Genomic DNA, 68,243 nt, shown 5'->3' with positions numbered 1-68,243 from the left:
TTGAAGTGGCTGGAGTGACCCTAGCTGGCTAGCTATGTGCCAGAAATGGCCTCCTCTCATGATCAGATGTACCCTGCTCTGAGGACAGGCAGAAGCAGGATGCCATTCGGAGGGATAAGGGGATTCCAAGTGAGGTTGGGGTTGTGACTGGGAATATCCTTACTGTGCATGCGTCCCCAAGGTTCTTGGCCCAACTCGTCCCTAGACTGGTTTGTTTTTGCTTTTCGAGACAGGCTTTCTTTGTAGCTTTGGAGCCTGTCCTGGAACTCGCTACGTCGCTACGTAGACCAGGCTGGCCTTGAACTCACAGAGATCTGCCTGTCCTCTGCTCCCCCCCACCCCCCACAGTGTTGGGATTAAAGGCGTGTGCCACCATTGCCCAACTAATCCTTAGACTTTCAATGTGACTGGCCTTCAGTTTCTTTTCTTTTTCTTTTTTCTTTTTTCTTTTTTTCTGCAGCTTTAGAACCTGTCCTGGAGCTAGCTTTTGTAGACCAGGCTGGTCTCGAACTCACAGAGATCTGCCTGCCTCCCGAGTGCTGGGATTAAAGGCGTGTGCCACCACCGCCCGGCTTGGCCTTCAGTTTCTTATATCAAAAGGGTGTAATAACCGGTGGTGGTGGCGGCACACGCCTTTAATACAGGCAGAGGCAGGTGGATCTCTGTGAGGTCAAGGTCAGCCTGATCTACACAGAGAAACCCTGTCTTGAAAATCATATAGCTAGGTGGTGGTGGTGCACGCCTTTAATCCCAGCACTCGGTAGGCAGAGACAGGTGGATCTCTGTTCATATACATACATATATATCAGAGACTTGTGCATGCTATGCAGGGGCTTTACCACTGAGCCATACCCTTTGTCCTTTACTGGAGGTAGTCTCTAGGCAGGAAGAGTGTTAAACAGGGTTTATAGGGTTGGTGGTGGTAGCACACGCCTTTAATCCTAGCACTGGGGGTGGGGGAGCAGAGGTAGGTGGATCTCTGAGTTCAAGGCCAGCCTGGTCTACAGAGTGAGTTCAAGGCCAGCCTGGTCTACAGAGTGAGTTCCAGGACAGCCAGGGCTACACAGAGAAACCCTATCTCAAAAAAAAAAAAAAAATTAAAGGTTGGTGTTACCGGATTAGGTTTGTGTGTGGTTTTTAGGAAGAGTTCAAAGGAGAGGGTCATTGTTCAGGATGCAGAGGCATCCATGATTGGATTTTCTTTTTTCTTTTTGTTGTTTTTCTGAGACAAAGTCTCAGTGGCTAGGCACAATGCTACAACTGACTTCTCCCGAGACAGTAACAAAGAGCTCAGACATCTGGGAGCCAAGTGTGTATCCCTGACTGTCCTATAGACCAGGCTAGCCTTGAAATCAGAGGGCCACCTGCCTCTTCTTCCCAAGTGCTGGGACTACAGGCGCATGCCACTGTACCTATCAGTGATTGTAAGCCTGATCCAGGAGAGAGGGAGGGAGGGAGGGAGGGACTGGGGCTGAAGCTGAGGCTGACAGCAGCAGTCACACTCATGGCTTGGGCAATATTCATTCTTGTCTGGCTCCCATCGTAGCCTTGTCTCTAACAAACGTTCTGTGAAACTGCATCTGTTCTCTAGACAGGCCTAGGGGTGTCAGCTCCCAGGTGTCAGGCCGCCCATCACTGTCTCAGGAGCAGTAATTGCCGACGTTGTAGCATTACGATGGTATGGAGTTGCTAAGATCAAGACCCCAGTTTTTGGATGATGAAACTTGTCCTTGCCTAGAGTATGGAGATTCGCCTCAGGCAGTGTCTTGATCACCATGCACACCGCTTTGTCGGACAGGCCGACTTTAGGTTCTGAAACTGGCTGCACCCTTTCATATCTTTGTGCTTCAGTCTGCTCATTCACACACAGCCTCGTCACTGGTGATGGCTGGCATGGTTCCAAGGCCCAGGACAGGGCTTGGAGATTCCTCCTGGCCTTGCCCCTCGCTTCTCCCCAGGTCACCTAGGAGTTCCACAGTGCACTCACTGCCTCATCATGTTCACCGATGCCAGCTTCCCGGAGTGTCACATGACGAAAGAGCACCTGAATACTTTATGGTCCATAAGCTGCAGGAAGCCTTCTTCATTCTGCTTCACCTGTGCCTGCTCATGCCCTTCCAGCAAGACCCTGATCCACCAATGCAGCCACAGTCCTACCGCCAAGCCCTCCCCACGGTGCTCACCCAAGACCCAGTAGACCCTGTCCGCTTCTCAGGCAGCACCACCAGGTCCATGAAACCCACACCACCCCTAGCTCCTTTAACTGGACTGTGTGTGGCCGGCATATTGCCCAGAAAGCAGGGCGCCATCAACACGACAGCGGGCATGCTTAGGGGAGCTCTGAGTAGACCTCTGTGAGCCCTCTCTGCAGTGATGGGGCTCTACAGCTGGGGGATCTACCCATGCTAGGGTCGCAGATCTCCTAGAAGGATTTAATTATCCTGCCAGGAAGGCACAATTCGAGTGTTACATCTGCAGTGTTTGGAGAACATAGGGCCTTTCCAGAAGCAGAGGCATCGGATAAATAGATGCATTGAGAAAGCAAGGAGGAAAAATTGCTCCTATCTTCCCCATTCCCAGTTAAATAGCTTCAGATTCTATAATCACCTTTAATTTTCCCCAGATGGATGCCAGGGGCTGCAGGAGGAAATTACCCTGGCTTGGTGCCTGGGTGGGGGCAGGGAAGGGAAGTGCTGCTAGCCTGCAATGCTGGGTGAGTTCCAGACCTGCATGGGGCCTTTGGGGATGGGCAAGGAGGAGCGAGCTGGACCCTGAGGTGGGGGGGTAGGGAAAATGGGGGGGGATGGGCCTTTGGGGATGGGCAAGGAGGAGCGAGTTGGACCCTGAGGTGGGGGGGCGGAGGGCCTACAGTTTTAGGCCCTGTCTCTTCCATCCCTATGCCAGCTTTCCCCAACTCAGAGGGGTAAGGGCGTTGCAAGGTACTACCCACTGCAGATAATTTACGCCCCATTTTTACTACTTTTGTGTATCATTCTAGTGATGGGCTATTTTTATATGCACAAAAGAGGTGCCATGAGTAAACCAACAGAAAGGGTGTCTAAAAACCAAACATCCATGTTAAACTAAGGAGAGCGCCCTGGCTTTTGAGTGGGAACTGCTGGGGAACATATGGAAGTGGGAGGAGGGAGCACAGGGCAGAGCTGGCCCAGGCCTGCAGAACTAGTTTGGAATCAAACAGAGATGCCTTCTGCTTTGTGCTTCATTTGGCCAACACTGAGATTTCCTGTGGAGGCCCTGGTTACAGCTTTCCTGAAAGGCCCAGCGAAGAGTTTAACTGTCATTAGGGGCAGAGTAGTGGATGTCATCCTTGCCCTGGGAATGAGTCCCACTAAGTCTGTATTATCCCTGAAGAATGTTTTAAAAGCCCAAAGGTGAGCTGGGCATGGTGGTGCACGCCTGTGAGTTTGAGGCCAGCCCGGTCTACAAAGTTCCAGGACAGAGAAACCCTGTCTGGAAAAACAAAAAGGCCACAAGTGAAGTGGATGTGGTAGAAATGACTCCTGTCAATTTTTAATGAGCCAAACAAAACACACTTTCCAGATCCCCTTGCAGCTAGCCGTGGCACTGTGACCAAGGTCTGACTAAATTTCTGGGTAGAGTTCCCAAGTTTGGGAAAGAGACTTACCTTTCCTCTCCCTTTCTCTGTGGAATTGGACATGGTTACCCAGCAATCATCACCATAAAGTCAGAAGCAACAGGGAATGGCAGAGCAACAAGATAGGAGGAGCCTGGGCTGCTGTCATGGAGCGTTGTTACTATGTAACAGGAACAGGAACTTCTGTTTTAATTAAGTTGCCATTATTTTAGGTCCCTGTCCCATACAGGAGAGGTCACAGCAGGAGGCAGGTGTCAGTTCCAGCTCCTTGTCCAATTGCTGGCTTCACCTCAGACCAGTTACTGTGTTAGTATTCAGGCATCTGCACAGGCCTGCCCTGGGGTTCTGACAGGATACGTCCTCAGCTGTAGCCACTAAGACCACTCCTCTGTAACACTGATAACATTCCCTTTTAAAGGGTCCCTGCCCACCTCCTGTCTTTTTCTCTGTCCCTGCTTCTCTGCCTGTCTCTCCCCCTTTGCTCTTCTGCTGCTCCTGTCCCCAGAGGCCAGTCTCCCAGCCCCCTTCCCTCTTTTTAGGTTCTCTTTCCCCTAAAACCTCTCCATGTAAATTCTGTCACATGGCATCTTTCTCTCTCGTGCCGTTTTTTAAAATTATAACACCCTTGAGTCTGGACAGCAGTTCTCACATGGAAAATGTCACCTCGCGCTGGTGTGTGGGATGTGTGACAGGGTTAGCCTGGAGCTCTTGTTCTGGAGTGATGAATGGGAAATGGGTGTGCGGTCATTTAGCTAACACTTTTTCCTCCAAGACACCAAGTGTACAGAAGTGAAGCCTTCCCTTTGGCACCTGGTGAAAGCCTTGTTTCTGCCTCAGGTATTCTCCCAACCCCCACACTTGCTTCCTTGACTCCAAACAGATAAAATCTCATGTGTTCTCCCAAGATGGTGGCCCAGTCAGGTACAACCCTCAAAGCCCTCAGATGTCAAGGTAACCAAGGCTTGTAATGACATCAATGGTGGTCTCCGAGTTTGTGTCTACAGCTCAAACCCCATGCATGAGGTACAACCACTTGAATGACAAAAGACGTAAAATGGATTGGTATGACTTCTGCAGTCTCTGGTCAGCTCAACTGCCACTATACTGGTGAGCTGTGCACTCTACTGTGTTCAGGCAAATTCTCATGCAGCATTATCCCCGACTCCTGGTTGACCCCCTTCCCACCACAACCCACTTCCAGTCTCTGCTAAAGACACACTGTATTGCCTTATGGAGTCCACTGACACCCTATGTATAGCAACTGAAAACTTTACTTGTGAGGATCAAGCAGCCACATCCCTCTCAGCTGTACAATCACTGTTTGATGTGGGACTTCCCTCTGTATACTGCAAATATGTTTTATTACCACTGGTTAATAAAGAAGCTTCTTTGGCCTATTGCAGGGCAGAATATAGCTAGGCTGGAAAAGATGTATATAGAGAATAGGCAGAGTCAGGGGGAACACCATGTAGCTGCCCAAGAAGCAAGAGGTAACAAACCACGACCCTCATGGTAAGATATAAAATTTTAAAAATTGGGTTAATTTGAGATATAAGAGCTAGTAGGGCTAGAGCGATGGCTGAGCAGTTAAGAGCACTGCCTGCTCTTCCAGAGGTCCTGAGTTCAATTCCCAGCAACCACATGGTGGCTCACAACCATCTGTAATGAGATCTGGTGCCCTCTTCTGGCCTGCGGCATACATGCAGACAGAATACTGTATACATAATAAATCTTTTTTTTAAAGATTTATTTATTAATCATGTATACAATAAATCTTTTTTAAAGATTTATTTATTAATCATGTATACAATAATAAATCTTCTTTAAAGATTTATTTATTAATCATGTATACAATAATAAATCTTCTTTAAAGATTTATTTATTAATCATGTATACAATAATAAATCTTCTTTAAAGATTTATTTATTAATCATGTATACAATAATAAATCTTTTTTAAAGATTTATTTATTAATCATGTATACAATAATAAATCTTCTTTAAAGATTTATTTATTAATCATGTATACAATATTCTGTCTGCATGTATGCCGCAGGCCAGAAGAGGGCACCAGATCTCATTGCAGATGGTTGTGAGCCACCATGTGGTTGCTGGGAATTGAACTCAGGACCTCTGGAAGAGCAGGCAGTGTTCTTAACCTCTGAGCCATCTCTCCAGCCCTAATAAATAAATCTTTAAAAAAAATGTAAGAGCTAGCTAGAAATACACCTGAGACATCATCAGTCAAACAGTATTGTAATTAATCTAGTTTCTGTGTGATTACTCGGGTCTGGGCGGCTGGGAACAACTCTTCCCTAACCACGCCCACACCAGGCTGAGTTCTGCCCCAGGACCTTTGCACTTGCTCCCTGTGCGGTGTTCTTACGGCAGCCCTCTGCAAAGGCTTCACTGCTACTCAGCTCTCAACCCTTGCCACCTCCTAAGAGAAGTTCCAGCCTGCTCAGGGACTTGCCCTGGCTTGTCTCTTACCCTAGTTTCTCTGCAGACTTCTTATAGTTGAATTCAAGCTCCTAGGGGTAAGAAATACCGTGTCTCCAGCCTTCACTGCCTCACCCCAGTAAGACAGTGTAGGGTGTGGTTCAGCATGCACTCTTGACTGGGTCACGGCTGACTTAGGGCTTTGGCTGGAGGCCAGCCTTCCAAAGAGCTCAGTGATAATAAGGCTTTCTGCAAACTGTCAGGCTTCAGTTCTGAGCTTGAGGCGAGGACAGAATAGGAGAAACTTGCCTGCTTGGGTGTGATAGCAGAGGGCTAAAGACATTAAGGTAGCCACAGCAGCCATGGGGTCTGGAGTAGGGCACCCTACCTCTCCTACAACATTTGAACACCAGCACCTTTCTGGACTCTGAACACAAGAGCCACTGTGTGGCCCTTTTGAGGTGAAAGCACCAACCAATTGATCACTGTCTACCCAAACTGCACAGGGCTTGACCTGTCTCCGGAGTAGCTGGTATCACAGGCAGGCCTGTTTCTCGAGGCCCGCAATCCTCCTTTCCCCAAGTCTGAGCTTTGAGCACTGTCACCTGCATCCTGTAGGTCTAGTCCTTTAGAATGCCCATCTCAGTTCTCAGGTCCTGACCAGCTGCTGACCATAATGGCAGCCACAGTGCTTTCCACTGCAGCCTCATGACAGGAGGGCTAGGCATGAAGGTATGGGTCACGCCTGGGAGCATGCTGCCCCATTATCAGTTATCTATGTGCTGTGGTCACAGGTATGTCCCCCAGTGTGACAGTACTGAGTGGTGGAGCCTTTAGAGTAGTGGTTCTCAACCTGTGAGTCACGACTTTGTGTGTTCGAAGGACCCTTTCACAGGTCACCTAAGACCATCAGAAAACACAGACAGGGGCTGGAGAGATGGCTCAGAGGTTAAGAGCACTGGCTGCTCTTCCAGAGGTCCTGAGTTCAATTCCCAACAATCACATGGCCGCTCACAACCATATATAATGAGATCTGGTGCCCTCTCCTGGCCTGCAGACAAACATGCAGGCAGAACACTATACATACATAAATAAACACACACATATATTATTTTTTAAAAAAAGAAAACAGATATTTACCCTGTGATTCATGACTAACAGAACAATGGTTATGAAGCAACAATAGAAATGTTGGGTGATGGCCAACCTCAACCTGACGACATTGAGAGCCTAGATCCTAACCTCATGAGATGATTGGTTCTGCTCCACTACAGGCCCACAGAGCCAGGTAACCATGGGCTGACACTGAGCCAATCAGCCCTTGAGAAGATTCCTCAAACACGGCTAACAAGGGAGCAACAAAGCCCATCAGACCTTGATCTTGAACTTCCCAGCCTCCAGAGCTGAAATAAATTTACATTATACAGCCTCAAGGAAACCCTGTCTCGAAAAACAAAAAAAAAAAAAAAAAAAAAAAAAGTATACAGCCTCAAGCATATTGCTATGCCAACATAAATGGACCAAGATAATCCCTTCCATGAGCATGGATTTGTTGCCAGTTTTTGGATGCTCAGCTATTATCAGTTATGAAAAGAATGGGTTTTAAAAGACATTTTGGGGCCAGGCAATGGTGACACACACTTTAACCCCAGCACTTGGGAGGCAGAGACAGGTGGATCTCTGTGAGTTCAAGGCCAGCCTGGTCTACAGAGCTAGTTTCAGAACAGGGTCTAAAGTTAGAGAAACACTGGTCTGAAAAACCAAAAAGGACATTTTGGGGGCTAGAGAGATAGCTCAATGGTTAAGAGGAACCACTTCCAGAGGAACAGGGTTCAATTCCCAGAAACCACATGGCAGCTCGCAACTGTCTGTGACTCCAGTTCCAGGGAATGTGACACCCTCATACAGACATACATGCAAACAAAACACTAAATGCACATAAAAATTGGAAAAATAAATTACAGAAGACATTTCGGCATGTGAGCTTTCAACAGGGTACCAAAAATGATACAACTCAGCAGACAAAGTGCTTGCCAAGCCTGAGCATCTGTCTGACCCCTGGAGTACAGTGGGAGAGTACAGGGAGACTCCTGCAAACTGTCCAAACACACACTTTTCAAAGACTTTAAATCATGTGCATCGGGTGACTGTGCATGGACAACCGAGGCCAGAAGAGGGCGCCAGATCCCCTGAACTGGAGTTGGGCTGTCAGAAGCCACACTCTCATGGCAGACTTTCAGTGAAGGAGCCAGTTCCTGTTAGACTTTATCTCTGTAGCCTAATACACTTACAATGCAAAGCTCCTTTGCTGAGGCTGGAGCATCCAGGTGACAAGGGGAACAGGTCTCCTCCATGGGAGGTGACCTCTACATGGCTCTGCCAAACTACTGGCCATGAGATTGGGTTTGGCAATCCAGATCTACATTTTTTTTGTTTTGTTTTTTTTTTCCGAGACAGGGTTTGTCTGTGTAACAGCCCTTGTTGTCCTGGAACTCACTCTGTAGACCAGGCTGTCCTCAAACTCACAGAGCTCCGCCTGCCTCTGCCTCTCAAGTGCTGGGATTAGAGGGCTGTGCCATCACAGTCCAACGAGATCTCCATTTCCAACAAAAGCCAGAATATTACTCACCTCTCACAGAGCTGGTATGGAGAATTTCGGGTGCTCTTGCGAACCAGACCTGAGCTGTGAGGCACTGCTTCTGACTTAGTGCTAAGAATATAAGCTCTGGGGGCTGGAGAGATGGCTCAGTGGTTAAGAGCATTGCCTGCTCTTCCAAAGGTCCTGAGTTCAATTCCCGGCAACCAATGAGGTCTGGTGCCCTCTTCTGGCCTGCAGACATACATGCAGACAAACTATTGTATACATAATAAATAAATAAGTATAAAGAAAGAAAGCAACACTGGAAATTCTTATAAAAAAAAAGAAAAAAAATATAAGCTCTGCTCCTTACTGGCTGTGGACTTCCCACACGGGCTCAACCTCGTGGTAGCAGTTCTAAGACGTTCCTGAAAGGGCTGGAGATGTGGCTCATTTGGGAGAGTGATTGTCTAACATGAGCTAAGTAAGTCCTAGCTGCAGTCCCAGCAATGCATAAAGCTGGACTTGGGGGAGGCTCACACCGGTGATCTTAGCACTCAGAGGTGAGAAACTCCAGGTGGCAACACAGTGCATTCAAGGTCAGCATGAACCATGAGACCAAACATAAAACAAATGTCTACAGAAATCTGCCCTGTGGGGACTGGAGTGTAGCTCTGTAGAACACTTGCCCATTATGCACAGGGGCCCTGGGTTCAGTTCTTGGTACTGAAGCCTGCCTGGCCCTCTGCACCTTTCAGCTTCCTGCTGTCACCAGGCCTCCCCTTGTCCGCTCCACTCCCTCTCAAGCACCCCAAGCAGGCCCCTACCTCAGACCTCCCCCCAGCACTCCCTCGGACAACCCTGGAGCTTTCAAACAGACTGCTGCTGCAGCCCATGACGGTCTTGAACTTCTCCTGCCTCAGCCCCCAGAATGCTGGGATTACCGAAATGTGTCACAAAGCCTAGCTCCACACTTTGCAATGGCTTGTCTAACGACACAACCCTCAGGGGCTGGGGCATAGCTGCTGCAAGTCACATGCCACTAAAGAAACTCGGAGAATCAGCTGGGTGAGCCCGGCACCCGGTGCTTTTCTCCACATGAAGCAATGAGACAGGCCTGGTCCACCGTGAGCACAGACTTCCTGGTGCCATTCTGGTAATTTGGGTCCTATTCTTAGAGGCTCCTAGCTACCAAGCTCCTATGAGCTAACACATGTAATGCAACTCCGAGCAGGGCTTGGCAACAGTAAACACTTGGTAAATGGTAGCTATTATTATAATCGGCATTTGATTTTTAAAGCAGCTTTGGTGCCAGGCTTCTACCAATTAGTATGGCCTATCTCAAAGCCTCATTTCTTAGTCTTTCTGGTGTGTGTACTGTTTTTTCGAGACAGGGACATCACTCTTCCTAAGCCCAGGCTAGCCTTGAACTCTCAGCCATGTGTCACACCCTCCATAGTGCTGGGATTCCGAGCCTGAACACTATGTGCAGCACCAGGACACCCAATTTCCAGAAGGCTGTGACGCCTGGGCACTCTGCTGTCCTCAACCCCAGTGTCTGCCTTAACCCCGCAGCCACTCCAGCCTTCCTTACCATCCCAGGGGGTGCAGCCACTCCAGCCTTCCTTACCATCCCAGGGGGCTCCTGCCTGTCCAGCCAGGAAACAGTTCCACAACTGCCATCTTCCACCTGTTCCCTTCCTAGGCAGAACTAAGAGATTTAAAGTTACAGCCCCTTTGTGGTGTCTTAAGTAGGTGGCCCATAGGTTCATGTATTTGATGCTTCATCACCAGGGGGTCACCCCAGTCCCCACTTGAAAGGACCAGGAGGTGTGGCCTTCTTGGAGGAAATGTGTCACTTCAAAATCCCACGCCAAGTCCAGTCTGTCTCTGTGCCTTCTGCTCGAGGAACAGAATGCAGCTTTCAACTACTTCTCCAGCACCATGATTGCCACAATAATGGATTAAACTTTTGAAACCGCAAGCAAGCCCCGCTAAATGCCTTCTTTTGTAAGAGTTGCCCTGGTCATGGTGTCTCTTCACAGCAACAGTGACCAAGGTTCCATTCTACAACAGTTTACCCTTCTTTTGTTTTTTCTTCATGGCATTTACCCCTCCTAATATATGTGCCATCTTTTTTACTGTATCTTCAAAGTCAACTCACAGGGCCCATGTCCGCTCCATGGCTAGCTCACAACAGCCTGTATTCCAGGGAATCTGACGCCCTCTTCTGTTCTCCTTGAGCACTACACACACATAAATTTTACTTAATGGTGCATTCACAACATTTAGCACGTGGGAGGTACCCAAAACTGTTAGAGATCCAGCTCTTGAAGAGGTCAGTCATACAAATCAAGGGCAATGCCAGGGGTGCTGGGATCACATCACAGTTCTGCTTTGGTATGAGTTCCTGGAATCTTTGACTCCAAATAGATAAAGCCCATGGCCAGGTACCACACACTGAGGCAGCACGGGAGCCCACGATCACTCTAAAGGTAGTCCTCTTTGTAGGAGGGATCAATGATGTAGCAGGCTGCTCGTAGCCTTCCTGGCCGCTGCAAACCACATCCTCCGAGGGGCTTGGCTAGCTATCCTTTCCCAGGCTCCTTTGCAGCTGGCTGCAGCTATGCAAATGACTTTCCAGCAGGGGCACCATGGGGGAAGTGGCTTATGCCACTGGTAGGCACCTCTTGCAAACTCCCTGTCCTCTACCAATAAGCCAGGCAGGACACCCAGCATGGATCATAAGGGTGGCCTGAACCCCAGGACTCCTAGCTAAGGATAATGGTTTTGTGCCTGAGATTCTGGGGCTAAGGCAATAGAAACACAAATTGAAATCCAGCAGAACCTTGTCTCAAAGAAAAATGAAGCCAGGCAGTGGTGGCGCACACCTTTAATCCCAGCACTCGGGAGGCAGAGGCAAGCGGATCTCTGTGAGTTTGAGACTGGGATTAAAGGCGTGCACCACCACCTCCCTGGATGGACCTTTCCTAACATGCTCAAAGGCCAAGGTTTAATCCCCAGCATCACATAAAATCAGTCCCGGGGGTGCATGTTGGTAATCACGGCACTCAGGAGGGAAGCAGAGGGACGCTGGTGCAGACCGCATTCACCACACTCAGTCACACATAGAATCTGGCTTTTATTCATTCTGCCCTTCACATGTCTACTGCTAAGACAACACACATGGGTGGGACCCCCAGCCCTGACTGCAGCTTCCTCAGCCCCTGCTCCTACCCACCCCTCCACCAGCTCCCTGGTGGCCCTACCTAAACCTCACCCCGGGCATGTAGCATGAAGTGACCATGCAGTTCCCCGAGGTTGTCAAAGGAGTCCTCACACTCCGTACAGTGGTAGGTACCCCCCTCCTCCTCATCTTCATCTCCATCCCGCCCTGCTGGCCGGCTCTCCCCAGTGCGAGATGGCTCCTCCTCTTCTTCACCAAGAGCCCTGCCTTCAGGGGCTGGGGCTTCTTGGATTGCTGTTGCAGGACAGCAGAGTCGGCAAGGTGGGGTACCGGGTGGGGCCTCTGCTAGCGGTGATCGGCCACAGAGCTGGCAGGGCTGTGCAGGTGGGCCAGCAGGCTGAGCTGCCCGGGGCGCCCGGCGAGATGGGCCTCCCCTGCTCCCACCCATGCGCTGTTTCACCTTATAGCCAGGGTCATATTCAGGGTCATCAGTGGTCTCCTCTTCTTCCTCTTCCTCCTCCTCCTCCTCAGAGTCGGGCTCTGAAAGAGTGTATTCAGAGTCAGAAGAATGCTCCGGGCCTGTTGGGGCAGGTAGGAGAGACATAGCATCAGGGCTGTGTCCAGCTGCCCCCTTGATCTCCCTTCAAGCTCACTGTATGGCAGGACAGCTTTGCACAACAAAGATGCGATGAATCTATGTGTCTAGCCAATGAGTGCCTGCAAGTGCTACATTTGTCATCTGTAATGCCAGAACTCAAGGAGGCTGAGGCAGAAGAATCACACAAGCTCCAGGCCAGCTGGCTTACAGAGAATGAGACACTGTCTCAAATGAAAAACAGACTCATGGGCATCAGCCGTGGGGTAGACAGCAGACAGTATGTGTGTGCTCACCCAGCTCTTAGAGCAACACCTGCACCAATCCAGAAAACGAAGCATTAGAACAGGTATACGAATCACTCACCTGCGACCACACAGTCTACCAGAGAGCTAAATATGACAATGTTCTACAGTGGACCATTCCAGGAAAGCAAGCATCAGAATAGGTAGCAAAATAGTACATTAAAATGCAGTACATGAAAATAAGACAATGTTTTTTCCCCATCTGTATAAGTGTATGTGTGTAGTGCACGTAGAGATGTGTGCTGTGGAATATTAGTTTAAGATGTGTTACATTCGTTTATGCTGTGGAATATTTAATGATGCAAAGAGGTGCTGCATTCTTTTCTGTTGCATTTGTTTAACTCTGTGAAGCTGTGATTCTTTGCCTGTCTAAAACACCTGATTGGTCTAATAAAGAGCTAAATGGCCAATAGCTAGGCAGGAGAGGGATAGGCAGAGCTGCCAGGCAGAGAATAAATATAAGGAGAAAAAGAGAAGAGGGAGAAGTTGAGAAGAGGAGGAGAGAGGATACCAGGGGCCAGCCATCCAGCTACACAGCAAGTCACTGAGGAAGGAAACAAAGACAGAATAAAGGTAAAAAGCCAGGAGGCAAAATTGTAGTTAAAAAAAATGGGTTAAATTAAGTTAGAAAAGCCAGCTAGAAACAAGCCAAGCAAGCCGGGCGGTGTTGGCACACACCTTTAATCCCAGCACCGGGTAGGCAGAGGCAGGCAGATCTCTGTGAGTTGGAGGCCAGCCTGGTCTACAGAGCTAGTTCCAGGACAGGCTCCAAAGCTACAGAGAAACCCTATCTCAAAAAACAAACAAACAAACAAACAAACAAACAACAACAACAAAAACCAAAGAAAGAAACAAGTCAAGCTAAGGCAGGACATTCATAAGTAAGAATAAGTCTCCATGTATTTATCTGGGAGATGGGTGGTGAGCCCCAAAAAAGTCAAAACAAATAAACAAAAAAAACCCCACTGTGCCTGTGGAGAGGCCAGAAGTCAACAGTGGTGTTTTCCTTAATACCTGCCACCTTATTTTTTTAGATGGGGTTTCTTACTGACCTACTTGACTAACCTAACCAGACAATACCAAGACCCTCCTGCCTGTGCCTTCTAGCAGTGGCATCCCAGGTGCGGAGACAACGGTGGGTTTTTACGTGGGCGCTGGAGTCCTGGACTCCTGATTCCACAGCAAGTATTTTTACATACTGATTTATCCCCTGTCCATTTTGTTGAGTGACCAGGTTCTCAAACAGTCTAGGGTTGACCTTGAACTCCCAAAAGCTTGGATTAGACTGGCACCACTATACCTGACTTTCCTGTTGTTTTTAGAAGACAGAACACATATACACGCATATGTACCTATGTATGTATGTATGGATGGATGGATGTATGGATGTATGAATGGATGGATGGATGGATGTACGTATTATGTGTTTCAAGCTGGCCTTCATCTTACCCCAGCTTCTAAGTGCTGGGATTACAAATATCCATTTCGATACACAAGTCAATTAAAATGCTCAGTTTTAAGTATAGGCACATTATTGCAATTTCAGGGCATAAAGTACATATAGACAAGTTTGAGTTTAAAAACATGATCAGATGCTGGCAAGATGGCTCAGTGTTAAAGGTGCTTGCTGCTAAGCCTGATGACCTGAGTTTGATTCCCAGGACCCACACAGCAGAGGAAGAAAAACAGCTCTCAATAGTTGTCCTGTGACCTACATTTCTGGTACCATGAGGGTATACCCACCTTCATTAAATCAATATACAAAATAACAAAAGCTTTTAAATAAAAAACACGAAGTGATGAATAAATACACGAGCAGCTAGTCTGTGGCCACACGATGCTGGGGTCTCCATGGTCAAGATGCCTGCTGCAGCCACACTGCAAAGGGCCTGCTGGAAGTACCCCACTGGACTGTGGCAAAACCTCCCTCTGCATCCACTCAGTCCCTGTGCGTCCTCCAGCAGCTCACAGAGATGGTGTTTCTACCCTCACCACTCACATCACCAAGGCAAAAAGCTCGGAGCTCATCACCTATCCTCTGCAGGCACCGTGGTGGGCCTTCGCATCCCTTTCTGCAGATCACACTCCAAGCCTGTCTTCCAGCACACTGATTACCCTATTACCCTATTTCACAGCAGCCCCCCAGTACTGTTCATGCCCTACCCCGCCTTAATTCTTCCCTTATAGTCCAATCAACTGCACAGTAATTACCTGTACTGATGTTTCTTCTTGTCCCTAAGAGACGTGGTGATTGTGTGGTGGCTCTGTAACTCTGAGTGCTGAGCATCTGTGGGATGCTTCTTGTCTATGTTGTCCCCTCTGCTATGGATGCTCTGTCCTTTTCCCTTTAGGACCCAGGGCAAAGCTCCCTCCTTGGTGAGCCACCCCAGATCACCTCATCCTAGTTAGCCAGTCATCTTTTCTACTGGCCTCCCACCATCCCCTCTGAGAGTCCCAGGGCTGTGGCATCTGTGCCCAGGTGCCTCCCCAAACCTAAGCAGGCCCTCAGTATCCATCCACTGCACCCCTCCCAGTCTCAGGACTATTTCATTGTCCCTGCCCCATTCTGCTGCCCTCTCACTTTCTACATATATCCCCTGAGTCCTAAGTGTCCCTCTGCACACTGTCCCACACTATGTCCACTTGGCCCCTCCTATTCAGGCTTCAGGACCCAGCGCAGGCAAACCTCTGACAGCCACTTCCCTGATGGTCCTGGCTCTTGCTGCCCCCATCACTGTCCAGAGGCTGTGGCTTTCGAGACCTGATCTTGGGTTCCCACCTCAGTCTAGTAGAGGACAAGGGGTCATGACTGATGGAGAGCCCAAGCCCTGAGCTCCCACCTCCAGGAGGCTTTTCCGTCGGCTCCTTCCTGTGAAGACTCTTCCATGCTCTACCAACAACTCCAGCTCAGTGTTACCTCCTCTATGAAGCCTCCTTGGAACTTGAGGTGGTCAGTGGCTCTCTCTGGGCTTGCCCAACCCAGCAATAACATCACCTAGGCCTGAAGACTCAAGGCAGGCCCTTGGTGAACCCAGCTCCAATTTTCTGTTAAGTCAGAGTGGGTGTGATTCTATTCACTAACAGGCTCCAGCCTTGTGCCAGGGTCCCACGTTCTCTCCCCTCTGATCTCACTCTCCAGAGTCCTCAGTGCTCACTATGACCTCATGAAGTTGCTTGTGATGAGCCATCCGGTCGTCGTCCTTGGCTACCAAATCTTGCATGCTTTACCATGACTTCTAGGAGCTCAAGCCCCTTTGCACCCGCCATGCATTCTCCATCAAAGAGATCCTCCAAGCCCGGCATGGCTCCGGCACCGGCACCCACTGGGCCCTCCATGCCCACCACAGCTCCCATACCTCCAGCTTCCTTGAAGACCACCAAAGCGGCGGTGCCCAGCAGTCCCTCAGTGCATCCTAAGTCCCCTAACTTGGTCATGAGCCCCAGTAGCTCCAAGTCTACCAGATCAACGGGTACTAAGACAGCTCCTTCAACCCGTCCCAGCAGCAGATCCCAAGGCCACAGCAAGACAAGAACACCCAGTCGGCTGAGCACTGACACCAAGGCCAGGAGGGCCAGCAAGGGCAGGAAAAGCGGCAAGACTGGCATCGTGGAACAACATCAGCAAAAACGCACACATAGCCGGGGGCGAACTCCAGGCAGGAGGGGAAGCCACAGCTCCAAGACGTCCCCCAGCAGAACAAGTACTCCTATCAGCAAGAGAACCCATTCCGCCAAACCAGGTGTGGCCAAGAAGGCGATGACACCTATGACACCTACTTCCGACCGCAAACAAAGCCGAGACAAGAGTTATACCCAATCTAGAACCAGTACACAGGAAAGAAGTGCCAGCCAGCCTAGAAACATGCACCAGGAAAAGAGCCCCAAGCAGCCAGGGGCCTCAGACCTGGGGAGCAGCTCTAGAGTATCTGCAATCCCCAGTAGGGCCAAGAGCCACAGCTTAAGTAGGATGGTCTTAATGAGCTCTAGCAAGTCTCCTGTGCCATCCAGGAGAGCCAAGAGCTATAGCCAGGTGATGTCCCCCAGCAGGGAACAGACTCACACCGTGACTGATCTGACTGACTTGTCAGGCATGGTCAAGAGTTACAAGCAGGACAGCAGCCTCAGCAGGACCAAAAGCTTTAGCCGCTCTAGGACCCCGAGCAGGACCCGAAGTCACAGCCGCTCCAGGACCCCCAGAAGGTCAAGAAGTCACAGTCACAAGAGGACCCAGAACCGGGTGAGAAGTTACAGCTGGAAGAGAAATCGTAGTAGGGCAAGAAGTCGAACGCGGAGGGGCACACCCACCCAGATGAGACACAGCAAGTCCAGAACGCACAGCCAGGGGAAACGTCACAGCCCACGGAAAGCTCTAGGAAGGGAAAGAAGTCGAGTGAGGTCTAGGACTTCCAGTGAGGAAGAAAGTCGCAGCCAATCCAGAGGGACCCGAGAGAGACATCATAGCCGATCCAGAACTGCCAGGAAGAAGGGGCACAGGCTGTCTAGGATGCCTAGCAGTGAAAGCAGGTACAACCAGTCTAGAACCCCCAGCACAGACACAGCCCGCAGCAGGCCTAGAGCCTCCATCAAGAAGAGAGCACAGAGCCGATCCACCATTTCCAGCAAGGAAAGGCACCGTAGCCAATTGAGAGCCACCAGCAAGGAGACCTCCCGAAGCCACTCTAGAACCCACAGCAGGGACCAAGAACATGGCCACCATGGAACCCACAGCAGGGACCGAGAACACGGCCACACTAGAACCCACAGCAGGAACCGAGAACACGGCCACACTAGAACCCACAGCAGGAACCGAGAACACGGCCACCCTGGAACCCACAGCAGGAACCGAGAACACGGCCACACTAGAACCCACAGCAGGAACCGAGAACATGGCCACCCTGGAACCCACAGCAGGGACCGAGAACACAGCCAGTCTAGAACCTCCACCAAGGACCAAGAATACAACCAAGCTACAGCCCCTGAGAGCCTCCCAGGGAAGCCATCTCCTGCCAGGACCAGTAGTTCTAGCCAGAAGAGAGCCCACAACAAGGAAAGGGGTCACTCCTCCTCGCAGCCTCCCAAGGGAAGCCAAGCCCAGGAATCCAGCGTCACCAACACCACAACTTCTAAGGCTATCTCACCTGGGGAAAGGTCTTCATCGTCTTCCTCCAAGCTGGCGTAGCCTCCAGTCTCAGCGGGCTCACGGGTCTCTGTCATGGCCAGGGGAGGGGGACAAGAGACGGGAGCAGAGCAGCAACTGGGCAGGGTCCCTCCCCGGCCAGCTCTCCCAGTCACACCTCCAGCCACAAGCTCTTCTATCGCAGAGTGTTGGCAGGTAGCGAGGGATGCTGGACATGGGGAAAGGAAAAGCCTGTGGTGACTCAATAAATTTTTACGTAACACTTGTCCCCATTCCGAGTCCGCTGTGTGCTCAGTGCTGGGGTGAGGCCTTTGTTCTGTCTCGACTGCACACAGAACCCTGACTCCGCAGACTCTGCCTCCTGGAGGTCTCAACAAGACTTTGTGGTTCTTATTCAGTAGAGTAGGGAGAGACGATGGCCCTAGTTATTTAAAGGGAGGTACTGGCACTGGCACGAATCATAACTAAGTATAAAAGGAAGGGAACTGTGCCAGGCATTAACCCTTCAGCTGTCCATGGTAGGGAGGTCTAGGGCTGAGGGAGGACACCTCGTTAGTTATCAGGGACACGGGAAACTTGTTATAGCTGAAACACTAACTACCCTGGAAATAGTTTCTTTTAGTTTTGTTTTTCAAGACAGGGTTTCTCCATTGCTTTGGAGCCTGTCTTGGAATTAGCTCTTGTAGACCAGACTGGCCTCTAACTCACAGAGATCCGCCTGCCTCTGCCTCTTGGAAGTGCTGGGATCAAAGGTGAGTGCCACCACTGCCTGGCATTTGCGAGACAGGAATTCAAATATCCTAGGCTGACCTTGAATTTTCTTTTTTTTAAAAAAAATATTTATTTATTATGTATACAATATTCTGTCTGTGTGTATTTCTGCAGGCCAGAAGAGGGCACCAGATCTCATTACAGATAGTTGTGAGCCACCATGTGGTTGCTGGGAGTTGAACTCAGGACCTTTGGAAGAGCAGGCAATGCTCTTAACCTCTGAGCCAGCTCTCCAGCCCTAACCTTGAATTTCTGATACTCCTGAATCTACCCTGGAAATGCTGGATATCAAACCTGGGGTGCACACTACCAACTGAGCCACATTGCCACCTTTCAGTTTTTCCTGGCTTGAAATGGGGCTTCCTGTATCCTGGATTGGCCTCAAGGTCAAAGTAAGTAGCCACAGATGACCTTGAATTCCAGATCTTCCTGCCAAGTGCCAGGATTATACACGCACCACCATGCCTAGAGTGTCAGGCATCAATTTACACTAATTTGTGAAAATCAGACTAGGTTTGAACCCAAATTGGTCCTTTTCTGACTATAGATTCAAACAGGACCAAACTTCTCTTGCCTGTGTCCTTCTCTGGAAAGTCTCCCACCGGGCCTTGACTAGTATACTCAGTACCGCACAAAAACAGCTCCCTTGAAGCAGAAGAGGAAGGAAGGAACAGAAAGGACCAGCAGGTAATCCAAAGCCCAAGATCACAGGTCACCTCACCAGACTGGTGGTTGAACAAAGAATCATAGCCATACTTTGAGCAGCAGTAAACTCAGCCCACACCTGCAATCCAGCCCTTAGGCTGACAGGAACCAAAGTTAGTTTAAGGTCATCGTTGACTACAAAGAGTTTGAGGCCAGTCTGGGCTATATGAGACCCTGCCTCACAAACAGATTCATAGAACTTGCAGGTACCTTGCCAAGCCAGCTACTCCAGACTTCTGGAGGGTGCATACAGGCCCTTTATAGTGTGTGTGTGTGGGGGGGGGGGACTCGTACCTCTGCAGTTTCTGTCTGGAATTTTCTCCTTCCTCCTTGTGGGCCTTGGAGAACTAATTTTCACCTTGCAAAGCCCACCTATAAACATATTCTGCACTTCTCCTCAGCCCTAATAGCCCATCTTCCTCCTACAACAACTGTGAGAGGGCCCCATGGGGCCAGTGTAGGACTAACAAGCACGGTATCCTCACACTTGCCATAGACGATTGCTAGACAGACCAGGTTGGCCTTGAACCCGCAACCCTCCAACCTCAGCCTCCCGGGTAAAGGATTGTAGATATTCACCCCTCCATCTGGCTCAGCCTCACTGGAAACTTGACAAAGCCTGTACGTTAGGCACTGAAGACACAATGGTAGGCAGCGCACACTATCTTTTTCAAAGCCCTGATGTCAAGTACACAGGCAGCTGAAGCAGGAAGTGTGAGTGACGTCAATGGTGGGGGAACTTAAAGGTCTCCTGGAACCTGAAGGAGGCTTTTCAAGGACAGAATCGGTAACCGGCAAGGAACAGCTCTCATTATTACTCTCATTATTACCGATCACAGGGAGACCCCCTCTAACTCTGGAGTTCTACATTCTGCCTGGGAAAACTGAAAACAACTGGTTTCTATTTTAGATAAATATTTATTATACATGCTCATGAAGTACTCATTCTCCCCCTTTCTGTTTTGAGATCGGGTCTCACGATGCAGCCAGAACTGACCTAAAATTCCCGGTCCTCCTGCCCCAGCCTTAGGGTGCTGGAATTATAGGCATTTGACACCACACCAGGGTTTAACTGTTATTTTACTTGGTTACCACAGCAGGGATGGTCAGGACTTTCCTTGGGGTGACTTGGGGACAACCATCCCTTTACAAACTCACATTACACAAAGCTCCTTCCAGAATGTTCCGGGTGTCAGGTGGAACCATCCCTCAGTACAGAAATCCTGTACGCAGCCAGACTTACTTCCAAGATGGTAGAGGTAAAAAAAGAAAAAGAAAAACATCCTCAGCACTACAGGTGAAAATCATCTGGGCGTGGTGGTGCATCCCTGCAAACTCCGCACTTGGGAGATTAGAAATCCTAGGTCATCCTCCACAATATTGTGGGTTCAAGGCCAGCCAGGGCTACGTGGAACCGTCTCCCCCGCCTCCCACAAAGGCAAATACTGTGGCCCGGACCCCAGACAACACTGAGCGGAGATGGTATGAGTGAACACAATAGCTACCTTTCCGCACAACGCTAAGATAGGACAAGGGCTCGGATAAACCCCGATACCAGACAATGCCTGGTGACAACTTCCCACGATGCCTTGGGCCTTTAACGACCACCTTCTAAGACGCCAAGCACCGTCAGGCTTCTCGCGGAAAGCGTGTGCGACACACACACACACACACACACACACACACACACACAAAAAGGGACGCCCTCCGGGAGCCCAGGCCCAGCCCCAGAATGCCCCAGGCTCGTAAACCGCCTGGCCCACCAGCTCCCACAAAGCCGCGAGGCGAAGCTGGGGGACGTTCCGAGCCGCGTGCTGGCAGAAGCAGCAAAGGACTCTCGGGCCGGTCACCCTGCCAAGGCGCCGCGGGCTCCCGTCATGCAGCGGGGCTGTATTGCCCGCTTCCCGGCATGCCCCGCGCACCCCGAGCACGGACACTCACCGACGCCGGCAGCCCCGGCTCGGGCTCGGCGGTGGCGGCTGCAAGGCCGGGCACTGCGCCTGCGTTCAGGGAGCCTAGGCGAGCGAGCGAGCGAGCGAGGGGCGAGCGGGGCTCAGGGCGCGTGCGCGGCCAGACGGACCATTCTTGGCCGTCGGTGGGAAGAGGGGCTCAGAGATTCGCGCAAGCTGCCGAGCTCGCGCCGGCGCGGGTGTCGGGCTCCGCGGCTCACGGCCCCGCAGGACTTGGTACAGTCCGCGGCACGGAGCGTCGAACGGAGCGGGCGAGCGCGGAGGTGCGGACGCGCCTTATAAATAGAGGATGCCTTGGGGTGGCGGGGTGGGGGCATAAGGACTCGGCCTGGATCCCGGGGTTGGAGGCTCACTCATCTGCATAATCCTAGCGCGGGACAAAGGAAGGCCTCCCACACTGGAGGATGTGATTTGCATATTCCCGGAGAGGCTGTCCTTCCGAGCGCAGTGATTAGCATATGGATGGTTGGGGGGGGGGGGGACCTGAACTGAGCGCATGCGTGTAGGGACTGCGCGAAGTAAACTGGTCTCCTTGTCCTGAAAACTACCAAAGGTCTAGGATCCGGTTCTCTCCCCTGCCACCCAGGATAAATCTTTATTGCCCACCTGTGAATTAGGCCCGCACGTGGTTTCTGCGTTTCGAGAAATCTGCCCACCGCCCCCCCCCATCTAAGGAAGACGAACCACCTTTGTTTAGACGAAAACTTAGTACTGCAGACCTGGAAGAGGTGGAGAGTAGGAGGCTGTGGGTGCCAGAAATGCCTGCCCCAGTCCGGGGTTCTGCAAGGACTTCCAGGGCTGACTTTTAAGCCAAGTCTGAACTGGAGCCAACTAGAATGGGAGTCTCTAGGCGGAGGAAACAGCTAATGCAAATGCCCAGAGGCAAAGGAGTGTCAGCATTCTTAGAGGAAGTGAAGGCAGCTTCTTTTGTGTGGAACACAACTGGGGAGGAGAAAAATCTAAAGGTGTTTGCTTCTTTTTTTTTTTTTTTCTTTTTTTTTTTTGAGGCCGGCTAGCCTCTAACTCCCTCCACGAGAATGACCTTGAACACCGCCTCTGGAGTGCTGAAATGACGGGCCCACGGCAGCAAGCCCAACTCCTGTAGGTGACTTTAAAGAGCTATAAGTTCGTGCCGACTGTACGTAGCCAGCACCACAACTCCGCCCGTGCTGGGGAGAACTGATTTTAATCACTAGCCACCTAAAACGCTCCGGTGGAGTCCACCACACCGTAGAAAAGGAAAGGTTTTGCTTTGTTTTGTTTCTGAGACCGCGTCTCCCAGTGGTTTTCATACAAGAGAACCTCAGCTTCCCAAACGCTGGGATGACAGGGCTGCGTCACCAGACCTGGCCTCTCAGTCAAAGCTCTGACCCTGACATCTTTTCTGGCCCCACCCCCTTTTTATCAGGTCCCGATCCCAGCACTTCAAACACAGTCAGCTCTTTACTGTCTCATGCTTTGATCTTACCATTCGCTTTTTCTGAGAATGCTCTCCCCCCTGCTGCTTTCTGTTTACTCTGCCTTGGCACTGATGTCAACCTGAGGGGCCTTCCTTGATGACATAGCACCTGCAGACTGAGTGAATTAGGGAGACTGACACAGCGCCTGTTTCAGTAAACGAGGCGCTTTTGATGGTGGGCTGAAGTGTGGTGCAGAGTGCCTCGGGCTTTGTGGTCCTTTCTATCTCTTTCACTTTGTATGAAATTTCCCATAATAACAAAATAAAGCAGTAAACCACATCTCCTCTCTCTATCCGTGTGTGTGTGTGTGTGTGTGTGTGTGTGTGTGTGTGTGTCTGTGTTTTAGACAGGGTCTTACTATGTTGTCCTGATCTGGAGCTTGCTACATAGACTTGGCTGCTGCTTGTCTCCCAGATGCTAGGATTAAAGGGTGTGACCTTAAACCGGGCGGTGGTGGCGCACGCCTTTAATCCCAGCACTCGGGAGGCAGAGGCAGGCGGATCTCTGAGTTCGAGGCCAGCCTGGTCTATAAGAGCTAGTTCCAGGACAGGCTCTAGAAACTACAGGGAAACCCTGTCTCGAAAAACCAAAAAAAAAAAAAAAAAGGGTGTGACCTTTTTGGTTTGTTTGAGGCAGGGTTTCTCTCCATAGACCAGACTGACCTAAGCCTAAAAGACCTGCCTACCTCTGCCTCCCAAGTGCTGGGATTAAAGGTGTGAGCACCACCCAGGCTGGCTACAAATTCAGTCTCCTAAGGCAGCCTCTGAAGGGCTAACGACACCCAGCTGACATTTTAATAGCCTTCTTTACAATTTAAAAGCAAGCATTAAGCTTTTTTGTTGGGTGGGGGGAGGCGACATGCAGTCTTGCTAAGTAGCTAGGAGTGACCTGGAGCTTGCCCTGGAGACCAAGATGCTAAGAAACTTGCTTAGACCCTTGTGCCTCTGCTCCCTGAAGATTGAAGATGTGTACTACCGTGCCTAGCTCTGAAATTGTCTTCTGTTTTTGTTTTTAAAACAGAATTCCTTCATATAGCCCTGGCTGTCCTGGAACTCACTCTATAGATCAGGCTGGCCTTGAACTCACAGAGATTCTCCTGCCTCTGCCTCTCTAGTGCATGTTCCATCACCATCAAAATTTCTGGCAAAATTGTTTACTAACTAGCTGATAGCCTGTTTCCTTCATCAAAATTTCATGAGGGTCAGCATAGGGTCCCCCTTTCACCCTGAGTCCTTAGAGCCTAGAACAGGATCAAATTTTAGATGCCTGCTAAATTGGAACAACTTGTTGTGTGTCCGTGTGTCTCATGTCTGTGGAGGGCTATTTATTCATAGCAGACTGTGCCGAACCTTAACAACATCATAAGCAGTTACTGTTTGATTGTTTGAGTAAAGATCTCACTGTATATCTCTGGTCTCAAAAACTCACAGCGATCCAACTGCCTCATCTTCCCAGTTGCTGGGATTACAGGCATGCCTAGACTGATGATGTTGCCCAGGCTGACCCTAAACTCTTCACTTCAAACAGTTGGTAGAGACAGGATGAATGGAGTTGGAAGTGTCTCTAGAGAATAGTGTGGGAGTTGGGGGGGACGACTCAGAGGTGGGGCTAGTAAGTCATGAGAAAGGGAAGAGGATAGGCCAACCAGAGACAGGACTGTTTTAATGACTGGATGAAGACAATGCCTATATAGATTCACAAATTTCTGGCTCTGGTGGTTTATGCCCATAATCCCAGTTTTTTAGAAGCTAAGTCAGAGGGTTACCATGAGTTCAAGACCAGACTGGGTTAAACTACAAGATGCTGTCTCAAAAAGCAGAGACAAAACAAAGCCTGCCACTCCTCCCACACCCCACCCTGCCCATTTCCCACCCCACCCCCCAAAAAGAAACAACCAAATTGGGGCAGAGTGGAGGGAGATGACCCTGTGAAGTCTGCCCCTTTACCTTCCTCTACATCAGAATCCCCATCGCTCCCCTGCCCACCCCTGCATCTCCCTCTCCCAGCGGTACAGCAGTGGACAGAGGGACAGACACACAGCCACCCCAAAACTTGTTCTCTCCTCAGTTTAATGGTGGTTAGTGGGATTGCCAAACCCCCCTCCCTATCCCTTCCCCGCCCCGTACAAAAATGTGTTTTGTTTTTTAAACAAGAAAAAGGGGCAAAAGCCAGGAATGGGGGAGAGGGGTGCAATCTGATATTTTTCATACAGATTTTTGATTTTTTTAATATATTATATATAAAACCATAGAGACCACACATCCCTTCCAAGCTTCCTCCCCTCCCCGGGGGGCCTGGAGGAGAGATGGGGAAGGCCCCCCAGGAGTGGGTGGACAGACAAATATGGGATGGGAAAGACGTGGGGGTGGAGATGGAGGGAAGGGAAGCCGCCCAGGAACCCGGAAAGGGGGACTGGATAAGGGTTGGGGTTGTTTCCCTCACTGCCCCCATCAGAGTTTTCACACAAAGACACAGAATTCCCCTTTCCACGCCCTCCCCCGCCCCTCCCCCCACCGTGCAAACATGGCTTTGCAAAGAGGTGCCCAGAGCTCTGTGGAACTCTTACAATGGCTGGCATGGGGTCTGGGACCCCAAAGAAATCTGTGTTCCCCTTCCCTGCCCACCCCACCCTTCCCAGAATCTGACCCCCTCCCCACAAGACCTGGTTCTGCTGTCTAGGGGTTCTGGCCTTCCCCCAACCCAAATCCCTATTACCCCTCCCCGGACTTGGGGTCTAGAGAGGACCTTTGGTCCCTCTGTCCTCTAGGGGACCCTACGCCTCTGGACCCTACCTAGCCTTTGGCCCTGGGAGAAGTTTAGGCATCCAACACCCCCAAAATCCCTGCCCAAGCGCCTGAGGTGTTAGCTGTGGGGGGAGGAGCCCACCATCCCGGACTCTGGTCAATGTCTTTGCTGGTTCCTTTCAGCTGGCAGTGGGGGAGTGGGGTCAGATGAAAAATTCTTCTTTTCGCTTGTGTCCATCGCTGCCATTGAGGAAGGCTTCTCTAGCTTCTCCCTGCTCGTCCAAGCCACTGGCCTCGTGGGTCAGGTAGGAGCCTGAGGGCGGGAAGATGCCCCCAGGGCAAAGGTGTTGTGTATGTGGACCCAGGAAGTGGATATAGGGAAAGGAGACACAACATATGAATGAAGGGGGAGAAAGGGAAGCAGGGTCAAGTTCCGTGAAGCACAAGACAGAGGAAGAGAAAGGTAAAAGCAGAATTAGGAAGATTCCAAAAGTTCACAGAAAAAAAAAAAAACCCACCCTCATCTCCCAATTGTCCCGCCTCCACTTTTGAGTCTGGGGTCTTCAGTTTTCCAGATAAGCTTCAAGTGACCTTGAACTTTGGATCCTCCTGCCACCACCTCCCAAATACTGGGGTTAAAAGCCTGCACACCACACTCCGTTTTGTGCAGTGCTGGAGGATGGAGTTCACGGTTTTGCGCATGCTAGACATCCTACCGACTGAGCCCTATTCCCAGGATCCTCATCTCCTCCCCCACCCGTTTCTTTTCTGATAGTATTCCCTTACGTCAGTAAATCCAGCTACTTGAAAAATAAATTACTCAAAATCCCTCCTCTTAATTCTGCTAAACTTCAACCCTTTCAGAGCCCAGGACTCAAAGTCCCAACCCTACACAAAATTGGTCTAAAATATGGCGCGATTTCGAATCCGATCTAGTGCCTAGGCTCCGCCCCCTTGCAACCCCCTTCGCTGACTTCAGGCGCCACCCGACTTACCCTTCTGTCGGACGGAGCACCAGACCATGCCCACTAGCACACATATGATCAGAAACACTAGTAGCGCCAGGATGCCGCCCACAATGGCGTAGGGAACCGATGTCTGAGCCTCTACCACTGCACCGGGGTCTGTCAGAGGGGCAAGGTGGTCAGAGACGGTCCTAATCCAGCCTACTGCTGCTAGTCCATTAAGCTATTCTGCACACAGCTTCGCTCCTTAAAAACCCCTGCCATCTTTTAGCCCCTTTTCTTCAGCTCCAATGCTTCCCGGAATCCTTGGCTTTTAATCCGGTGGGTCTTCCGTTCCTAGTATCTGCCTACCTCCTCACCTTTTCATCCTTAAACTAGAAGTAACACATCCCATTCTAACTCTGGGTTTTTACGATACATTTTAATTTTATGCTTCTGTGCTTGCGTGGATTTACATGCACCAGTGCATGAAGGGATTGAAGGAGGCCAGAAGAAAGAGGACACTGGATCTGGAACGTGAGTTTCGGAGAGTTGTGAACTGCCATGTGGGTGCTGAGAATCAGGCTTGGTCCTCTGCAGAAGCACATTTAACTGCAGAGCCGTCTCTTCAGCCCCTGTCGCTGTGTTTATCCAGACAGGGTCTCACTATGTAGCTCCAACTAGCTGGGATTTATGGTTTCACTATGAAAACCAGTCTGCTTTGCTTTTTTTTTTTTTTTTTTTTTTTGAGTGTCCCCTGTTTTATATACTGGTCTAAAAGTCGATGAAGATGGGGACTGGAGAGCACTGGTTCAATGGTTGAGAGCACTGGCTGCTCTTCCAGAGGACCGGGGTTCAATTCCCAGCACCCACAAGACAGTTCACAAACATCTGTACCAACACCCTCACACCAATACACATAAAGTTAAATTAAATTTTAAAAATTGGTGGGCTGAAGAGATGGCTCAGAGGTTAAGAGCACTGGCTGCTCTTCCAGAGGTCCCGAGTTCAATTCCCAGCAACCACATGGTGGCTCACAACCATCTGTACTGAGATCTGGCACCCTCCTCTGGCGTGCGGGCATACATTGAGGCAGAATGTTGTATACATAATAAATAAATAAATCTTTAAAAAAATTTAAAAATTGGTGAAGATGACCTTGAACTTCTTATCCAGCAGGGATTACTGGAATGGCATCAGATTTAGGTAATACTGTGAATTGTATCCAAGCTTTAGTATGCATGCAAAGCAAGCACTCTATGGGCTACACCTCCAACCAGTACCGCACCCACCGCCTTTTTTGGTAGACTGGTTATTTAGCTCAGGCTGGCCTCAAATGAGTGATCACCTTGCCTCAACCTCCAAAGCGCTGGGATAACAGCATCCCGCCATGGTCAGCTAGCACGCTCGTTTTCTTTTGACTCAAATGTTCCCCATTCCTGGGGTGGGGGAAAATAGTCTAAACTCAAGACACCGGTCAGTTGGCAACTTAACCACGCAATCGACCTCTCAGCACAGGCTTCGCCCTTCCGTCGGGTAGCCCGCCCCGCCCCCAAGCTTGACACGCTCCGCCCTCACCATAGACCACAAGCACGTAGAGCGCCCTCGCGTGGCCGTGCTTATTTGCCGCCTCGCAAGTGTAGGTGCCGTTATCTGCAGATACCAGGCCCGGCAGGGTGAGGGTCTCACCCACTGCCTCTGCTCTCTCCGGCAAAGACTCATTCCCGCGGTTCCAGCGGATCTGGCTTGGCCTGGCCGTGGGTAAAAACAGAGTTAGGAACCCAAGAATCTGACTTCTCAGAAATCTGGATATGCAGCTCCAATTCAGTATTAAGCGGCTGTCACTACTTGTGTGTGTGTGTGTGTGTGTGTGTGTGTGTGTGTGTTTGTGTTTGTCCCAATGGTAGATCCTTTGCCAGCTATGTATAAGATGTCAGGTTCGATCCCCAGCAATGAAAAGGGGCAAGGAAGCTCCGACAACTCTGCCTGCGAGATGCTTCAAAGGGTAGACACTTGTCAACAAGCCTGATTATGAATTAGATTCCTGGGACCCACACAGTGGAAGGGCAGAAGGAATTCTCACGAGTTGCCCTCTGACCTCCCTACGTGTGTAGTGGTACGCCTCCCACCCCTCGCAAAAATATTAAAAAACTATGCTTGCAGTGCACTTCAGGTGTGTGGTGCCCTCAGAAGCCAGAAGGGGGCGTCGGACTCCCAAGGACTGGAGTTACCAAGGACTACAAGTCACTATATGGAAGCTGAGAATTGAACCAGGGTCTTCTGGATGAACACCTAAGCCATTCCTCCGGCCCCATAGTTGTTGTTGTCAAGACAGGGTTTCTCTATGTAGCTCTGACTTGTCCTGGAACTCGCTGTGTAGACCAGGTCTCAAACTCACAGAGATCCGCCTGCCTCTGCCTCTCTAGTGCTGGGATTAAAGGCGCGCGCCACCACCGCCTGGCCATAACTCTTTTTTTCCTTTGTTAATAAAGGGGGCCATCTCACGGCCCTTTTCTTGTGGAAAACCATCAGACTTGAGACCAGCTTCTACTTGTAGCCACAGCTGTAAGAATTAACCCCTTTCAAGCCCTTTTCATCAGGAGTCCGGCTTCTGTACCTTTTCCCATAGGGTCCAGGAGTGCAAGCCCCAAGTCCCCTTAACCCTTAGGAGCCAGAAGTTAGATCTCACCTGGGGTTCCCTGTAACAGCACAGGTCAGCACCAGTGTGTCTCCCTCCCTCACTACAGCTTGAGAGGCATGAATCCGTGCCGTGGGAGAGTCTGCAGTGCAGGAGGGAAAATAAGAGATCATTCCGAGGGTTGGGGAACTCTAAGGGCGGGCGACCAGCGTGCAGACCCCGGAGCCACTTACACTGCACATCCAGCACGTACTGCGTCTGCTTGCTGTGTCCCGAGGGCAGCGCCTGGTTCTGCGCTTCACAAATGACTATATCACCGTCATCCTTGCGGTCCACACGGAACCGCACGGTGCTCGCCACGCTCCACACCTTGCCATTCTCCTGGCCGCTGCTCACTCCTGTCGGATCCAGCCCAGAAACGTTAGGTTAGGGGTCCTACCCTGCCTCCTGATCCCAATGTAGGCTGCTGGTCAAGCCACCTTCCTAACTATAAGCCTTGCATTATTCACCTAGCCACACCCCCTGTCTTTCTCTCACGCCTTGAATCCGGTCTTATGTTTTGTTTGCATTGTTTGCTTTGAGACATAGTCTCAAGTGGTGCCGGCTAGTCTTGAACTCGCTTTGTAGTCGATGACCTTGAACTCCTGACCCTCTTTTCTCCACCAGCACGCCTAGCTCAACAGTGGAACCAGGAATGGGAAATATCAGTCAGGACCCGTGCGCTCTTGCGCTCTTCTCCAGGCCCCTCCCGTCACTAAACCCAAGTGCCGAGGCCTTCCCTCACCCCCCCCCCCCCATCGGCTCTGCCACCCGGCCTAGCCCTGGGTACCTTTCAGTTCTTTGCGATCACGATACCAGCGCAGGACCGCTGCAGGGCGCGACCGCGGAACCAGGCAGCTGAGTTCCACCTCGCCGCCCTCCACCGCTTGCTCTCGGACCTCCACCACTGGATTCTCCGGTGCCACTGCGCAGAGAAGGGGCACAGATGGGGGGGGGGGGAGGGGTCAAGGGAAGCACCGAGGTAGGCACAAGTCATTCTGGCTGCTGGATCCTAGGGACCAATGGGAGCCAGGGTCCCACAGGTGGCAGGATTCATACGCAGAGACCAGAGGCCTGGTGGAGCCAGAAGTCCAAGAGATTAAAAGCATCCAGGGCGCATAGGTCTCAGGACAAGTGAGAAGCAGGGAATGAATGAGAGTGGGACTTTGAGCGGGGGAAAGGCCAGTACCTAGGACAGTGAGCGTGGCGATCTGGTGGTGGGTGTCCTCCGTGTAGAGCTGGCAGAAGTAGCCCCCCTCATCCTCCAAGCGGGCGTCGGAGAGCCGGATGCGCACTCGACGCGGGGAAAATTCCTCCAGCTGGAATCGCTCATCCTTTAGAGCTACAGCGAAGAGGGATTCAACTTGGGGGCTTCTCTGGTCTCCAGACAGGCACCCTCCAGGACAGATGCCGCCCCTTTCCTTTCTCCAGACAAAGCTCTGCGTCTGACCCTATTCAACTGTTTGCTCCTCTGGGAACCCATTCCAGCGCCCCGCCCCCCGCCCCTCCCCAGGAACATGGGAGTCCAGACTTCCAGCCCTGTCCCCCTGTCAGATGTTTAGATGAGTCATTTTTGAGGTCACAGAAGTCAAGAGTTCCTGCACTCACCTCGGGTGCCATTGAAAAAGAGGGTCTGCCGGGCTGGGTTCTGGATGACAACAATGGACCCATCGTACTGATGCAGACGGCAGGTGATCTCAGCCACCCCACCCTCAGCCACCGTCACATTCTCTGTCTGCACTTCCTGTCCAGCCCCTGAACCAAGAGAAACAGATGGGAGAGTCTCTGAGATGGCATTCAGTTGTGTGTGTGTGTGTGTGTGTGTGTTCGCACATGGGGCTCTGTGTTACATAAGTGGGGGAACATAGACATGTTCAAATGCATGGGTTGAGGTCCTAGGTCGACACGTGGACTCTTCCCCTAAGGTTCTCCACCTTATTCATTGAAGCAGGATCTCTCAATCGAACCCAGAGATCACAGATTCGGGTTGGTATTGCTGAGCAATACCTGGTTTTGGTGCAAGCTTCCCTGACCAGAGTCGACTTATGTGGGTGCTGGGGATCCGAACTCTGGTCCTCGCACTTGCTTGAACATCTCCCTAATTTGTGATTTGTTTGTTGTTGAGAATAGTCTCACCCTGTAGCCCAGATTAGCTTCAAACTGACAGCAATTCTCTTGCCTCAGCTTTGTGAGTGCTAAGATTATAGGTGTGAGCCACCAAGCCTGGCCTTTAGTCCTCTCTTTCTCCAATCTGAAGAGGCAAAATGGTTTCTAGAGAGCCAAGGCAAGACTCTGTGGCAGTGCAAGGGCACTAGCAGCTAGGGGAAGGGCAGAGAGAACTGCCCAGGAAGACGGACAGTAATTGGGGGCTCTGACAGAAGAAATCCCCTTTGGATCTTGGAGCTGGAGTTCACAGGGTATGGGAGGCGGCCATCTTTCACAAGGCACCCACTGATGCTCGGATGGGTTGTTTCCCCACATCTGGAGCATATATAGATAGAGCAAGCTGGCCTTGAGTCTACAGGATCCTCCTGCCTGTGCCTCTCCAGTGCTGGGATTCTAGGCTTACATCATCACATACAAATTCCTTTTCTGTTTCCTCCCCGTTTCTTCTCTCCCTGTGTCCCAAGCCAGCCTGATTTACATACCTAGATCCTCTGCAAGCTGATTCAGCTAGCCGGCTCATTCAGGAGGCTCACCTCCCTGAATCTGGGCTGATTTATGATCCTAGTGACCAACAGAATCTGCTAGTTATGGCCCTGAAAATTCCAGAACTTGGGAGGCAGCGGCAGGAAGGGTCTGGAGTACAGGGCCAGCCTAGGCAATATAAGATCAAAGCCAGGATATATCAAAGGCAAGACCCTGTCTGAAAAACAAAAGTTAACAACTCTCTCTCTCTCTCTCTCTCTCTCTCTCTCTCTCTCTCTCTCTCTCCTCCCTCCCCCACCTCACACAAACACACACACACACACACACGCATGCACGCACGCACGCACACACGCACGTATGCACACTGGGGTGAGGATGTCATAGGCAGAGTGCCCGCCTAGCAGGCATGAAGCTCTGGGCTAGGTCCCCAACACAGCACAGACTGGGTGTGATGGTGAATGCCTAGAAGCCCAGAGCCCAACACTTGAGGTAAAGGCAGGAAGGTCAGAATTCAAGGTCATCCTCAGTTACCTAGGGAGTAGTAGGAAACCAAACTGGGGAGGGAGAGGTGGTTTTGCTTAAAATAATCTAGCAAGAGTTCCAAAGCCCACAAAGCCTTAAAGATGCCTAACAGCTTCCTGTGTGCCATCTGCTACCCAGAAACTGTTAGTAAAGATGCCCAGAATAGCCTCTTTGGGGCACCTGCCACCTACCCTCTGAGGGAGGCCATCTTGAATCTTACACTCTGAAAGAACCCCAGGTGGCTCCAGTGTAAACCCAGAAGTCTCCCCACCTGACCCAATCTAAATCTCCCGTCCAGAATCTGAGTAAACAGCATTTCCCCCACCGCTTTGGTGTTCCTCACAGTGTTAGTCAAGCCGGTCTTGAACGCCTCCTAATCCTCCTGCCTCAGCTTCTACAATGGTATGGTTACAGGTGTACAGCATGGCCCCCCTGGCTCTGGCAGTCATTCTTCTAGGCCACTAAATTCGAAGTGGTCAGTTCCACTGTAACGTCTTTGGCTCTGTCACACACTTATGATACTTCCCCCCAGCATCCCTGTGGCTGGGTGGAGCCACGTGACTAATTTGGGGCCAGTGAATATGGCGCTGGATAGAATCCTTCTCACCTGGTCTTTCTCCCCTACAATTGTACACGTCTATGGGGTCAGATCAATCTAAGAAACTCATGGAAGGGCAGAACCTCACATAAGAGCCCCACAGCTGCTTGTTCTCTATGGCCCTGCCTGAGACTTATTTATTTATATATTTTGGTTTTTTGAGACAGGGCTTCTCTGTGTTGCTTTGGAGCCTGTCCTGGAACTAGCTCTTGTAGACCAGGCTGACCTCGAACTCACAGAGATCCACCTGCTTCTGCCTCCTGAGTGCTGGGATTAAAGGCATGCGCCACCACAGCCAGCCAACTTATTTTTATTTTTATGAGACGGTGTCTTTCTATATAGCTCTGCCTTACCTAGAACTAGCTCCATAGACCAGGCTGGCTTAGAAGTCACAGAGATTCACCTGCCTCTGCCTCCCAAGCACTGGGATTAAAGGCGTGCATCACTATATCTGACTTGGTGGTGTATACCTTTAATCCCAACACTCTGGATGCAGAGGTTGGAGGATCACTGAGTTTGAGACCAGGCTAGTCTACACAGCAAGTTCCAGGAGAGCAAGGGTTATACAGTGAAACCTTGTCTGAAAACAAACAAACAAACAAACAAACAATGTCTGGAAAACAAAAAATAAAATTTTTTTTATTAAAACAGATTTCTGAACACATTAAGAGTTTAGGATTATTTGTGACAGCAGTTACCCCACCCTGAATCATCATTAGAAGAACAAATTATAGGGCTGGAAAGGTAATGTTGGGCTGAGGTGGCTCAGCGGTAGAGCCCCAGCCTAGAATCCCCCAATGAGGGACTGGGGGTGTGGCTCAGTGTTTGCTTCACCTGGGCAAGGTCATGGGTTCCATTTCCATCAGCAAAGAAAGGAAACTGAAAGCCAACCCTAACCAGCAGATGGGCTCCCAGAACCCTCAGTTTCTTCCCTGAGATAACAGCACTACCACAGCTACCACTGAATAAGCCTGTGCTGGTGGAGCTCCTATGGTAAGGGCATTGCCAGGCCGCTTCCCTCTAATCTTCTTGATGTGCAGAAAAAGGGCTTGCTTTCTTTTTGGGGAGGGAGATTTCTCTGAGTAGCCCTGCTGCAGTTTCAGATTGTACTGGAACTTGCTCTGTAGATCAGGCTGGCCTCGAACTCACAGAGTTCTTCCTGCCTCTGCCTCCAGAGTGCGCAAATTAAAGATGTGCGCCACAACCACCTAGTAAGGCGACTCTATTTCAGTGCCTGTTTCCCCAATTCCCATGATAATGAATGGGTTCCAGAATCTGAACCCAGAGCCTCACATCCTTAGTCCCACTGTGTAGGTGAGGAAACTGGCCAGAGTCAAAACTTTGCAAAAGCCAGGCCCTCTAACCTCTGGTCCTGCCTCCACATCCCGTCCGGACATGTAGACAAATGTCTAGCGCTGGTGAGGGGTTATGGAATACGTTGTGACAGGCCTGCCACAGCAAGAAGCTCTTAGTTCTGGTCTGTCTGTCTGCTAATTTCTCATCTTGCCCAGAGGTTCTGAATTTAGGGACTCAGGTGACAGATGTTCCTGTCTCAGTCTGTCTAGTTCCGGAATTAGAGACGTGCACTACTATGGATGCCTAGTTATTTGAATTTATTTATTTTTTTAACTTTTAATTTTATTTTATATGTACAGGTGTTTGGCCTGACTGCGTGTGAATGCACCATTTGCCTGTCTGGTGGCCACAGAGGCCAGAAGAGGGCATCTGAACCCCAGAATAGGAATTACAGACGGTTGGGCGTCACCCTGTGGGTGTTGGGTATGAAACCTGGGTCTTCTGGAAAAGCAGCCAGTGCTCTTAACCACTGAGTCATCTCTCCAGTCTCAGGATTTATACTTATTTGCAATAGTTAGCATGCATGCGTGTGTGTGTGTGTGTGTGTGTGTGTGTGCGTGTGTGTGTGTGGTGTGGTGTGTGTGTGTGTGTGTGTGCGTGTGTGTGTGCGTGTGTGTGTGTGTGTGCATGTAAGTACTCGTATGTGAGCGTCTGCACAGAACAGAATCCAGGAGGGCACTAGGGTCGGCTACTCTCTCTGCCATTCTCCACCCCAGTGCTTTGAGGCAAGGTGTGTCTCTGAAACCAGCATTCCTGATTTGATTTGTTGTTTGTTTGTTTGTTTTTTTTTCCTGCAGAGTGGCAGCCACCACTTCCTGAGTGTTGTGAGCAGGATATGAGGATCCAGAGCCTTCTCGGTTGTCTTTAAATTATTAATGGCTGGGCATGGCAAAACACGCCTGTAATTTCTGCACTAGGGACGCTGAGGAAGGAGGTTTCTCTGTCCCTCCAGGGCTATATTAAGAGCCTCTGAGCTGGGTGGTGGTGGTGCATGGCTTTAATCCCAGCATTTGGGAGGCAGAGGCAGGTGGATCTTTGTGAGATCGAGGCCAGTCTGCTCTACAAAGTGAGTTCTAGAACTGTTACACAGAGAAACCCTGTCCAAAAAAAAAAAAAAAAAAAAAGCCTCTGCTTTGAAGAAACAAAACCACAAAATAACATAAGTGATTCTCCATGTCTCTGTCTTCTGTATCGTGGTTAAGTTGTCTGGTATGTGTGGCCCTTGAGTGTCAGGGGTGTTTCTAGGCCTGGGATCTAGAGATAAGTCAGATGAGGTCCAGGTCCTTAGAAAATCTTTACTGTTTATAAGGACCTAGCCACAAATCAATGTAATATCCTGTCGGAAGTGGTAGATTCCCTGCTAAGAGCATGGGTAACCAAGGGGTGGAACAGATTTCTTTCTTCTGTGGGACACAAGCAGCGACTGCTGGTTTTCTATCTCAATGTTCTTTTTTCTGCTTATCATCAAAGAAACCTCATTGCACTTTACAGTTGTTTCCTGTCCAACGAATACTTCCGCCTCCCCTGCAGCTAGGTAAAGACGTGGGATAAAGTTTATTCTAATTGGACCTAAGCAAAAATATATGGTCATTTATGGAGCAGTTCCTAATAAAAGGAGGCAAATCCTTTTTTTTTCTACAGGGACACCCTCATGGCATCCTGGAAACAGGATGGGATATGTGGGATTCTGGCAGCCATTTTGGGTCGGCAACAAAGGACGGTAGGAGTGATGGAACCAACAAGAGTTGGAAGGTGTGAGATTTCGGCGGTGATGCGGAGCGACCACACTTTCTACTTCCGGACTTCTTTTATGTTGGAGATATCTAAGCCACTCATGTGAATTTTTATCTCCTTTCTCCCAGAATGACAAACGCAACACATTCACTCTTTGCCCCAAGTGTTTTCTTCCCTACACTTCGGTCAGTGCAGTTGGCACTGCAACCACGCGCTGAGTTGGTCAGGCCAAAGGACGACAGGCCAGCCGAGCCTTCAGCCTTTGCCTCAGCCCTAACAGCCATCCCTTCAGCCATGCTGCATATTTCACCCCGAAAACATAAATCCATTCAGTTTTGTCTGTCTCCCAGCACCCTCTCCTGACGTCATCTCTCATCTACATCTTTCCAGAACCTATTTGTGGATCTCAACCTCCAAGCCTGCATCTCACGTCCAGGCTGACCCGTAACACACAACTGTCTTGACTTTGCCTCCTGAATACTAAGAGAACAGGCATGCCATGTCCAGATTATATGGATTTTTCTTTTCATTTCTTTGATTTCTTTCTTTTTTTCTCCATCCCTACTTTCTTTTTTTATTTGGTTTTGTTTTTCGAGACAGGGTTTCTTTGTGGTCTTTTTTGATTTTTAAAGACAGGGTTTCTCTGTGTAGCCCTGCCTGTCCTGGAACTCAGTTTGTAAACCAGATAGGTCTCAGATTCACAGAGATTTGCCTGCCTCTGCCTCCTGAGTGCTGGGATTAAAGTCATGCACCACCAACCCTCGGCTGCTTCTCTTTTTACATACAGTCTCACTGTGTAGCTCTGGCTGACCTGGAACTTGATATGTGGATCAGGCCTCGATTACCACTGAGGGGGACTTTTTAAAATTTAATATTTATTTTATTTTTTAATTACGTGCATGTGTCTGTGTGTGGGCATGTGCCTGGTGTCCTCAGAGGCCAGAAGGGGGCATCAGAGCCCCTGGAACTGGAACAACCATTACAGATGGTTGGTAGCTGCCATGTGGGTGCTGGTAATTAAGCCTTGGTCCTTGGCAAGGGTAATAAGTGCTCTTCACTTCTGAGCCATCTCTCTAGCTACCCTCTTACCCCTATTGCATTTTTCAAAGCGGGAGTCAGGGGGCTAGAGATGTCTCCGTGGATAAAATGCTTGCTGTTCAAGCACGAAGTCTGATTCCCAGTATACAAATAAAGCAGGCCCCAGCTGCGTGCACCTGAAAGGCCAGGGCCAGGTGTGTGTGTGTGTGTGTGTGTGTGTGTGTGTGTGTGTGTGGTGTGGAGTGGGGGTGGGTGGAGACAGCAGCATCTTTAGGGCTTGCTAGGCAGCTACTCTAACCAAATTGGTGTGCTCCAGGTTCCGGAAGAGACCCTGTGTTACAAAATGGCGTCTGGGAGGGCAGGCGAGAGGGCTCAGTGAGCAAAGGTGCTTGCCGCTAAGACTGACAACCCGAGTTCGATCACTGGGCCCCACATAGTGGAGGGAGAGAACCAGTTTCTGCAAGTTGTCCTCAGACCCCCCACGAGTGCCTACCACCACTAATCCCACATGCACTCAAATAAATACATACATGTAAGTTTGAAAATGTAGAGGCTGGAGAGATGGCCCAGAGGCTGAGAGCACTGCTGGACCCAGGTTTGATTCCCAGCACCCACGTGGCGGCTCATAGCCATCTGTAACTCCAGTCCCAGTGAATCTTTTTTTCTGGACTCTGAAGGTACCAGGAACATACAGGGTGCACAGACATACATGTGACCAAAACACCCTCACACATAAAATAAAAATGTAAGCCAATGAGAGAGAGAGAGAGAGAGAGAGAGAGAGAGAGAGAGAGAGAGAGAGAGAAGAGAGAGAGAGAGAGAGACAGAGAGAAGAGAGAGAGAGAGAGAGAGAGAGAGAGAGAAGAGAGAGAGAGAGTCAGGTATGGTGGCATAATAGTAGCACACATCTTTAGTCCCAGCACTCAGAGTAGGCAGGTGGATCTCTGGGAGGTTGAGGTCAGCCTGGTCTACACAGCGAGTTGAAGCTAGCAAAGGTGACAGTGGTACTGTCTCAAATAAATAAGCACATAAGTAAAAGCAAACACTAAAGAGGGAGAGCAACTGAGGAAGTCACACGACCTGGACCTCTAGCCTCCATACATGTATGTATGAATGTTCACACTAACATGAACACATACAGACACACAAAGAACCTGCTTCCGGTATCGTCTTCTGTGCCTGTCTCTCACTCCCAGGCTGGCCTTGAACACACGGCCTTCCTGCCTCAGCTTCCTGAGTGATGTGCGGGCCACCATGCCCATACTAAAGCCAGTCAACAGGGCTGGGATGAAGCTCGGTGGCTGGGCCTCTGCCCTCTGGTGTGAGGCTCCCAAGCCTAGCTGGCCCAGCATGCAGCCCTCCAAGGCAGTTCATCACAGACGGAAACTCCGGTGTGGGCCCTTCAAGGTACCGCACAGGCCGGCCTCTCCCACCCCAGGTGTCACCTCTCTCGTGTCCCTCAAGCACATCGAATTTGCTCCCACCTCAGGACCTTTGCATGTACTTCTCTCTGCCTGGTTATTCTCTGCTTCCACCGTCTCAGGGCTGTCCTGCTCCTTCAGTGACCTCTGACCTCCAAAAGGCCTTCCCTCACCCTCTGTTTCTTTGCCTCCAGAACAGGTTCTGGACTGATGTATTTTTAATTTATTTTGGTTTTCTGTGACAGGGTTTCTCTCTGTAACCCTTGCTGTCCTGGAACTAGCTCTGATGACTAGACTGGTCTTGAACTCACAGAGATCTGCCTGCTTCCTCCTCCCTCCCAAGTCCTGGGATTAAAGGTTTACGCCACCACCGGCTCATCTTGATTGATGTATTCTATGGAAATACCAAACAGGCCCTGAGCAGGTGAGCGTGTTACCCACTGAGGTTAAGGCTCCCCCTCATCCAGACAGGAAGTGTGCACAGCCCTCAGTTACCTTCTGGGTGACAAAGGCAGCCGGATCAGTGGTTTAAAGTCACCCTCCACTGTGTATCTTAGAAGCCAGTCTGGGCTACAGGAGACACTGTCTCAGAAATGCGAATCTCAGGGGCAGAGAGTTGGTCCAGCAGCTAAGAGGGTTGCTTGCTGCACTTGCAGACAATCTGAGTTCAGCTCTCTGCACTCACATCAGACAGCTCATGACTTCCAGGAACTCCAGGTCCAGGGGACCTGATGCCTCTGGCCTCTGCAGACACCAGCATTCATATATACATATCCTAACACACGCATAATTAAAAACAATATGTCTTTTAAAAAATAGCAGGACTGGAGAGTTGGCTCAGAGGTTAGGAGCACTGCTGTTCTTCCAGAGGCCTGAATTCAGTTCCCAGCAGCCACAGCAGACTGCACACAACTACCTATGAATCCATCTCCAGGAGCCCTGGGGCCCCTTCTGACTGTTGAAGGCGCTTGCACACTTGTGGCATACATTCACACACACACACACACACACACACACACACACACACACTCATACATTGACACATACACACATTCACATGCATATTCACACACGCTCACACACATGTGTGCAAAACTCATCAGGCATGGTGACCAAAGCCTTTAAACCCAGCACTTCAGAAGCAGAGAGAGCTCTGTGAGTTCCAGGCCAGCCAGGTCTACACAGTGAGTTCAAAGCCAGCCAAGGCTACAGAATAGAGAGGCCCTGTCTCAAACAAACCAACAACCAAACAAAAAGCAAAACTAGGCTGGTGAGACGGCTCAGTGGGTAAAGACAGAAAGTCGAGTTTGATCCCTGGGACCCACATACACACAAAAAATAAATGAATAAAACAACAAAATTTTAAAAATTAAAAAGGAACATCTAGGGAGCTCGCAGAAGGAACTACTCTCTTCAGGCAGGATTTCGTTTAGGCTTCCAAACAATCATGAACCGCAGATTCACTCCCATGCATACCACACTACGTTAAAACTCACTACACAGTCCAGGCTGGTCTTGAACTCCTGAACCTCCCACTTCCGTCTCCCCAGTGCTGGGGGCACAGGCATGCTCTGCCACACCCTACTTGGGGATCTCATCGTAAATGCCAGGCAGATCCCAGCTCCAGACATGCCATCCGGGTGACCTTGAGGAAGTGTCCCAACCTTTACTAGTCGAGTCCACGCCATCTGTGGAATGACAGTGACGGCTCCACGGGGCTCAGCCTTGTGCCCGGCACTCGGGAAGAGGCCTCTGTGAAGGCTGTTATTACCTGCTCTGGGAACAAGCCAGGCCTTATGGAAATCAGCCTGTGCAGTCAACACTTTGGTATGGTGGTACACACTAACCACAGCACCCTGCATGCAGAGGCAAGCGGATCTCTTAGTGTTTGGAGCCAGCTGGATCTACCCCGAAGCGTCTCAGGCCAGTCAAGTAAAACCTTCTCTTGTAAAACCAAATCCCCAAATAATAATCTTGAGCCAGGGTGTAGCTCAGTTGGTAGAGTGCTTGCCTAGCATTTCGTGAAGTCCTGAGTTCAAGTCCTAGCATTGCATAAATCAGGTATGATGGCACAAACCTATAATTCCAGCATTTGGGAGGTGGAGGCACGAGGATCAAGAGTTTAAGGTTATCCTTGACTAAGCATCAAGTCTGAGGTCAGCCTGGGCTACATGAGAGACTGTTTCAAAGCGAAATCCAACTAGACACTATCTTAACGCTTACCTCTTTGGCCCTCATAGCTAACATGAAGTTAGCCCCCATTTACAGATGTGGAGAGTGAGGTAGCCTAGAAGAGTTAGTGACCAAGTTTGCCATTTCCCAGGAGCTCTGAGGACCCCCATATCCACCTCTCCCATTCCCCAACTGCTCTCTACTTGAGGGTGCAGATGGGGTGAGGGGGGGCTTTTGTTTAATTCCCTCCCCCTCCTGAAGAGTCAGTAAGCGACCGTGTTTCTGCCTAGAATACTAATTGGCCCAAGGCTTTTGTTTCTGGTTAGGGGGGGTGGGGGCGGGACTTTCTGGTCAGAGAGGGGCTGAGCTTTTGGGACTGGGACATGGACTTTGAAATGCTGTTGACAGCCAGAAGTCATCATGGGGACTGTGCTTGGAGAAAACTAGATGGAAGGTTCTGGAAAAGGGGTTGTCAGGGGACATGGGGAGATTCGGCCTCCTCCACCCTTAGACTCACAAACACAGACAACAACTGTCCCAGGGACCTCCTCCCTCTGACCCGGGAGTTCAGGGCAGCCCTCCTCCCTCTGACCCAGGGGTCCAGGCCCAGCCCTCCTCCCTCTGACCCAGGGGTCCAGCCCCAGCCCTCCTCCCTCTGACCCAGGGGTCCAGGCCCAGCCCTCCTCCCTCTGACCAAGGAGTCCAGGGAAGCCCTCCTCCCTCTGACCTAAGGGTTCAGGGCCATTCCTCCTCCCTCTGACCCAGGGGTCCAGCCCCAGCCATCCTCCCCTCAGACCCAGAGGTTCAGGGCAGCCCTCCTCCCTCTCACACAGGAGTGTTCAGCTCCAGCCCTCCTCCCTCTGACCCAGGGTTCCAGGCCCCCCTCCTCCCTCAGACCCAGGGGTCCAGCCCCACCCCTCCTTCTTCAGGCCCAAGGGTCCAGCCTCAACCCTCCTCCTTCTGACCCAGGGTTCCAGGCCCGGCCCTCCTCCCTCAGACTCATGAGACAGGGGTCCACAGTGCACAGCTGGTGGATGTTTCCACAGAGACTAAGCAGGATGGGGGAGTACTTCCTGGGTCCTGAGTCAGCGAATACCCAAGGGAGTCTCAAGGTCACATTTCTGGGAAGGTCATAGCCACCCTCTCTGTATCCGTTCCCCAGGGGGCCCATGGCACCATGCCTCTTTCCTTTTCCCTCCCCCTGGGAAGCTGGTACATTCCTGGGTCCTGCCTGAACCCCCCCTCGGCCCCCCATCAATGGCGGAGTCCAAGCATCCTTGCACAAAGCATCAATTCTTCCAGCAGATCAGCCTTGTGAAGGCGCCTGTATTTGCAGGACCTGGGCATCAGGGTCCCAGCTCAACCTCCCTTCCTCCGCAGCCGAAGAGGCCCAGCTCTTCCCTCACTCAGTACCCACAAGTATAGCCTCCTAGTCCCCTAAACCTCGGACTTAGACCCCAGCCCTCCTCCCTCAGACCAAGGGGTCCAGACCCAGCCCTCCTCCCTCAGACCCAGGAGTGCAGACCCCAGCCTCTCCGCTCTGACACAGAGGCACAGACCCCAGCCTCTCCGCTCTGACACAGAGGCACAGACCCCAGCCTCTCCGCTCTGACACAGAGGCACAGACCCCAGCCTCTCCGCTCTGACACAGAGGCACAGACCACAGCCTCTCCGCTCTGACACAGAGGTACAGACCCCAGCCTCCCTCCTCAGACACAAGCGTCCAGATTCCAGCATCCTCCCTCAGACACAGGGATACAGGCCCTAGGCTCTTCTCTCAAATGCAGGAGCACAGACCCCAACCTTCCCACTCTGATACAGGAGCACAGACTCTAGCCCTCCTCTCTCAGACACAGGCATCTGAACCCCAGTTTCTCCTCTCTTGAAAACTTTGGACCCCTAAACCACAATCCTGCCTTCTGTCCTTTGTCTACCGAGTGTCTGGAGAGAGGGCCCTAATGGGGGCGTCCAGGGGTGAGTCAGCGGCTTCACACAAAGTCCTCCCTGTGGTCCCCACGTTCCTGAGATACTCGGGACTCCCTGGATTCCAGGCTCCTGGCCCAGCCAGGGGGTGAGGAGTCCCTCAGAGGGTTACCCTGAGCGTGGGGTTCCCGGAAGAATGCAAGCCTCCGTTGAATTCTGCTTGTTCAAATCTTTGCCTCAGTTACCCTTCTGCTCCTTGCTCTATGAAGACCCGGCAGCCCACCCCACTGCCCTGTGTGTCCACAGAGGGGCCTAGGTGCCTGGTGTCTACAGGCAGAAACCATGGGTGATCGGGGTCTGGTGCCATGGGCCATTGGATGCTGGCAGGACTGGCTGCATCCAGCACACCACCCCAACACACATACATACACCCAGAGAGAGAGAAAGCTGCCTTTGTGTTCCCCAAGTCGGGGACAGGCCAGGCTCGCACGACATTAACCCACCCCTGGGCCCTAGCCCTGCTGGGTCTAAGGGCTTGGAATCTGTAGTGGAACCTAACCTCTGCCCCCGCACTCCGGGAACCGGGCATCCAGTTCATGAGTGGGTCGGGGGCCAGTGATAGATATCTCCCAAGATCCATTCTTTGGGGTGATTCACAGCGAAAGGAGGTCCCTCTATGTTCTTAGTGGCTGCTTAGAGTTGTTAACAGGGAGAAGTGAGTCACCCTAGAAGGGAAACTTAACTTGGGAACAACAAAGTCCCCTCCACAGGGCTTCCCAAGCCTTAAGGACCTCTTTATTCTTTCTTGGAATCTAAATACCAGCTTTCCCTGCTTCCTTCTGTCTTACCCAGTTTCTTCCTGTGGGTGGTGGGCCCCTCCACCCCCTGTCCCCAACCCCATGTGCATCTCTGAGGACAACTGACCTTTGGCATATTTCTATCCACCTGGATCTTTTTCTCTCAACATCTGCCTTATCGCCTTATCTTCCTCTTCTCATATTCTCAACAAATAAGTGAGCCTGAAGAGATGGGACACTTTTTTTTGAAAGGCAAAAATATAGGCTCCAGTCTCCCAATCCCGCTGACTGGGTAAGGAGATGTAGTGACTGCTGATACCTCCTAAAGACGGGTGGAAAGGGTCCTTCGTAAAGATCCAATAGAAAGGAAGGAAGGAAGGAAGGAAGGAAGGAAGGAAGGAAGGAAGGAAGGGAAACTGGGCATGGGGGCACAGGTATGTAATCAACCCCAGTACTTGGGAGCCTGAGGAGGAGGATTGCTATGGGTTTGAGACCAGCAGGGGGCCACATAGTGAGTTTAAACTCAGCTTTTTGTATATAGTGAGACCCTGTATCTAAAAAGGGTTTGGGCAGTGGTAGCAAATGCCTTTAATCTCAACACTTGGGAGGCAGAGGCAGGCAGATCTCTGTAAATTGGAGGCCAGTCTGATCTACAGAGGGAGTTCTAGGATAGCCATGGATATACAGAGAAACAAAAGCAAAAATTAAACAAAATAAAAAAAGAAAGACAGACAGACAAACAGACAGACAGACAACTGGATATCAAACAGAAGCACCATAAATGGGACCTTTGAGGACCATGTTCCCCGGAAGGAGAAACTGAGGCTCAGAGAAGGATAGACGCTAACATTAAACTATGCCAGAGAGGACTGATTGCCTGGACCAAGACCCAAGCCTGGAGCACTCCCCAGGACGCCAAGCTTGCCTTCTGTTTATAAAGCCCCACAGCATGTAATTTAGAGGTCATTTACAGAAGGGATTAAGGTGCCAGGAAGCAGTGACTTTAAAATCAAACCAGGGACAAAGCTTAGAGTTACCTCCCAGAAGTGCCTGAGATTTGAATCCCAAACTGAATAGGAAACCAGCTGAGGTTCTAAGCATCCAAGGGCTCAGGGACTGCAAAACCCCAATGGGCAGAGATTTTATGATTCCACATATGTCAAGGCAACAGTTCATCCCCATCATTGAGAATCTAGAACCTTTTCTTTCTTCTTTCTCTTTTCTCAGCACTGGGGAATTGAACCTAAGGCCTCTCACATGTTGGGCAAATGCATTGTCACTGAGCTACTTTCCCAGACCCTCACTGGCTGCTAATTCTAGGCAAGTAATCACTGAGCCACACTCCTATCCCCTCATTGGTGGATTCTAGACACCTATTACTAATAAGCTTCCTCCGTAGCATGCGCACACACACACACACACACACACACACACACACGTACACATGCACACATACACACACCCTTCTTTTTTATGCTTTTGTTTGGAAACAGGACATCACTAACTGATCCTGGCAAGTCTTGAACTCATGTCTCAGCATTCTGAGCAGCTGGGATTACAGGCCACCATGGCCAACCAAATTCTAGATATGGGAAAGTGTCAAGGTTCTAAAGACTTCCAGAATCCTAAGGGCGTCAACGTTCTAAAGAACCTCAGGCTCTTTGTTTATTGACTGGCTGGTTCCAGGATCCTATGAGCCTAGTTTTCATGAGTACGAACAAAGAGAAATCAAATGGATGGAAATATACCAAGAGTCCCAAGCTCTCACCTGGGAAACTGGGGCATGCCCGTTGCAAAGGAGGGACTGGGGAAAGTTAGGAAGCAACTGCAGAAGTCTACAGAAGAAAGGCAGAACTTCCGAGGTCAGCTCTGTCCCGCCCCCCCCCCCCCCCCCCGCAGCCTCGTCCTCAGCTGCAACCCTTGAAGTGGCAGGTGTGACCATACTCAACTTAGAAGCTCTCCCATCCTCAGTCATGAAGTTCAACACTGTCACTTGATAGAACTGGAGCCAGGAAAGAGGGCTCCCAGCCCTGAGTCACTTGTTCCCAATTTGTCTCTTAACTCCCTATAGGTGTCCTCAGTCCAGCTTTTGTTCCCCAGCCACCTCCCCATCACGTATTCTTAGGCAAAGTAACTTGACCCACTAGGGAGGAGTGTCCCAAGGCAGATATGAGACTCATAGGGTTCTAAGTGTGAGTGTTCGGGTGACATTTGCTGACCTTGTCTCCAGCCTCAGGGTCACCCTGTCTTGGGGGTCTTTAGCATCGCGCAGTGAGTGAGAAAGACGTGTGCACATCCTGGAGGGGGCTCTTCTGTGAAGTGTGGCCTGGGTGTGTGAATGGGTGGGAGGGTTTGGGGAGACATTTGTGGAATCCACGTGTGTGCCCACATGCCAACATCCCCTATCCCACTTCACACATCTATACTGTCACTACCCTGACTGACTCCTCTTTCCAGGAGCAAGGATGGATACTTCGATGGAGGATGTTTGGGGAGGAAAGGCAGAGTTGGGGGGGGGGGGACGACAGAGAGACTGTGGAATAGGAGGAAGAAAGGAGGTGGCTAGGTGGGGAAATGGGTGAATGACAGGGGACAGAGAGCCAAGGGGATGAGACAGATGGGAGACAGAGAAGGAAGGAGATACAGGGTGTCAAGGAGACAGGGAGAGATGGTGAATGGGGACATGGAGGGAGGGCAGTAATGCAGGAGACGGAGCAGAGTGAATAGGGAATGGGGGGGCAGGCAGAGTGACCCAGGAAAAAGGGACAGAGGTGGGGGACAAAGGCAGAATGGAAAGACGGTAAGGGGGAGACCAGGAGAAAGGGGGCAGACAGAAGGAAGGACAGGACTTGAAGACTGAGGAACAGAGGACAAGGGTGGGGGTAAAGCAGAGAGAGAGAGAGAGAGAGAGAGAGAGAGAGAGACAGAGACAGAGACAGAGACAGAGACAGAGAGAGACCGAGACAGACAGAGAGACAGAGAGAGAGACAGAGAGGGATCTAAAGACCAGGACGGAAGGACAGTGGGACCGGCTTGGAGAAGGCGGGCTTGGGGACACGGGGGGGGGGGGGGAGGGTCTCAGGGCCTTTGTCCCCGCGGGATCAGGGCCAGGGCCTGTGCGGGGTGGGGGGGCTGCGGCACGGCGGCCGGGGCCCGCGCCCCCCTCCCCCGCCAGCGGCTCCGGGCTCCTGGCCCGCGCTGCGCTTTGTCCCGGAGACGAGGGTCTCCCGCAGCCCCCACCCCCCGACAAGCGCATTGTTCGGGCCTCTGCAGGCCCCCAGGCGAACCGGCTGTCACCGCGGCGCGACCCCCTCCTCAGCCCCACTGCAATACGCACACCTCCCTCGTCATCTCGAACTAGCCCGCCGACCCGGCCCCCACCCCCGACACCCTACCTGGCCCCGCCGCGGCCGCCCACAGCAGCAGCAGCGGCCACTGGAAGCGCCGGGCCCGGCCCATGGTGCCGCCGCCACCGCCGCCGCCGCCGCCGCCGCCGCCGCCGCTGCTCGCTCCCGGCCCGGCACCTGCACCTCCCGCGCCGCCGGCCCCGCCCCCGAGTCCGTCCCCGCCCCCGGCCCCGCCCGCTGCGCGCCTGGGTGGGCGTGGCGTCGACTGAGGGGCGGGCCCGGGACGGGGGCAGAGAGGCCCAGACACTGCGGGGAGAGGGAGGACGAGAGCGCGGACGGGGCGCGCACCGGGGAGGGGGGAGTGCAGGACAGAGGGCGGACTGGGGCGCGCGGGCTGGGCGTGAGCGTGACGGCGTCGTGGGAGCCAGTAGGGGCGGACTCGGGAGAGTGGAAGGTCGGGAGGGTCGTGTGAAGGTGCAAAGGTGTGCGTGCGTGTGCGCGCAGGCGTAGCTAGGGCGAGTGGGGCTCCCTAGACGATGCTGCACTGGAGATACGCGGAAGATGCGCAGGCGATGTACAGGAGTGTGCGTGAAAGATGCCTGAGATATGCGTGGGAGAGGCGCGGGAGATGCACGGGGGAATGCATGGAAGACGCAAGGGAGATGCTCGAGTTTGTGCAGAAGATGCATAGGCGACCCACAAGGGGGGTGCGTGGGAGTTGCTCTGGAGATGCTGGAGGGCGATGCTCGGAAGCGCGCGAAGATGCCGGGTGCTGGCATGTGCTGTGAGTGTGAGCTTTGGGGGAGAGGAGTGTGATGCGGCAAAGGGGAATGTGAGCAGGTGAGGAGGAAAGAATGAGAGGCTGGGCAATGGGTGGCTGGGCAGGTATGGACTTCTCACGGCAGGGCATAGAATGCAGTCAGCTCCCTCCCTCTGGTCTTGACCATGAAATCTTAAGTTTCAGCTTTGTTTCCCTGGGAGGGGCCCCCAGAATGCTAACCGGACTGGAAGGAAGTCTCAATCCTAGGCCCTGGGGAGGGAGAGGCCTCTGGGGCAACCTTCCAGGTGTGGCATCCAAACTCTGCACCCTTCTCCCCACTGTCTGTTCCAGTATGTGTCTCTCTGCCTTTCTGGTTCTGGTTCTCCAACCTGGAGGCTGACTCACCCCTCCAGACTTTGGTCCATTCTCTCTCTTGGGTGTGGGTTCCCTAACCTGCTCCTGTGGACACCTGAAGGCCTGGAGCAGGCTTGTGACCCATAGGATCCAGAAGAGTGAGAAACTGGGATGTGGGGGCCTCTAATTCTCACAGGACTCAAGGACCACAGGTAAACAGGATCCACCTATGTCTCTTCTGAAAAGCTCTTTAGTCTTCATCACTTCAAAACTGTTGTATACCCAGGTCATCATCACACAACACACTTCCTGCCCAGGTCCCAGCCCCCAGCATCCTCTTTGTCATCAGATCCCAACTCCTGTGTTCCTGGGACTATGCCTCCCAGCATCCCCTCTGACCTCAGGACCAAAACTCTCAGCATCATATCCCCAGGACCATGGCTCCCAGCATCCTCTCCGTCCTCCAGACCACAGCTCCCAGCATCATATCCCCAGGACCATGGCTCCCAGCATCCTCTCTGTCCTCCAGACCACAGCTCTGTATATGTCTGCAGATCCACAGCAGTGAGCAGCCTCCTTCCTTTCCCAGTCTCAGCTTACCACTTAGATCAAGTTGGTCACCCCCGCGACTTGGGTGAGGTGAGAGTGAAGCATGAGACTGTCTCAGGGATTCTTGTTCAGGGTGTACTAGCCTGTTCTCTGTTGTCAGTAACATGATGACAGAGACTGGGTGAGGAAGGAAGGAAGGAGGTTTCTTTTGGCAAACAAACTAGGGGCTGCCTCTGCTGATGGCTTTCCTACTGAGAGTCCTCAGAATGTCACATGGCAGGAGACGGAGCACACGCTTCTCTCCTGGTTGCTCACCTTCTTACCCAGCTGCCAGTGTTCAATCATGAGGGTTCCACCCTGATGACTTCATTGATCCTAAGCAGCCCCATGGGCCCCACCTCTGAACACCATAGTTGGATTAAGTTCCCATCCTCTTAATGGCTCAAAGGGGATTGAATTTCTCCTGTGTGTGTGTGTATGTGTTTGTTTCTGTGTGAATATATGTGTATGTATGTGTGTCCTTGTATGTGTGTGTGTCTTTGTGTGTTTCTGTGTGAATGTGTTTCTCTGTGTGTGTTTGTGTGTGAATGTGCATGTATATGCGTGCGTTTCTGTGTGAACGTGTGTATATGTGTGCGTGTTTCTGTCTTTGTGTGTATATGTGTGTGTTTCTGTGTGAACGTGTGTATATATCTGTGTTTCTGTGTGAATGTGTGTATATATCTGTGTTTGTGTGTGAATATGTGTATATATCTGTGTGTGTGTTTCTGTATGTGTGTTTGTGTGTTCCTGTGCATACTAACTGTGGAGGATAACCTTAGGTGTCAGTTCTTGTGGGGTGTGTCCCCCTTTTCTTCTCTTGGGACAAGCTCTCACTTACTGACACTCATCAATAGACTAGACTGACTGGTCAACAAGCCCCAGACTCCCTCCTGTCTCTGTCTCCCAGCTCCTGGGATTAAAAGCACATACCATCATGCCTGGCTATTTTTCACATGGGTTCTGGGACTCGAACACAGGTCCCAATGCTTGCATGCTGAGCACTTCACTGACTGATCCAGCTCCCCAGCCCAGGGTGGACTTTCAACATAGAAATTGTTGGTACGCATTCAAGACCCACAAGGGGGTCTCTCCTAGTGACCTCTTCCCTACTGATAGGTGGGCTTCCCCTTTATTGGTCTCTAACTGATGTCTTCTTCCCCGGCTTGTGGGCACTCTGGGAGGGACTGGCGTCTTTCGTGGGAGGGCAGTTCTGGGAGAGTACTGTCCCTTCAAGGCACTCTGTTCATAGGGTTTGGTGCAAGTGACACCAACCCCAACCCAGCTGGTGAAGGAAAAATGGGTCGAGTGGTCTGGGGACAAGGTTCAGGGGGTGGAGCGCTTATCCTGTAGGCACAGAAGCTGGGCATGGTGGCACATGCCTGTATTCTCAGTGCTCAGGAGATGGCAGGAGTTCAAGGCCAGCTTCCACTACATAGTTTGGAGCCAGTATGGCCTCCACGAGGTCCCGTTTCAGTGAGGGAGGCGATCTAGCCTATGAGTTTCCTTCAGTAGATTTCTTTGTTCAGCTGTTCTTTTCTTCCCGCTGCCCAGCCTCCCTGGTAATTCTAGCCCCAGGGCTATCTGCCAGCTATCTTTCAAGATGAGGGGAGCCATCCGTTCTCAGGATAGATAGATGGCCAGGTCAAGCCAAAGCTACAGGGCGATTGCTGTCTGTTGTGTGTCTCTCTCTCTCTCTCTCTCTCTCTCTCTCTCTCTCTCTCTCTCTCTCTCTCTCTCTCTCTCCTCTCCCACTATCCCTCCCCCACTCTGTGTGTGTGTTCTCATACATGGAAGCCGGGGGGGAGGGCTGTCAGTTCCCTTGGAATTACAGGCATTTGTTCCATGCCCGGCTTGTTACATGTGTTGTAGGACCCCAACTCTGGTCCTCAGGACTGACAGCAGGTACTCTTAGCGTGAACCATCTTCCAGCCTCCCTTCTCCTCTCCTCCCTGCCCCAACACACAAAGTGTCTCACTTTAGCCCAGGCTTGACCTCAGATCCTACCTCTATCTCTTGAATCCTAGGACTTGTCTCTCCCTGTGCCAGATGGTTGTCACTCTCTGTCCTCCAGCCAGTGTCTGTGACTGTGGGGGTCTGAATGAGAATGGCTCCCATAGGCTCATATGTTTGGATACTTGATGGGACTGTTTGGGAAAGATTAGGAGGTATGGCCTTCTTGGAAGAGGTGTGTCACTGGGGGCTGACTTTGAGGGCTCAAAAGACTGGCACCATTCCCACTTGGCTCTTTCTGCCTCATACTCATGGAGATGTGAGCTCTCAGCTGTTCCTGTTGCCTTGCGTGTGCTCCCTAACCATGGACTCCAACTTGAACATAGGCCCAATTAAAGGCTTTTTATTTTAATTTTTATTCTTTACATATATTGTATCTCGATGGCAGTTTCCCCTACCTCCAATCCTTCCAGTCCCCCACCCCTCTCCTCTCCCCTGGATCCACTCCTCCATTCCCCCACCCCCCAAAAAGAGCAGGCCTCCCAGGGATATCAGCCATACACAGAATAACACATTACAATGAGGCAAGGAACAGACCCTTGTATCAAGGCTGTCAGTTCCCTTGGAATTACAGGCAACCCAGTAGGAGGAAAGGGTCCCAAGCGCAAAAGAGTCAGAGACACCCCTACTCCCGTTGTAAGGAGTCCCACAAGAACACCAAGCTACACATAACATATATGCAGATGACTCAGCTCAGACCCATACAAACTCGGTGATGCTGTGATTCAGTTTCTGTGAGTCCCTATGAGCTCTGCTGGTGTCCTCAACCCCTCTGGCTCCTACTATGCTTCCTCCCCTTTTCTTTGGGGTTCCCCTGGCTCTGCTTAATGTTTGGCTGTGGGTCTCTACATCTGCTCCCATCAGTTGCTGGGTGAAGCCTCTCTGAGGACAACTGGACCAGGCACCAATCTATGAGCAGAACAGAATACCACTGGGGATCATTGCATTGATAGACTTGCTTGCTTTTCTTTTCTCTTTTCTTTTTGGGTTTTTGAGACAGGGTTTATTTGTAGCTTTGGAGCCTGTCCTGGAACTCGCTTTGTAGACCAGGCTGGCCTTGAACTCACAGAGATCTGCCTGCCTCTGCCCCTCCCCACCCCCAGTGCTGGGATTAAAGGCTTGCACCACCACTGCCTGGCGCTAAAGGCTTTCTTTTCTCAGTTGCTTTGGTCAAAGCATTTTGTCTCAGTGATAGAACCACAGCTAAGACAATGGCCAAGGGGGGCAGGACCATAGGTCCTGCCTCTGGTTAGAGTGGCAGTCAGCCTTCAAGCCCAGGTGGGTGGCGGAGAGGCAGTTGCTGGCAGGGAAATGTGAACTGCCACACCCCTTGCTCCTTTTGAAGAACAACAGTGATCTTGTTCTGGTGTCTACATCTTCAAATTACTGCAGGCTGCAAGGGCACGGAAACCAAGTCAGGGAAAGGAAATACCAAGCCGGGTTTGTCCGCTGTTTAAAAGCAGGTTTTCCTTCATTTTCCCAAAGAAATCGCCAGAGTAAGTGACCCCTTTGCTATTGAATCCCAACATGGGTGTGATGCCGGGGATGGAGGCAGCCATCTTGAGGTTATGAGGTAGACAAGCCTGGGCCATTTAGGACATTTAGGATCACTGAATTAATCAACGCAGGAATTCCCCTAACTCACGCTGTTTTTTATATGAGAAAATCAATTTCCTTTTTACTTTCAACCACTGTGAGTCGGATGCCGTCTTGACCACGTGATTTATCCAGAGTATGTGGAAGCAACCCTGCTTGCCAAATAGAATGTTCTAAGTGGTGGGAACTCTTTTCGGCTTTTTTTCCAGTTACTTCTCCTTGTGGCAAGATCCCTCCCACAGCGTCTGTTTCCTGGCTCCCCGTGAGTAGGCTGTGCTTCGTGAGAACCACTGGATGGGGGTGACCTTCCATGGCCCCAAGCAGAGGAGAGCCTTGGGCAGAACTGGCCTTGGTGGATCCTTTAGCTAAAATGTGAGAACTTGCAAAAAAAGGGGGGGAGGGGATTCAAATGGTTTTGGTCTTTAGCCCCATGGTAGGTGTATTTGTCTACTATGTGGGAAGTCCAAGTAGGCAGTCTAGAGAGAAAGGCGGGGGTGGGGGAGCTCAGGGAAGAAATATGAGAGGGATGGAGGTGGGGAGGGAGGGTGAGAGAGCGAGGGGAGAGGGAGAGGAAATGGTGAAAGCAGGGAGAGAAGAGGATGAGGGGCTTTGAGGGAGGGGAGTCAGTAACGTTTGGCACACAAGCCTGAGGACTTGAGTTCGATGCCCAGAAAAGCAAGAATAAAAAGCTGAGGTGGCGGCACTGGCTTGTGATCCCATCACCAAGGTGAGGTGGCGGCACTGGCTTGTGATCCCATCACCAAGGTGAGGTGGCGGCACTGGCTTGTGATCCCGTCACCGAGGTCCCTGGAGCTTGACGACCAGCTGGCCCCGCCCACTCCAGGCTGTGTGAGAAGTGTACAGTCGTGCCACAGGAGGTGGCGGAGGGACGGAGTCTGCAGGAAGGAGCCGCCCCTGATTTAGACAGCTTTCAGGATCCTTCTCGTCCCCGGCAAACCCCAGGAGACCCAGGACTTTGCTTAGACTCTAACCTCCCTCTCTACGATACCAGTTTCTGCTTAAGTCAGCACAAAGCGATTTTTATCTCTTGCAGCCAAAGATCCTGGAAGACCAAGTCAGGAGCCAGGACACCAAGGCCCATAGCAGGGTATGGAATAAAGAAATGTGACCTTACCCTTCCACATCTGCCAGAGGACACCAGAGGGTGGCAATATCTATCCTCCGAGCCCTACTGCAGGGCATCGTGGGAGAGGAACCTTAGCCTCCATGTCTTTTGCAAGGCTTCATGGTGATGTTATCTTCCATTTGAAAAAGAAAGCCTCTCATACGGCATCAACTTCGGTTCTCTTGGCTGCAGGGCATCGTGGGAAATACAGTCTTGGCTCAATTACTATTATTTCTTCTTGGAAGGCATCAGCAATAGTATATAGTCTGGGGATAGGACTCTTGGAACAGTGCTTGCCCCAGAAATCTGAGAGCGCGGGTTCAGTCTCGGTACCCATGTGAAAAAGCCACACTGCATCTGTTTGGTTTGGTTTGGTTTTTCGAGAAAGGGTTTCTCTGTAGCTTTGGAGCCTGTCCTGGAACTCTGCAGACCAGGCTGTCCTTGAACTCACAGGGATACACTTGCCTCTGCCTCCTGAGTGCTCGGATTAAAGGTGTGCGCCACCACCGCCTGGCTCACCACAATTCATCTGTAACTACAGTGCTCGTGAGACAGGTGGGTCCCTGGAGCTGGCTGACAACCAACACTATCAAATTGATGGGCTCAGTGTTCTGTGAGAGACCCTGTCTCAGAACAGTGAGGTGAGGGGCTGGGGGGGGGACGGCTCAACAGTTAAGAGAACTGGATGCTCTTTCAGAGGACCGGGGTTCAATTCCCAACACCCACATGGCAGCTTACAATTGTCTGTAGTTCTAGTTCCAGAGGAACTGATGCCCTCATTCAGACATGCAGGCAGGCAAAATGCCAATGCACATAAAATAAAAATAAATAAATCATTAAAAAAACAAAGCTGGGTGGTGGTGGCGCACGCATTTAATGCATTTAATACCAGCACTCAGGAGGCAGAAGCAGGCAGATCTCTGTGAGTTTGAGGCCAGCCTGGTCTACAAGAGCTAGTTCCAGGACAGGCTCCAAAGCCACAGAGAAACCCTGTCTCGAAAAAAAAAAAAAAACCAAACCAACCCCCCAATACCACCACCGCCAACAACAACAAAAACCAACAACAACAACAACAACAAAAACAAAAACAAAAACAATGAGGTGAAAAGCCAGGTATTGTGGCCCACACCTTTAATCTCAGCACTCGGGAGGCAGAGAGAGGCGAATTTCTGAGTTTGAGGCTAGCCTGGTCTACAGAGTGAGTTCCAGGAGAGCCAAGACCACAGAGTGAGACCTTGTCTCAAAATAAAATCAAAGAAAAGAGACACCCCCTCCCCACTTTCATCTCAAAGCTAAATGTGACAGAGAAGGGAGACCCTGCCTTGTTCACTGGTACAAAAATCTTTATTTATATTTATATATATATATATAATAAATTAGAGGAATAACAATGATAATAATAACAATAGCAACAATATTTGCCAAGAGCCCCTGCTGCCTGCAGCTTTTGCTCTGCTTCTCTTCTGGTTCTTAGAAAAGTTGAGGCCCGAAGACAACACAATGGCACACACGAGGGAGGACAAAGTCCCTGGATCCAGCCAGGGCTGGGGGCTCAACCTCAGGTCCAGAGGAGGACACCCCACAGTCTGAAGGTCAGGAGCAGGGAGACGACGAGGCTCAGGTGGGCAGCGCCTGGCCTAGGGCCAGCGCTTCTGAGCCCATTACAGCCACTGCGGTCGCAGCAGGAGACGTTGAGGTGGGTCAGGAGGAAGGCGTCTGCCACATGCGATCCTTGGCACCAGGAAGCTGTGGCGCAGCCTCGTACGGTGTAACTCCGGTTTCCCAGCACTGAGGAACGAGGAGGGTCAGTGAGCCAGGAATTCTCAGGAAAGAGGCAGGCTCCCTGTGCTGGACGCTATAGCCACCTGCACCCCCTACTGTGAGCACTGCTCCCAAAATGTGTTCCAGGGAACCCCTGGCAGTCTCTCAGACTCAACTCTAAGATGTCATCTGGCCCTTCCGAGCTTCCGAGTGTCTGAGAGATACTTTTCCAGAGAAACCCCAGGACAAGTGATATTGCAACAGGCTGAACACGAGAGCAGACAACGAGGACCAGATGTCTGATATTAGAGCCAGACGGGAAGAGGGTTCCACACTGTAAGCAACGACAGTCTCCTCTTTGCACTTTTTCATTATGACACACAGGCTATTTTTTTCCGTCATCGAAACTATTATTTATGAGGCCAGCTATAATGGCGCACGCCTTGAATCCCAGCACTTGGGAGGCAGAGGCAGGCGGCTCTCTGTGAGTTTGAGGCCAGTCTGGTCTACATAGAGTTCCAGGGTAGCCAGGGCTATATAGTGAGACCCTGTCTCAAAAATTATTTAGTTAATATGTAATAAGGTGGATTGTTGTTGGTTTGACAGGGCCAATCCTCTTATTGTAATTTGCCCTTCCTGCAGATAAGTACCATCTTTTCCATAGGAAAATCCACCCGGGATAGGTCCCGCCCATCTGTCAATCAGTCTGGTCAGCGCCCTGTGCCCCAGAGGGTCCCCTTCCAGCTCCCACAGGGCCTTACCATCTAAGCCAGTGGCCTCCAGGCACTGATTCATTGGTCCCCGGCAGTCAGTGAGGGAAATCTCTTTGGAGGAACACCCATGGGTGCTGTTCCCCTCACAGCTGTAGCACTGGAAGCCATTCGGTGGTAAGTCCTGAAGATCCAGAACTTAAAGATGAAAAAAAGACAGGGACCGAAGATAAGCTTTGGGACCTTGCAACCATCCAACATCTGCCCATGCTCAGCCCGAGGTGCTAGGGCGCCACCTGGTGATCATATGTAGGAACTACACTTTCTTTTGGGGTCCTGTTCTCTAGAACTGAGCCCCACCCACATCCAGCTAGGCTTGATGGGGGACCCTAACTGTGTGCTATGAAACAAGCCCTATTCTCTCAGAAGTTACCATACAGAGTGACATTGTTCACTGTGACAGCCACTGGCCACCTGTCTTTCTTAACGTTTAAATTAATTAGCTTAGCCGGGCAGTGGTGGCACATGCCTTTAATCCCAGCATTTGGGAGGCAGAGGCAGGAGGATCTTTGTGAGTTCAAGGCCAGCATGGTCTAAAAGAACTAGTTCCAGGACAGCTAGGCTTGTTCCACAGAGAAACCGTGTCTCGTAAAACCAAAATCCAATCAACCAATCAAACAAATTAATTAGTGTTAAATATAATTCTAGGGCTGATGAGATGGCTCAGCAGGTTGAAGAGCTTGAGGCCAACTCTGATGACCTGAGTTCAAGCCCCAGGACCTACATGGTGGAAGGAAGAACTGGCCCCTGAAAGTCACCTTCTGACCTCCACACATGGACCATGGCGTGCTCACTTGCATGCACGAACATACATGCACACAAAATAAATGCAAATTTAAAAATCAAAATGATATGTCTGTGCACTGTGTGACCTGCAGAGGCCAGAAAAGAGCATCAGAACTCTTGCAGCTGGAGTTAACGGTGGTGGCCGCCCAGCGTGGATGCTGGGAACTGAACTTAGGATCTCTGGAAGAACAGCCAGTGCTCTTAGCCTCTGAGCCATCTCTCTAGTCCGTTTTTGACACTTTTTAAAAAGATTTATTTATTTTAGTTCATGTCTACGTGTTTCGCCTGCACCTGGGTCTGTGTACAGCATGCATGCAGTACCCATGGAATCCAGAAGAGGGCATCAGATTCCTGGAGCTGCAGTTAGTGTTGTGAGCAGCCATGTGGGCGCTGGGACTCAAACCTGGGTGCCCTTAACCACTGAGCCACCTCTCGGGCTCTATTTAATACATTTTCATGAAATAGCTTCTTTGGCCTTAACCTCTTGCTGACTGTGCTGGGACAACACAGTGGCCAGGACAGCCTGGTTCTACCTTCTTAGGACTCAGGGCTTTCTCACCAGACAGTTCTGACCCAGGGTGGGCAGAGCTGTTGGGGGGGGGGGAATTGAGTGGGCTGCGTGTGCTGAAGGAGGGGCCCTGAACCCGGTTTTCAGGAAGAGACAATAACTGACCCTGACCCTGGAAGTAGAGAGAGGACTTAAGAGAGAGAGAACTGCAGTTCCAGACAAAGCCAACAGCGGCCACCCCACCCGGTCCCTCACCTGGGCCGCCATTGCAGTGGCTGGAGTTGCAGCATTTCAGGAAGTGAAAGGTGTGGTTGCTGTGGAAACCGGCTATGCCCGGACACCCGGGAAGACTGCCACAGCCTCTGGTATAGTTCTCATCCTTCAAGCTCCCTGCAAGGGCAGAGGTCAGGTTGTGGTAAGGAGCTGGTTGTGGATTGGCTGCCTTTGGGTACCCCCGTTTCCTTAGAGACCTCTTTTTTTTTTTAGGCTAACTTCACCCCTAGCCAAAGGACTGCACTTTCCATTCTCCCTTTGCTGTGTGTTAAAGGAGGCCCATATGGTACATAGAACCTCATGCATTTGTGAAATTTCCAGAAAGAACCCCTACTAAAAGAAAGAATGGATGTGTGTGAGAGAGAGGGCGGTTGCCTCTTGCTTACAGTCCTGGTGCTTGAGGGGCTCTGGAAGAGGACCTCCCTGCAGGTGAGCACTTACTTTCCGTGCTCCGCAGGGTCACCACTTCAACACACTGTTCTCCAGGATAGCGGCATTGCAGGCTCTGCTCCCGGCCCCTCTCACAGCTCTGGTCCAAAGAGCTACAGGACCTACACTCAAGGTACCGGCCCCTGGGAAAGACAATCTCCCGGACTCCTAGGAAGAAAGGAAAGGGGTTGGTCGGAGGCCCAGCTCCCGCAGAGAACCCCCCTCTGAACCCAAGTCAGTCAATCCCCAAGCCTACATATCTCAAACCTTTCTAGAACTTATCACGTCCTTTTCAGCCTTGGGTGCCCCTCAAGATCAGCCTCTGCTCTTGGCACGGCCACCTCGTTCTCTCACACGGCCCTTGGAGGAAGTCTCTAAAGTCTCCTCTGCTCTACCCTCTCACAGCTCCGCCCTGTTTTTAGAATAAAGCTTAGCTACCTGATTGCTGCATTCAAGGTCTCCTGAAGACTGTGTCCTGTGACCTCTCCTGCCTCACCTCCCAGCACCAGCTCCGCCCACGCTCTCTTCCATACTGGCTCCCCAGTCTCAGAACATAGACCCTCACCAGACTTCCTCTATTCTGTTGTCTTTGTCTAGAACACCCTTCCTTAGCTCCTTAGCTCCTTCCTAATGCCCCCTCCTCCTTCATCTTATTTATCACCGCTTCGAGGCTGGGGCTCTACCACTGAGCCACACCGCAGCCCCTCACTGGGGAATTCTAGGCAGGGGCTCTACTATCCAGTTGTATTCTTAGCCCTTGATTTTTTTGGAGGGGGGTGCAGGGTCTCACAATGTAACCAGAACCCAGAATCCTTTACCTCCAGCTATCTCATCATATAGCATATTCTTATATTTGCCTTTATTTACCCTAGGATGGTCTATCTTATAGCCACAATTATCACTCACAGATGTATGAACCAAAAGATCAAAGCCTTACTTGATTGATCCATGATAACTTTGTTATTTTGCTCAAAGTGTCTAGCCGAGGCCAATTGGACCAGTTGCTTTTCCCTGGAAACACCATGCCACCCTTTCCCCAGGCTTTGGCTCACGCCATCCTCCGGCCTGGCACAGCCTCTCTTTCCTGACCCAGGAGATTAGAGCTGTGTCTGAGCTGAGGCAGCCCACTGGCAAGCTCAAGGCAATTAGGTGAATCATTCCATCCAGAGCCAAATCATCTATCTTGTTCAAGGAAAAATGCCTAAAAGGCCCACAGCATGCTCCTTCCCTCAAACATCCATGAAAACCAAAAGCAGATCTTTCTCCAGGCACTGTGGTGCATTCCTGTCATCCCTGGACTTTGGTGGGTGATGCTGGAAGATGGCAAGTTTGGGGCTAGCCTGGGGTACATACTGAGACTGGGTGGCAGGAAAAACAACAGACAAACAGGGATTTCCAGCACAGCCACACTGGCTGTCCCAAACCTCTGGGTGGTGGGGGGGGGGAGTTCCTTTTGGAACACTTCTTCCCAGGACGCTCTTCTGACTATGGGTCGTGTGACCTTCAGGAAGCATCTTAGTTCCTTTTTTATTTCCTCATTGTCCATTCACATATCTCTCTCCGGTCTCACAAATGATCTTACCCGTCATGGTGATGCCAGTGGGAGACTGAGGCAGGAGGATTCCCTCAGTGAGAGGCTGGGGTGTGGCTCAGTGGTAGAGCCCCTGCCTAGAATCCCCCAGTGAGGGGCTGGGGTGTGGCACAGCCGTACAGAGCTGGCATTCTCAAGACCTATCTTCCATTTGCGGTACTAAAAACAAATGCCTGACATGCATGCCTGTGTAGTGTTGCCTTGGGTTCTCCTGCCACCACACACCTGAGTCTCTACCTGTCTCTGCCATGGTGTGGATATAGTTTGTCTCTGAGGTCATGTGGTCGAAAGCTCAGTCTTCAGAGTGGTGGAATGAGAAGGGAAGGAACTTTATGGCAGGAAGCAAGCGGGAAGCTGTCCAGTCGTTCACAGCATGGCTTTAGGAAGGGATTAATTAATAAATTAATTTTGAAAAGGAGTTTGAGTTGACTCCCAGGAATTAAAACTGTTCTTAATTTTTTTCTCCATTTTATTTTATGTGCATGCAATACCAGCAGAGGTCAGAAGAGGGCGTAGAACCCCGGAACTGGAGTTATTGCCTGATGTGGGTGCTGGGAACTGAACCTGGGTCCTCTGGAAGAGCAGTCAGTGTCTTAACCACTAAACCACCCCAGACTGTGGTTTCCTGTGTTTTGAATTCTCCCTCGGCATGTAGTCATGAAGTGATGGGGTTTGGGAACGGGTGCAGTGTGCTTGCCTGTGTTGGGGGAAGAGCTCTGGCTGGAGCCAGCAGCACGCTGTATGGACGTCCCGTCTCTCAAACTGCAAGCTACATAAGTATTTTCCCCTGTTTTTATTTATTTGGGTTGCTCTTATTTGATTGTTTTTGAGAGTAGGTCTTCCTCTGCAGTCTGGAACCTGCTAAGTGGACCTGGCTGGCTTGGAATTTATGGAAATCCTTCTACCGCAACCTCCGTGTGTGGGATTATAGGCGTATGCCACCATGCTGGGATGATAGGCGTATGCCACCGTGCCAGACTGTAGCTCTTTTCTTTACAGCTTAGTCGGCGCTGGGTGGACAAACTTGAGGACCTGAATTTGATCCCCAGAACTAATTACAGTGGTACAGGCCTGTAATCCCAGTCTTGGGCGTTTGAGGAGAGTCTGGAGGATCCCTTAGGCTTGCTGGCTGCTAGTCTATCTTCAAGTCTAGTGAGACACTTAGGAAGAGAATCAAGTGGAGAGTGACAGGATAGGACACTCAACACCTTCCTCTGGCTATTTGTGTATGCACACATGTACACGTATGAACACATGTGCACGCATGCTCGCACACACGCACATACACACATGCGCATACACATGCACTCACATATGTGTACACACATGAGCACACACATGCTTAAAACCACACACATGAGAACACAATCCACATGTATATGCTCACACATGCACGACATATGTGCTCGCACATGTGCTGACATACTCATGTACACACATGAACACACATAAACACACACAGCTCTAAATTATTCTTTTCTGTCTCTTTTAATCAATCAACGTCTGTTCTAGAACTCGCCATCCTCCTCACCCAGCTTCCCAAGTGCTTCCCTCCCAGGCGCACACAAACATGTTGAGCTCATGATGGGCTGATCTGTCTCAGTTCCCCCTTCACTTCCTGGCTGGGGTCTCAGGGTCTCTGACGTGGCTACTTGCACTCTCTAGCTCGGTCCCATGTGTCTCGGGGGAAGCTCAGCTCACTGCTGCTGGGACACCTCACTTCTGCACGTACGCTTGCCAAAAACTGGAGGGAAAATTGTCTCCAGATCGGGGACCCCGCCCCCACCGCGTGGCTGTTTCCTTTCACAGTGCTGAGCCGGTGAGTTGGAACAGGGCTCGGGAATGAAGCGTGCCACCTGTGAAACTTTGTCTGCCTTCCCTCTTCCAAGAACCACAGGGCCCCGAGTTCCTTCCTCTACTGAGTACTCTTCGGAGACTCTGTCATTTGTCCAGCTTCATGGCTGTCACCCGCAGAAGCATTACACCGACATAAGGGACTCCATCGTGCCCGGAAAAGAAGCTTCTATCCTCATCCTCCGGTCACATATCACTAAGGTCTCCTTTTCTACCCGCCACAGCTATTCCATCAGGACAGTTTTGTCCCGGCCCAGCAGAACCGCCGTCTGGCTACCTTTCTCGTGGACAACCTCACTCCTCATCCACCCGTGCTCGTTTCCCCTCATAGTCTAGTTCCCTCAAATCTGTCTCCCATGCTAAAGGCAGAAACATTTGTCAAAAATAGAAGTGTGGGTTGGGGGGGTGATAAAAAATAGAAGAGAGGGTCTAGGGATGTGGTGCAGTTGGTAGAGCGCTTGCCTAGCTCACAAAAAGCTCTGTGTTCCATCGCCAGCACCGAATAAAGCCTGTGTGACTGGTGCATGCCTGGGATCCCAGCATTCAGGAGGTGGAGGCGGGAGGACCAGTCATTCCGGGCTACCCATGCTTACATGGCAAGTTCAAAGCCAGAGAGGGCTATCTAAGAAACAAACAAACAAACAAACAAACAAAAAAACAGACATGGCAGCACTGGAGGCAGAGGCAGGAGGATCTCTGTGAGTCTGAGGCCAGCCTGGGCTACAGAGTGAGTTCCAGGACAGTCAGGATTCCATCATAGAGAGACCTTGTCTCAAAACAAAAACAAAAACAAACCAATACACAAATAAATAAAACCTGGGGTCATCAAGATGGCTCAGCGGGTACAGATGCATATAGCCAAACCTGAAGACCTGAGTCCAAGACCCGTGACCCTCACAGTAGAATGAGAGAATCAGCTCTCACAAGTTGACCTTTGACCTTCATATGTAACATGGAAAGCATCTGCACACACTTAAACCAATATATATATATATATATATATATATATATATATATATATATATTAAAGGAAACTACGCACACACGACTCAGCCTTGCACCAGAGATGGCTTGTAGGTAGTCGGAAGAAGAGGCAAACCAGGCACAAAGGTAGTCTCTTCCCTCATGAGGACCATGGGAAGCGGGCCCTTATAATCAATTCCCATCCAGGGCCAAACCCTGCACGGAGAGCAGTCAGGAGTGCTGCCCCTTCCTCATCTGCCCTGGCCCTCTCTGTGTGCACTTGGACCGCCGATCACACCCTAAAGCCGTCAATCAAAAGGCCCATGAACTTCTCTTTTATCTGCATACTGTACCCACACGTTCCTCATCAAGGATCATCTTTTTTTTTTTAAGGTTGTTGGGAGGAAAACAAAGATATCACACATACTAGACAGGGATTCCACCACTGAGCCACACCCCAGCCCCTCACTGGGGGATTCTAGGCAGGGGCTCTACCACTGAGACACACCCACAACCCTACTTTTTTAGATTAAAACATTTTAAATATATGATGATGATGGTGGTGTGTGTGTGTGTGTGTGTGTGTGTGTGTGTGTAGGTCAGAGGGCTACTTTGGGGAGAGTCAGTTCTCCCATTCCACCTTTACATGAGATTCAGGCATTGAACTCAGGTCCCAAGGCCTGAGCAACAAGTACCTTTATCCAAGGTGCCATCTCTCTTGTCCTTTCTAGTTTTTTTTTTTCATTGAGACTGTGCCTAAATACCCCACTGACCTTCAGTGTGTTATCTTCCTGTATCAGCATCCGAGCAGCTAGGATAACGGGCAAGTTCCACCGAGCCTGGCAGATGTGTCATCATACACATGAAAGTCATGTTTGTCACCTCACAACCCGGGGATGCTTTTATAATCCCATAGTATTGGAATGGCGAGGTGTGGCAGCTCAGAGTTATAATCCCAGCCCTCAGGAAGCTGAGGCAGGATGATCTCCTATTGTCAGCCAGCCTGCACTCTACAGTGGGATTTTGTCTCATCCAAGCAAAACAATTGGGTGTGAGAATATTTCGAGATGGAGAGGGATATGATTTGGGAGACAGGACTGGGAGAAGTGACATGGGGCTGGGTTGGAGATGGATGAGCGAGGTCCCAGAGTAAGGAACGGGCTTGGTGCTAGGGTGAAGGATGTAGGTCTGGGAGTAGAATTGGGGCTTCAGCTGGGGGCGGCGAGGACACCCAACTCACCGGGCCTCGGTTTGTTGCAGACATCTGTGGCACACACGACCTCTGCCAGGCTGATGATCTTGGAGTTCACCCGGTAACTCATAGTCCTGTTGGTCTTCTCATAATGGGCACAGTCTCTCATCACCACCTCCAGTTCTTCATCATCTAGGAGGAATACAGGTCTAGTCCCCTAGAGCGTCCCTAGTCCCGACCAGTCCCCGACACTCCTGGTCTCGGGGTCACCCATCCCTAGTGCCACTCCTTGTGGACCCTTCTTCTTGTTTGGGTCAATTCTGTTATTTTCTAGAATTATCTTCCCCTTCCCCATGCACACCATTTGGATTTTCTGGATCCATTTACAACTCTTTCCTAAGGTGAATGAAGCCAGCAGAGAGGTGCCTTCAATAGAAAGAAAAACACTAACATTTCTGAGATAGGGTCTTGCTATGTAGTTCAGACTGGTTTGGGGCTCCCAATCCCCTTGCCTCCACTCTCCAGCACTAGGGCTACCGGTGTGTACCGAAGCACTAGCACTTTAGTGCCAGCTGCTTTAACCTGCTCAGCCGTCTCTCTACCCTTATCTTAGGTGGGTTTTGTGTTGGTTTGTTTGTTTTCTGAGACAGGGTTTCTCTGGGTAGCCCTGGCTGTCCTGGAACTAGGTCTGTAGACCAGTCAGGCCTTGAACTCACAGAGATCCACCTGCCTATGCCTCCCCAGTGCTGGGATTAAAGGCATTGGGCCTCTCACTGATACTTTATTTTTAAAAAACCTTTTAAGATAGATTTTACTATTTTGCGTGTATGAGTGTTTTGCCTGCCTGCATGTCTGTGCATGATATTTGTGCCTGCTGCCCGAGGAGGCGGTGAGCTGCCATGAGGGTGCTGCGAACTGAACCTGGGTCCTTCTCGAGATCCAAGCGTTTGTGTGTCTGTAGGTGAGGATGTGGCACGAAATGCAGGGGAGGCCTCAGGCCTCCTTCCTGGAGCTGGTTATGGTGGCTGTGCGCCACCCCACGTGAATCTCTGGACTGAATTCAGGGCTACTGGAGAAGCAGCTGGTCTTAGGTGCTGAGCTGTCTCTCCAGCCTCCTTAGATGTTTAAACGTCTGCATTTCCTTACTCTCTGGGGAGAGCAGGTTTTCTAGCCTATTGTTGGCGGTGGGGGCCAACCTTACCTTCCCACTCACGAAGCACCGTGGTCCTGCAAAGATCCTGGCCCAGGCCGCAATCCTTCACCACGCAGTTCTGGTTACTCTCACACTGCACACACTGCAGGCCCTGGATGGCTGCGAGGGGAAGAGGTGGTCAACAGGTTCAGAGCTGACCTCAAACTCACAGTAACCCTCCTGCCTCAGCCTCCTGTGTTCTGGGATGACAGACATGCATCAGCTGCGGTTCGTTGTAACTCTGGCCTCTTGCAAGACTTCTAACCCTGGCTCCCATTTCGGTGCTGTGTCCTTCCAATACGACCTCGCCAGTTCTGTTCCATGGATCTCCTATCCACTGGAGATCCAGGTTCCACCCCTTTCAGTAGCTTCTCTACAGTGTTTTCTCCAAGACCTGAGCTTCATCCTGAAGCTATAACCCCACCCATCAGCCCTCCAAAATTAGGTGAGGGAGCTCTAAAAGCATTCTCCCCACCTCCCTAACACCTCTGCTAGGTTCTAGCCCCACCTTAGCTCCACCCTCACCCAGGCGCTAGCCCCGCCCTACAACTCCTGCCCATCTTCCTTCTCTATCTCCGCCCAATATTCTAGCCACACCCCTGACTTCCTTGCCGTGCTTTAGACTCTAATCTCTACTATAACTACGCCCTCTGACTCTTCCCTTAAATTTTCTTCCTACATTTATATTATTTCATTGAACACTTTTGAAACGGCCTCACTACATATGTGTAGTCTGGAATTCTACGCAAACCAGGCGGGCCTTGAATGCAGAGATCCACCTGCCTCTGTTTAAGGGCATTTTCTCACATTGTTCTGCTCTGTCCGGACTTCACCTTAATAACATAGCACAGAGGTTCTCAGCCTTCCTAATGCCGTGACCCTTTAATACAGTTTCTCATGTTGTGGTGACTTCCTAACAATAAAATTATTTTCTTTGCTACTTTTTTTTTGGTTGTTGTTGTTTGTTTTTCGAGACAGGGTTTCACTCTAGTTTTAGAGCCTGTCCTGGAACTAGCTCTTGTATACCAGGCTGGCCTCGAACTCACAGAGATCCGCCTGCCTCTGCCTCCCGAGTGCGAGGATTAAAGGCGCGTGCCACCACCGCCCAGCTCTTTGCTACTGTTATTAATCATAATTATCTGTGTTTTCCGATGGTCTTGGCGACCCCTGTAAATCGACCCTAAATCAGGTCAGAGTCCCACGGCCCCTAAATGTTAGTCCCGCTTCTGGCCCCTCGCCTGGCTGGAAGCCCCTCCTCCAGGTCTTCTAATTCCTCCTCAAACTCGTAGCCCCGCCCCAGACATCCTAGGTTCTAATCAGGACCAGAGCTCCAGCCTATTAGGCTCTGGATCCTCCCCAGTTTTCCAGTCACTTTCCCGGAACAGAAAGGCTAGGTAGCTGTCCTAAACCACACAGCCTGCTCTGAACCCAGGTGGTATCGCCACTTCAGGCTCCTCTCCCCGGGGCTGTCATCCCTGGGCTCTAATTCACAGTAAGAGCCGTCTGAGACACCGAGGTCCCGTCTGCAACTCAGAGCCGGTCTGCTCTGCGCCAGGTCTCCTTTCTACACTAAGAGTCCCTCCTCTTTGCGCCCCCACCCGTACCCCCTCCAGCTCCCTGGCCACCCGAATTTCCCGCGAAGGTCCCCTTCCCAGACCATTAGTCAGCCCCGGCCACTCGCGGATCAGGAGAGTTATTCACCGCGCTAAACGCTGACTCAATTCCTTCTCCATTTCCTCTACTTTCTCAACACCTTTCCCCCCTACATGTCCTGGAGGAAGCAGGTGAGGAAGTAGCGAAAGCCAAATGTACTAGAGGGACGGGTCCGTTGGAAATGCTGGGGGGGGGGGGCGATCTCCCTCCTACCCCAAAGCTGGATCCCACCCCCACCGAAAAGAGAACACTGTGGGAAGCGGCCCCCGGGAGTCACATGCCCACTAATTCAATCGCTAGCTATGCATTTTGGTACCAGCTACTTAACGTCTCTGTGCCTCCCGCGTCCTGCAGTTTGACTTTGCAGAGCCTGGGACGGAGCCAGAGATCGGTTTGCTAAATGAATGCCTCCGGGCGTCTAAATGTGCCACGTGGGATGTCTAAAAGTGTTCTGGAGAACACACCCGAAGAGGAGTTGGGTGGGAGGAGAAGGGTTGAGTGCTGGGCTCCCTTCCCCCTAACTCACCCGGCTGTCACCACCCAGTCCTTACCTGGGACCCAGGCCGTCAGCAGCAGCAGCAGCAGCAGCAGCAGCAGCCTCCCCCGGAGGCCCATGTCGCGCGTCTGGGTGTCTCCCTTCACCTCTGCTCTAGACTGAGCAGAGCACAGGGAAGGAGACAGTTTTGTGGCCCCAGGGCTCCGCCCACCGTTTGCTTAAGCGTGAGTCAGCCCGGGTTGTGTGGGTGCCTCCCCTTCCTCCTCCCAAGTCCACAAAGCTACCCATCCCAGGAGGCCTGACTCAGGGTCTCTGAGGTCATAACCCTGTCGTCCCATTCGCTGTGTTCAAATCCCAGGTGTCCTAGGATCACGGAATGTGGCTAAGTGTCGGATAGTAGTAGGGACAGGGAGGGAAAACCATAGGAGTCTGGTTACCAGGGAGGTGAGCTTTGCGGTGAACGCTTTGGACAGAATGCCCACCATCTACCTAGAAACAGTTTTGTTGAGGCAGGTGTGTGGTAGCGGTCTGCAATCCTGGTACCCGGGAGGCAGGAGTAGAGGCAGAAGGATCTCTGAGTTCAAGGCCAGCCTGATCTACAGAGTGAGTTCTAGGACAGCCAGGGCTACACAGAGAAATCCTGTCTCAAAACAAAATAGAAGGAGAGGAAGAGAGAAAGAGAGGAAGGAAGGAAGGAAGGAAGGAAGGAAGGAAGGAAAGAACAATGGTTATAACCATTTCTGGCCTTGACTGTTTCTTATCAACCAGAGTTTTCATATATAAATGTACATATACATACATGCATACATACCTACATACATACATACATACATACATACATACATACATACATACAGGGTCTCTCTTTGTAGCCCTGTCTGTCCTGGAACTCACTCTGTAGACCAAACTGATCTTGAACTCACAGAGATCCGCCTGCTGCAGGATCACAGGCATGTTAACACATCTTGTCCAGGCAGAGCAGTGCCATGCAGAGGACACATCTGGAACAGAACACTGACTTACTAAAATGGAGGGCTCACCAAGTTCTTCAGCACCTTCCCCAAGACCGCCTTTGTGTGGGATACCATTCCAGGAGCAGTGGACACCACAGGAAATGAAGCGGGGGTCCCACCCTCGTGGCCATGACGTGGGGAGGATGTCTTGTTATCTAATCTTTCACATCAGGGAAAAATGTTGAAGGAAGAACAAGGGTACCAGGGAGAGGCAAGCTCCTCTGTGAGGGAGTCTCGCTGCAACTGTGAAAGGAATCTAGTGGGGGCCTAGGGAAACAGAGACAGGGAGAGAGACACAGGGAAGAGACAGTCAATGCAAAGGCCCCGAGGGTACAGAATCACAAGCAGGTCAGTGTGACTGGTGGGTGGGAACCCGAGAGAGCAGAGAGCAATGAGTGAGTAGCAGCTACCTGTACAGTAGTGATCTCACAGTGTGTCTCCTGAATCACCGAGGCCTGCCCTAGGAAGGATGGAGCCCAGGGCATCACTCTACCACTGAGCCACGCCCCAGCTCCTCACTGGGGGATTCTAGGCAGGAGCTCTACCACTGAGTCATGTCCCCAGCCCCTCACTGGGGGATTCTAGGCAGGGGCTCTACCACTGAGCCACACACCAGCCCCTCACTGGGGGACTCTAGGCAG

General features: G+C 51.1%; 3 protein-coding genes across 10 annotated transcripts; all 3 read right to left on the bottom strand.

The window, feature by feature from the left end:
- Positions 1–11,756: 11,756 nt before the first annotated feature.
- Positions 11,757–21,704, bottom strand: Znf428 (zinc finger protein 428). 8 transcript variants are annotated; one of them, XM_038339250.1, is made up of 4 exons: positions 21,274–21,704; positions 20,491–20,574; positions 17,858–18,064; positions 11,757–12,398 (listed from the first exon to the last, which is right to left on the bottom strand). In XM_038339250.1, exons 3-4 carry the CDS (start codon positions 17,931–17,933, stop codon positions 11,902–11,904), a joined length of 573 nt encoding a protein of 190 aa, XP_038195178.1. In that variant the 5' UTR covers positions 17,934–18,064; positions 20,491–20,574; positions 21,274–21,704; the 3' UTR covers positions 11,757–11,901. The 8 variants fall into 8 exon arrangements, with proteins under 8 accessions (XP_038195178.1, XP_038195179.1, XP_038195177.1 ...); XM_038339251.1 differs by having other exon boundaries at positions 20,491–20,570; XM_038339249.1 differs by lacking the exon at positions 21,274–21,704 and adding an exon at positions 20,838–21,009.
- A 3,725-nt stretch (positions 21,705–25,429) lies between these two features.
- Cadm4 (cell adhesion molecule 4) lies at positions 25,430–46,796 on the bottom strand. The gene is made up of 9 exons (XM_038340546.1): positions 46,733–46,796; positions 30,736–30,882; positions 30,317–30,469; positions 29,918–30,052; positions 29,322–29,486; positions 29,140–29,230; positions 28,029–28,201; positions 26,502–26,630; positions 25,430–25,819 (listed from the first exon to the last, which is right to left on the bottom strand). Exons 1-9 carry the CDS (start codon positions 46,794–46,796, stop codon positions 25,710–25,712), a joined length of 1,167 nt encoding a protein of 388 aa, XP_038196474.1. The 3' UTR covers positions 25,430–25,709.
- Positions 46,797–54,673: 7,877 nt separating this feature from the next.
- Positions 54,674–66,708, bottom strand: Plaur (plasminogen activator, urokinase receptor). The gene is made up of 7 exons (XM_038340958.2): positions 66,645–66,708; positions 64,450–64,560; positions 63,297–63,440; positions 57,661–57,816; positions 57,202–57,336; positions 55,644–55,790; positions 54,674–54,909 (listed from the first exon to the last, which is right to left on the bottom strand). The coding sequence occupies exons 1-7, from the start codon at positions 66,706–66,708 to the stop codon at positions 54,680–54,682; spliced, it is 987 nt and encodes a 328-aa protein (XP_038196886.2). The 3' UTR covers positions 54,674–54,679.
- Positions 66,709–68,243: the final 1,535 nt, after the last annotated feature.

The sequence above is a fragment of the Arvicola amphibius genome, chromosome 8 (assembly GCF_903992535.2).
Source record: "Arvicola amphibius chromosome 8, mArvAmp1.2, whole genome shotgun sequence".
Taxonomy (NCBI): Eukaryota; Metazoa; Chordata; class Mammalia; order Rodentia; family Cricetidae; genus Arvicola; species Arvicola amphibius.
The sequence above is the reverse complement of the archived record's forward strand: the minus strand, read 5'-3'. Positions and strand labels throughout refer to the sequence as shown.

Excerpts from the sequence above, each read along its gene's own strand:
- Plaur (XM_038340958.2), bottom strand. The coding sequence starts at position 66,708 with ATGGGCCTCCGGGGGAGGCTGCTGCTGCTGCTGCTGCTGCTGCTGCTG. Across the intron at positions 63,441-64,449 it reads GGTGCTTCGTGAGTGGGAAG|ATGATGAAGAACTGGAGGTG; the intron begins GTAAGGTTGGCC and ends TATTCCTCCTAG. Across the intron at positions 55,791-57,201 it reads CCACTGCAATGGCGGCCCAG|TTCTGGATCTTCAGGACTTA; the intron begins GTGAGGGACCGG and ends TTCATCTTTAAG.
- Cadm4 (XM_038340546.1), bottom strand. The coding sequence starts at position 46,796 with ATGGGCCGGGCCCGGCGCTTCCAGTGGCCGCTGCTGCTGCTGTGGGCG. Across the intron at positions 29,231-29,321 it reads GTACGTGCTGGATGTGCAGT|ACTCTCCCACGGCACGGATT; the intron begins GTAAGTGGCTCC and ends CCTGCACTGCAG. Across the intron at positions 28,202-29,139 it reads GCTGTTACAGGGAACCCCAG|GCCAAGCCAGATCCGCTGGA; the intron begins GTGAGATCTAAC and ends ACCCACGGCCAG.
- Znf428 (XM_038339250.1), bottom strand. The coding sequence starts at position 17,933 with ATGACAGAGACCCGTGAGCCCGCTGAGACTGGAGGCTACGCCAGCTTG. Across the intron at positions 12,399-17,857 it reads CGATGAAGACCTTTCCCCAG|GCCCGGAGCATTCTTCTGAC; the intron begins GTGAGATAGCCT and ends CTGCCCCAACAG.